General features: G+C 37.1%; 1 long non-coding RNA gene and 1 pseudogene across 1 annotated transcript; one reads left to right on the forward strand and one right to left on the reverse strand.

The window, feature by feature from the left end:
* Positions 1–4,007: 4,007 nt before the first annotated feature.
* Positions 4,008–4,829, forward strand: LOC129482873 (glutathione peroxidase 1-like; annotated as a pseudogene).
* Positions 4,830–19,587: 14,758 nt separating this feature from the next.
* LOC129482876 (uncharacterized) lies at positions 19,588–50,999 on the reverse strand. The gene is made up of 4 exons (XR_008657843.1): positions 50,902–50,999; positions 31,881–32,010; positions 21,781–21,914; positions 19,588–19,928 (listed from the first exon to the last, which is right to left on the reverse strand). It is a non-coding gene; the product is annotated as an uncharacterized lncRNA (long non-coding RNA).
* Positions 51,000–72,089: the final 21,090 nt, after the last annotated feature.

The following is a 72,089-nucleotide window of genomic DNA, read 5'->3' on the forward strand; positions in this document are numbered from 1 at the left end:
GAATAGCACAAGAAAGACCTGCCCCCATGATTCAATTACCTCCTACTGGTTCCCTCCCATGACACATGGGAATTGTGGGAGTTACAATTCAAATTGAGATTTGGGTGGGGACACAGCCAAACCATATCAGTCTCATTGATCATTTTTATATTAGTTACATATAGCAATGAAAATATTTTTTATCTATTCCTTAAATGAAATATATCACTAAAGTAAATTTCCTCTGTTAATTCTTATCTATTTAATGTGACTAGTAGAAAATTTTAAATTACATATGTGGCTCATATTTGTGGCTCTTCTGGCATTGGTATCCTATCGTATAGTGCTATTCTAGAACTTGTTCACCCCAATCCTGAACTTAACAAATTCTATGGTATAGATGATAGTGATTTAACTATCTCCTCCAATAGTCTTTTTAATGGAAAAGGGCATGTCTTACTTATCTCTTGTCTTTGCTACCTATTACAACATCTAGAACTTATTAGACACACAGTAAAAAATCTGCAAAATAAATTGAAATTAAAGCATAAGAAAAATATTTTCAAACAATTATATAGTTCAACTTATATTGTTACCTGTTTACATATTATTAAAAAATATTAGTATTGAGTAAAATAGTTTAGGGTTACATTTCCTCATTTTTCTTCTCAGTTCTTGGTAGGTATTTGTTAATCTATGATTCAAAAGTTATAGAAAGAAATTCTACCACTAAAATTATGTTCCAAATACTTTAACTCTAAAAAACGGATGAAATACTTAAGCCACCAAGAAGTGTAGGATTTTTATTGGCAATATAGTGAAAAGTTAGCTAACCATTCCTACTTCATCAGAAAACATTGTATGTTTTCTAATTATTTTTAGCTTCACTTTGGGAGGCCAAGGCAGGCGGATCACAAGGTCAGGAGATCGAGACCATCCTGGCTAACACGGTGAAACCCTGCCTCCACTAAAAATACAATATATATATATATATATCCGGGTGTGGTGGCGGGCGCCTGTAGTCCCAACTACTCTGGAGGCTGAGGCAGGAGAATGGTGTGAACCCAGGAGGCGGTGGTTACAATGAGCCGAGATTATGCCACTGTACTCCAGCCTCGGCGACAGAGCAAGACTCTGTCTCAAAAATAAATAAAAAAATTAATAAAACAACCTTACTATTGGCATATATAAATACAGATTATATATGTTTGAGAGAATGTGTTTTTCAGAATACAACATGGAATTGAAAATTATGTACCAAAATTATGAATCAAAAATCAGTTCCACTGCCAATAGTATGAAATGGAAGCATCACAGTTCCCAGCCCAATAGATAGCATCTCTCCAATTGTGATACTTGAAAGTATTATAGAAAAGAAAAAATAAAAATAACCTTAGACCAATGAAGTCCTCTGATCTTAAAAGAAAACTTAAATTGTGTTTTTTATGTTGGACACACGTACTAAGATAGAAAAACTAAAATATTTTATTAAGGTAAGTCACTACAAAAAATGCTTAGTTGACAAAAATTATTTAGTTTTTGGAATATCTGATTTGACCCAGATTTTATTATTTCTTTGTGCCTTCTCTGAATCACATTATAGAATATGTAAAGGAAAAGGTCAAGCAAAAGCCAATGGAGGCCCTGCAGGCTTCAGCTGGCCATGCCAGGGGTCTAAATATTACCACATATTGGTAAACATGGTATTTGTTGAAAAACGAAATTATTCCGTAAAATCCATTTGTGAATCATAATATCTTTTTTATAAAGTGGTTGATAAAATATGCAGCTATTTTAAGATAATACTACTCCCTTTCAGGCATCAAAGCAAACTCATGTTAGAGCCACTCATTAACTGCTTGACCTTGAGAAAACTAGTGGATTTATAGGATTCTAAGATTTGTCTATGAATTTGAAACTTTCATCCTGGGCCTTGCCTGTTTCACAAGTTGTTACGTGCCTGCACGGGTGGTGAAGTTGGATGCAGAAAATCCGAGTGCACTTGTGAATTTAAGGGCGTTTTTACTTCAAGAGACTTCAGTTTCTCATTCAGAAATGAGAATTTTTTATTTGATAACTTCAAAATCAATTTCATTTTACAAATGGTTTTTAAAGAAAATGCTGTTTAAGTAATCATATTGCTCATGTTATATTCTTTAATATTGCTAAAGTATGTTGCCATATACAAAGCAATGCATAAAATGGTATTTAATACACTTTCAGGTACTATAGAATATAAATATTTGTTTTTATTAGAAGACGGTTGGGTACTTTATTATATCTCTTTTACCTTGGAGGTGATTAAGACTACACTCTCTAAAGTGAGAGTATTTGCAGAGACCCAGAGCACTTTCTTATCTCAGGTACCGATTTATTTTTAGAGTTTCCTCTGTGTGCCAGTTTCAGATCTATGTTTGGTTACTGCTGTATAATGCACCATGGTAAAATTTTTTTTAAAAAAAAGCAGTTTTCAAATGTCTTGAAAAGCAAATCACCACTGGAACCTCACATTCTTGTATTTACGATTGTATAGCTACTAGAATTTGCAAAAAGAGCTGGGTTCAAATTTAATGAGTCTTATAAATACCAGGATAAACGAGTAACTACAAAAAATTCCTGAATGCATATACTCAGTTCTGTCGCACTGACTGATATATTCAAGGCTATGATACAGATTAGAATACTTTTCAACTTTCAAAGTAGGAGAGAACACCTCCCCCACAAAAAACCCTCATGAATTAACATTTAAAAAGACATAGACTTCATTTTATGAATTCTCATATAAAATTTTGTAATTTTTGATAACACTGTCAGAGCTATCTTGCTAAGTCCACAGATACTGGGATAATCCCTCTGCTTTCAAGCATTCAAAGATGATCCTGTTATTAATAGGACAAGTCCAAATTCCGGATCATAGCCTCACAGTCAAACTGTGTTTTGACCTTTATCTACTTGTACCCTTCTGTCACCTCAAAGTCACCTTATGCCCCAACCACACTATTTTTATTACACTTTATTTTCTTTCATGCAACTGCATCTCTGTCTTCCCCCTCCATTTTTTTTTTTTTTTTTTGAATTAGATATACTCCTAGCAGACCGTCCCCTCTGTGCTGGAATTAAACTCACCTGTTAAACTCACACCAGGTTCATTGTTAAGTACTCTGAGATCTGAAGACTCAGTAACATCTCTTTCTATTCTACCATAATACTGTGTAGAAGCACAGGGTAACTATAATTGTGCCTTGAACATAAAATGTGATCAATTAATATTAGCTGAATGTTGAATGAAATCAAATGTATTAACTGACCTATGATAGAGCGACTCTGAAATTTTGAGCAAGGTGCTTCACATAGCCGAGTATTGCGCTTTTCACTGTAAGTGAAGATAATTGTATCTATTACCTTGTAAGTTTGCTGGTAAGGATTAAATGAGACATCTAGTACTTAGAACAGTGATCGCTCTTCTAAATAGCCACTGTAAACGTAAAGCATAATCTCCAAGAAGGTAAGATAATTCTGTTTAACCCATCATTGAGTCACGAGTACCATGAATTATGTTTGTCATTAGTAGATGATGAATAAGTATGGATGGAGGAATGAGTAAATGGATGCTGGAATGTGTTAGACTATAAAGACAGCATTCAGTAAATGTTTAAGCAATCTAGTGGCACCTTTCTGTCTCTGGATATTGTGGAAACACCAAAAAAAATTACTTAATGGTAAAGAGTTCACCCTCTAAAATGGGTTGCCTAAAATGGTATCTGAGAATGGCCACCTACTAGTTGTTTGCCTAATTCATTTGAGTTAATTAACCATGAGAAAGTTTCTTATCTCTGTGATTTTATTAGTTCACTCCTAAAATGAAAATACTTGGTGATGATTAAGGGAGTTAAACATAAAGCACTTAGGATACTTCTAGCATACAAGAAGATTTTAATAAATGCTATTATTATTATTTTTGTTATTCAAAGTATTTTTTTGACAGTGCTTGTTCGGGGCGTTCCCCTAGCTTCTCGGACACTTGCGCCATGTGTGCTGCTCGGCTAGCGGCGGCGGATGCCCAGTCGGTGTAAGCCTTTTCCGCGCACCCGCTGGCCGGCGGGGAGCCTGTGAGCCTGGGCTCCCTGAGGGGCAAGGTGCTACTTATCGAGAATGTGGCGTCCCTCTGAGGCACCACGGGCAGGGACTACACCCAGATGAACGAGCTGCAGCGGCGCCTCGGGCCCCGGGGCCTGGTGGTGCTCGGCTTCCCATGCAACCAGTTTGGGCATCAGGAGACGCCAAGAACGAAGAGATTCTGAATTCCCTCAAATATGTCCGACCTGGTGATGGGTTCAAGCCCAACTTCATGCTCTCCGAGAAGTGCAAGGGGAACGGTGCGGCGGCGCACCCTGACTTCACCTTCCTGCGGGAGGCCGGCCAGCCCCCAGCGACGACGCCACTGCACTCATGACCGACCCCAAGCTCATCACCTGGTCTCCAGTGTGTCGCAACGATGTTGCCTGGAACTTTGAGAAGTTCCTGGTGGGCCCTGACGGTGTGCCCGTATGCAGGCACAGCCACAGCTTCCGGACCATTAACATCGAGCCTGACATCGAAGCCCTGCGGTCTCAAGGGCCCAGCTGTGCCTAGGGCGCCCCTCCTACCCCGGCTGCTTGGCAGTTGCAGCGCTGCTCTCTGGGGGGTTTTCATCTATGAGGGTGTTTCCTCTAAACCTACAAGGAGAAACACCTGATCTTCCAGAAAATACGCCCTCGAGATGGGCGCTGGTCCTGTCCATCCCAGTCTCTGCCAGACCAAGGCGAGTTTCCCCACTAATAAAGTGCCGGGTGTCAGCAGAAAAAAAAAAAGTATTTTTTTACTGTATTATTATTAAAAATAGAGAATTATCTGGTTGATGAAATGAAAAATGATAATAAACCTTGAAAGGAGGAAACTATGATCATAACAACAGCAAGGGAGATGAGCTTTGGGGCATGCTTTGGAGAATTAATGCATTTAGGAGAGATTCCATGGACTGATGAAGAGTAAATTTACCTAGAATATAAGGGGACATCTCAGAAATGAATCTCCCCTTACATAATTACATATTGTCTTAAAAAAGAAAAGGAACAGTTTAAGGCCTTCAGGTACCTGAATAGTGTATATTGGATAAGCTGACCACTTAAGGCTAAAACAGGAATGATTTTAAAATCATAGCTAATAAAGCTGTTAAAAGTTTTATTTTAAATAGTGAAAGAAAATGCAGATAGAAGAATTGAATCTACATATTAGTTACTTTCCTGGGTAGTAACTAATGTTATTTTGAGTGTTTTACAAAATTTGCCTTAGATAAAAAGCCATATTCTAAAAGGAGAATCTCTTTTACTCTTATAAAATTAAAGCATTCAGAAAATATTAATAATTCTAAAAAAGAGAGTACGCATCTATTGTTCTTCCAAAAATAGAAATCGCTTTTTTGTATATTTGACTATAACCCACAAACTAGAAAATACACAGAAGAGAGTGGTCAGAATAGTGTTCAGGCCTAAATAACCATATTACATGATACAGTGAAGGGTAATAAAATACCTTACCTGGAGGTCTTTGATTCTGAAAGAGACTAGCATTTGAATCATTCAATCCTTTAAGGACCCAAATAGAATGAAAAGGTGAAGAAAGGGCTAATTTTCTTTCTCTCTTTCTCTCTCACTCTCTGTCTTCCCCTCTGAGATGCGACATCCATCTTCTCCCATCCTTGGACACCACAGCCCCCGGTTTTCACCCCTCCCTCCTTCTCAGGTCTTTGAACTCAAAATATACCACTGGCTTCTTTGGTTCTACAGCTTCCACACAATTCATAGACTGTGGAACTTCTCAGCCTCCATAATAACATGGATAAATTCCCACAATTAATGTTCTGTTATATATCTATAACATCTTATTGATTCTGTTTCTCTGGAAAACCTTGACTAATGCATCCTGTGACTTTCCTAAGGCCAGGGCTAGAACAAAAGGCTGGAAATTACAGGGACACCAACATTTGGTAACCACTAGTAAAAGAAAGAATTTTCGTAGCGGTGGTCAACAAAGCCACGGACTGTTTGATAAAGAGGTGACCTCATTCCACTTCTGGTACCATAAAAAGAGAGGCCCAATAGACATTGATAGGAATGCCCAGATCAGGGTGAGGTTGACGTTGCTTAGGAGCCAATAAGAACAGTTCTACTAATCAGAATGGACAAGAGCTAATTCGCTATAATAGATACATTGTGCAGCTAGGCAGACATTTCCTGAATTAGAAGAGTGAATTGATGGGAAAACCACTTAGAATTTGCGATGTTTTAATTCTTGCTGAGTAGGCATGAGTGAAAGGAATATCATACAAGACAATCACTTTTTGTGAATATTGGGGACACTACTATCCTGTCCTTAGTCTTCTTCAGTTTTCATGATGTACACTAGCTCCTTGGTGATTTTGTCTTCTCCCATGATTTTAAATGCCATTTAGGCACTGATAATTCTAAATTATCTATCTTTAAGCCTAAGTTCTCTACCTCAGTGGCTTCCTAATTCACTCAGAGTGAAAGTCAAAGTCCTTACTATGTCCTTGAGGGACTCATAATCGGTGACTCGGGCTCCTATCTCCATTACGTCTCTGACTTCACCCAGTACTTGTCGTTCAGGTCATTCCAGCCACTGCGGCTCCTTGTTCTTTCCCTGACATGCTAGGCACATCCTCAGTTGAGGTCTTTAGCAAAGATTAGCCCTTCACCCTGAAATAATTTTCTTATTAATATTCTCACAGCTAAATCCATCATTACATTTAAGTCTTTACTCAAAGCTCAGCTTTTCAATGAGTGCTATACTCGGCACTTTATTTAAAATTTTGTGCTCTAATATACATCTATGCATTTTTATTTTATTATTTTACTATTATTTTTCTCTCCCAAGTGCAAGTATATTTTTCTGTTTGGTTCATTACTATACTTTTGATAGATTTTTTTTTTTTTTTTTTGAGATGGAGTCTTGCTCTGTCACCCAGGCCACTGCGCCTGGCCCTTGATAGATTTTTTAAAAAAACTATTAGTGGCTCATGCCTGTAAACCCAGCACTTTGGGAGGCCGAGGCAGGCAGATCACGAGGTCAGGAGATCGAGACCATCCTGGCTAACACGGTGAAACCCCGTCTCTACTAAAAATATAAAAAATTAGCTGGGCGTGGTGGCGGGTGCCTGTAGTCCCAGCTACTCGGGAGGCAGGAGAATGGCGTGAACCCGGGAGGTGGAGCTTGCAGTGAGCTGATATCGCGCCACCGCACTCCAGCCTGAGCGACAGAGTCTCAAAAAAAAAAAAAAAAAAATTATTGTTCAGCAAATATGTACTGCTCCTCCCCGCTGGGAAGAGTACACTTTAATGCTCCTCATATGTTGGCTTGGGCTCTGAGACTTGTTCTGGTCAATGGAACGTGGGAAGAAATGACAGTGTGCCACTTTTAAACACAGGCTTTCCTCCATGAAAAGCGCATGTCCAAGGCAGTCTCTGTTTCTTGGGCCATGTTCTTATGGTAATAAACAGGTACAGCAGATCTGAATTATACCCAGTACCTGAATTACACCCATCCAAACCCAACCTAACCCAGAGAAGCTCAGCAGAGCTACAGACGGCTCACAGATCCATGACCAAGACATAAATGCTCCTCTAACTCACTTGGATTCAGGGTTGTGTATTATGTAAAACTCTTCCACTAAGCAGTTGATTGATGTACATCCCAGGCTCTAGAATTGTGTTTGGAGATGATCAATAAATATTATTTTAATTGATTAACCAATTAGACGTGTCAAAGGATACAAAATTACAGCTAGATAGGAGGAATATGTTCTAATGAGCTGTACCACTGTAAGATGACTATGGTTAACATTAATTATAGTTTTAGATAGCTAGAAGGAAGATATTGAATATTCCCAACACAAAGAAATGATAAATGTTTTAGATGATAGATATACTAATTACCATGATCTGATTACTATACATTATACGTATCAAGACTTTACTATGTACTTCATAAATATGTAGTTATTGTATGTCAATTAAAAAAATAAATAAAAAGTTAGAAGTAAATGACTTTTAAATCATCTTTTTAGCCCTATTTTTTAACTGTTAGTGTCTGGTGCACAAATTATGCACTAGAATTAATTTAGATCCCTATATAATTGTTTACCCTCTTTAAGGTCATGTAACAACGTTTTAGTAAATCATTATTTAGGACACTAAGTAGTATTTTAATAAACTAAAGACATGTGTTTTCTAGTAACTGTTCATTCAAATGATATCCACATAAAACAAATTGAGTTTTTTGCTGCTTTTAATTTTTTAATCACTAACATCAGGTTATTCAAACATCAAGTCTAGTTTTTAAGAAAATAAAGATGATGATGTTGGCAGTCCAGTCATTTCAATGATACTAGCAACCGGGATAAATCTACTATTCAGTAGTTAAATCTGGTTTATTACAATTTTATTATGATGTGACTTCACTTTCAGTAACTTGTACATTGGAGAAATTTAGTTTAAAGGAAACGATAAAATTTTGGAGGATGCCATTTCCATGTTTTGGTAATGAACCAGATTGTCATATACAACCATATCAAGTATAATCACTTCAAAGATTGTGGAATTGCTCCTTTCTGTTTTGCTTTCCATTCTGTTTCTCCTTTTTGTTTTACTTTTCTTCTTTACTCTTGTTATTTTTCTCCTTACTACTTGTTCCCTTTAAAAGTTCTTGTTAACACTTATTAAGGAGTGTGGTTCAAAGCTCCAAAGCAAACAAGCAGCAGGAGAAAGGGATGAAAGAACTGGAGTTTAATTTTCCTGCCAGGTTTCAAATGGATCTCAACAGTAGCTGGGGTACCAGCCAGGTTTTGTAGAAGCCGCTACAAGGCTGCCACCCTTTTAGTCTCCATACAATTACAACTGGGAATTGAAGAACTGTCTAAACATTGGAAAGCCAAATTTTCTTAGAATTTAGTTTCCATAGAGTTAAAAATATATTTGTATTCTCCATAAAGACCACTCAGCTCTCTCTACTCTGAGTATTTTGCCTGTCTCCAAAAGTTAAATACCCTCACACCATCATATGGGAACACACTCGGTTCTCAACATTAGCAAAAGCTGTAATATAAAAGTCATTATCAGAGGAATTGACATTTCTAGATGGTATTAAATTCACAAGGAAAAGACATGTGTTCAATATTTTAGTTGATCTTGATAATTTCACTACAAACATTGAATTTTTAATCTCTCCTTCATAAGGATGAGACCTTAATTCCTTTACACTGTCCATTGCTTAGCATAAGAAGTAGTCTTATTATTATACATATGTCAGAGGGATATATATAGAAAAGCAATTCCTTTATTCAACTAATACTTATTGAGCTCATGCTATATACCAGGGATGATTTTAGGTGTTAGGAATATCCAATGAATAAAACAGGAAATAATTCTGACCTTCAAAACATATAGATGTGTTTTTCAGTACTTAATACCATATAATATACTATACATTATATTTCTATATATTTTATATATATAAGGGATAACAAACAATAAATGCAATAAATAAATATAATGTATACTATGTTAGATAGTATTAAGTACCGAAAAAAAATAAAGCAGAGAAGGGAAATTTAAAGTCTGTAGATTGGGAAGAGGATTCAGAATTTTAGGCAATATACTAGGGAAAAACTATAAGACACCATTAAAACAAAGACTTAAAGGAGTAAACATCTAAAAAATATTTTTCTGATTACAAAAGGAATACATATTCACAGAAGGGGAAAAAAGCATTTCAGAAAATCTCAGAGAATATTGAAACAACTATTTGTAATTTTATCATTCATAGTTAATTCTTATTAAAAACTTGACTTAGATTCATCTCAGTCTTTGCCTACAGGTGGTTTTAATGTGTGTGTGTATGAGAGATAGAGGTAGAGAGAGGATATACAGGTTATTCAGAGAATTGGGACAATACTCAATTTCAACACTGTTAACCCAATTCTTATGCAAATAGTTTTAGAAAGCAATCTTTAAAGCTTTTTCTATTTTGTTAAAATGATACCATGAGGAATATAATTGTACATAAGTTCTTGCATATACCTTGGTAATTATTTTTTTGGATACAACTATTCAAATTATTGAAGCATAGTTCACTACTCAAAGTATAACAATAATAATAACATACTATTAAAAGTATAATTGAATATGGAATATTTATTCACTGATGATTTAGTAGACAAGCTCTCATCTAAGTCATACTTTGATCCAAATTATTTATTGTTATCATGTTTTTAAAGAAGTTTTTCTTGTCTTCTTTTTATGTTTTTTCCTTGATCACATTTTTTTAACTTCAAAAGTAACAACCCAAGTGTAAGGTCTTGCCATGAACCCATCATTAGCTGAAGGCAAATCTAAGACACTTGGCTATCCCCATTTAGGCCTGAGGTTGCAATTTTTTAAATTTTTGCAATGAGACCTTGGTGATGACCTTGAGCAGTAGGATATAAATAACTCCCACATGCTTAGTGTTCCAGCAATGGAACACTAGGTATAAATGGGTTAACCCATTTATCTTTTCATGATCACGAACACTCTTCGTGATCAAAAACCTAAAAACACAATGTTATTAAATTATTGGATAGTCTAACCTATCAGACAGTTTAATCTTGCATATTAGAAGGATGCCACTATAAATGTATTCTTCCTCATGTAGTGATGTGTGCTATTCATTTTAACTTATTAATATTATAAAGTTTTATTTAGACATTTTCAGTGTTAGCAATATTTAAGTTCATTTAAATTTAATTTAGCAGCTAGCACATACCACTACTGAAGAAAAAGCAATCATTCTCATTTTCCTAAAAGACTACAAAGTTAGGGAAAAAAATCTTGGAAATTATAATCCTCTCTTTGTTTCTCCAATTTCTAACCTGTAATTTTCATGGCAAATACATTTTAATGAATCTCAGTGCTATTCACATATTCTTCCTGATTTTGTTGCAAGTTTACATCACCTAAGTGAGCTGTGAGATACGAAAATAGGCAAAAAAGAAGATAGCAGAAAAGCCCTAATGTTTGGAAGATGAAGAGGAAGAAGAGGAGAAAACCCCCAGAAGTATGCTTATTTTTAAAAATGTGTTTGTAAACTTAGAGTTTTACTGAAATACACAGTTGATGCCCAATTGCAGATCCCTTTCATTTTGCAGAATAATTTCTTGACTGTTAAATTCTTTAGATTTCACTTCAAAAAAAAACTATAAATTTTTAGAATTCTTCCTCTACTTGCTGAAATCTCGTCAGCACCAATTACAAAGATCCAGTTATTTGTTTGTGTAAACTCTCTGGATTTGACTTGGCTGCATTTGATACAGCGATAATTTCTGTATTGTTATTTCTTTGTCTTCGTATACTGACTGGAGATAGGAGAGCTTTGGCTAAGTCACAGAGCAAGGACAGCTATGGCACTACTTAAAAATGGTCTGTTACACAGACTGATCTTCAGGATCTTATTAGTTGGTGCTTGATGAGTACTTAAAATAACTTAAGGATAGAAAGAGTTCATTAGACAATAACAAATATAGAACATTATACCGCAGCAGGACAAGCCTAATGTTGTATAAAAAGAAAAAAAAAAGCAACTAATACAAAACAGAAATCAGTCTCTGAATGTCTCAGGAAACACCTAGAGATAATTTTCAGTTTTGAAGCTGGAAACAGTCTGTTTAGGGGCTAGATTTTTTATTTGTTTGTTTTCTTGTTTATTTATTTATTTATTTTTTTGAGACGGAGTGAGTCTTGCTCTGTGGCCCAGGCTGGAGTGCAGTGGCGCGATCTTGGCTGACTGCAAACTCCGCCTCCAGGGTTCACACCATTCTCCTGCCTCAGCCTCCCGAGTAGCTGAGACTACAGGTGCCCGCCACTACGCCCGACTAATTTTTTGTATTTTTAGTAGAGACGGGGTTTCACCATGTTAGCCAGGATGGTCTCTATCTCCTGACCTCATGATCCGCCTGTCTCGGCCTCCCAAAGTGCTGGGATTATAGGCGTGAGCCACCGCACCCGGTCGTTTATCTTTTTACCAAAGTGAAATATGCCACCGAAAAGTACACATAACTTATGTTTATAGCTCAATACATTTTTACAAACATCCATGTACCCAGTACCAGATCAAGAAACAGAACCTGCGTCTCAGTACAGGGCAGGCCCATTGCCTTTTATTCTAGTTACTGCCTTTCTCAGGTAATCACTATCCTAACTTCTAATATAGCTAGGTTTTCCTGTTTTACACAAATAAAATTAATTACTACACACCCTTTTATGTCTGTAGTTTGTATTCAAATTATGTCTGTGAGATGCATTTGCATTGTTGCTTAAAGCTGTAGATTATTCATTCTCTTGCTCCATAATATTCCATTGTGTGAATAGACAACCATTTATTTGGCCACTATACATTTCATGGGCATTTAAACAGTTTCTTACTTTGGGGCTATCACAAATAGCACTGCCATTAAGATTCTAGTGCCTATCTTTTGGAAAACACGTGTTTCTAGAATTGTGGGTCATGGGGTATGCCTATGTCCAGCTTTAGTGTATACTTCCAAATAGTTTTCCAAAATGGTTGTACCTCTTTATATTATCACCAGCAGCATGTGAGACTTCTGCTTGTTTCACATTCCTTCCAACATGGTATTAGCTGTTTTGCTTTTTGAATAATACTAGTTTTCAACCACTATTTTTCATAGTTTTTTCCTAAGCCCATAGTAATATTTCAACCACTATTTTTCATAACTTTTCATAGCTTTAAGTACATTAACTGTTTTTAAAATCGCATGTATTCTTGACTGATGGTTTAACATCATAAAGCATGAGATTATTTTTTTCTTCTGATGTTTGGTTTTTCTGTATTTTTTGGTTTGCTTTACCGGTTGGTAAAACAGATACATATGGATTTTTTAATAGAAAAAAAGCATTAAAGAGAAAATATGCCCTTAAAACAAGCATTTAAAAAAAACCTTTTTAGGATTACCAGTTTTTCTATTTATATACAAGTCAGAAGTAGCAGATGGAACTCTTTCTAATAACCTGATAATTTTTCCATATCCTACAGGCATTACTTTCTCTCTAAACTTGAATGTTAACCACATGAAAAACAGTGCCCAATTTCAGGCCCATTTCATTGGAATGCTAAAGCTGAGTCCATTGACATATATCAAGGACACATTTCTCAGGTCTTTCCTGTACATGATCTTATTTATTCCACTAAAAAAAAAAAAAAAAGCCAAACAAACTTGTGAGATATTACAAGTGGAGTTCAGAAAACTTGCGACTTCTTCAAAGTTACAGAACCTATAAATGGCAAAGTTGGGTTCTGAAATGAGATCTGCTAATTCAACATTTTCCTACTTATTTTGCTGAAGAAATCTCTTTTCATAGAACACTTGCAAACATCTTGCAGGACCTGTTTCCTACAGACAACGGTTTGGAAAGCATTATTCTAATTCCAATTCCAATCAACTTCCCATTAAACCACAGATGTCCTCCTAAACAAGCTATGATTAAACTATATTTAAAACAGCATAGAAATTCAGGCTATCAAAATTAAATTAGTTTCAGCATTCCATTTTGTTACTTTAGGTGAAGGACAGAGTTAAAAGGATTACTTCAGAAATGTCCATATTTAAACATCCTTAGCTATTTTTATCCCAAACATATTAACTTTCATAATTTGATTCAGAAGTAACTAGTTCTTATATATCTAATTCATGAAGACTTTAAAAAAATTATCTCCTCAGTTACCTCTCTGTTCCCTTAACCATTAGGACCAGATGGTATGGCTGGCAGCCAAGACTAACATGCATCTTTACAAATGTACACAAGATGGGAAGAGATGATAGTCAATACCGTAATCTTAGAATTGTAGTGTCAGAAAACAAGTTCATGAGAGAACACACAAGGACAACAAGAGCACGAAACCTAATTTATATGCATACTTTTCCATGTAAATTAATGGAACCTGCCTGAGTTCAGGGCAGGCCTATTGCCTTAGGTACCTTTAGATTTTGGCACTTACTATGAAACTCTACTTACATAGAGTTGACTAAATGTAATGTAGTGTTTTAAGTGCTTTCCACTTTGTAATTTTTTAATATATCCAGGCATTGAAGTAGGTTCTATTATTACCACTTTTTGACAAGTAAGGATATTAGGACCCAGAATACTAAGTAACTTGACCAACATTGCATGATTAGCAAACAGTAGAGTCTGATTTGAACAATAGCCATCTGAAGCTGGACTCTGCTCTCATCCATAGCCACCAAACTGCCTTCCAAGACCTCCAGGAAGTCATTCACATCTTTCTAGTTGTTCATTTCTCCCTTTTCAGAATTCAGATAGATGTTTCTTAAGCTTGCTGTCTCCCTCTCTCTCACTCTCTCTCTCCTGTTTTCTCTAGATCTCAAACTTTTTTTTTCTTTTTTGGAGCAGACTGACTAATTTCCTTTTATGTATTTAGCCTGAGCATTATCTCTCATTTAATATGTCATGAATGAATGGGAGAAGGAGTAGAACTAGAAAGCATGCCTTCATCAACCTTTCAATGCTTAAAGGAATTTTCTTTCTGCATAGTGAGTTCAGAAGGACAACAGAGCTGACAAATGCAAATAAAAGGACCTATGCAAGCTTTTCCAATTTGTGTAAATATTTCATGTTACATGGACCAAAGCAATCATAATAAAACCAATTCGATTGATACATTTAGGCATTAGCCTTCTTTTCGTTGATTTAATTCTCTTTTTTTCTTGATGCCTTAGTACTTTTGAAGCCAGATTTGTCCTTCATAGCCTAAGGATTAATTTTTGCATTGGGAATACCATAACTAAATACTCAAGAATCTAGAAATAGAGGCAGAAAATCTTAAAATTATTGCATACAAGCCTGAATGTCAACATTTCAACGTTATTTCTTTGTTCCATGAGGATTCCAGTATAGGAAGACTCTCAGTGATAGCCTCCCTTCCTGTGAACAGTGAGGTATATTCCACTAATCTTTTAAATCTAACCCATAGGCAACTATCTTGGTATTCTGCTCTGATTGAAGTATTTCCTTAGTCTGCTCAGCACTTTCCCAGTGGCCTTTCCCTGGGGGCTCATAGCTTCAAGGCTATGACTCTTTGGAGCAACTGGTACTCAGTCCCCTTGTTTTCTATTTCTGTAAAGCATCTTATCAAATAGTTTAAGGAAGATATTTTCAGAGATATTAGCATGTCGCTAGTTCCCTGGAAATAAAGGACACTTTAAGTGTGGAGAAGAAAAGCTGCTCATCTTTATTTCAAGATTATGTCCAGAGATGCGACTCACTGACACTCTGACAAAAGATATTCTGAAAATAAAAAATCAATCACCTTAAATGTGGCCAAGAAATTCCTGCTGTTTGGCTTTCACAGTAAGTGCCAAAATCTAAAGGGGCCTATGGCTTCAGTAGGAAAAAAGGAAAGACATATGCATTTTATATGTGACTATGGATCCACTGTGTGCAGAATGTCAAGACTTGGGACAAATGCATTCAGTTATAAAAATGCATTCTTTTGTTTCTTTACACTACAGCCTTGGAGATAACAAAGCTTTATTTTTGTTTGTTTTACATTTTGTTTTGTTTTTTCCTTCTGAGCCAGTATTTACTGAGTGTTTTTACTGAGCTGGGCACTTCACCCAGATTTCTTATTTAATCCTCACAGCAGTGTTCTGAGACAGGCATTCCCATCACCATCCTCATTACATTACAGACAAGATAACAGATTTCAAAAGGTTAAATAACTTGTCCAAGGCCACACAATTAGTACTGATCCTACTGAACTTCAGAGTCTATCAGCTTAGCACCATGTTATGCTGCTCTCAAGGCCCAATTTGGGACTTAAAATCACTCATCCTTTCTCTCCCCAGAAACTCCCTGGAAGCTCAAAATGTTCTTCATCCCACACCTGTCTACTCCTCACCGCCACTCCAGCCTTGTTGCTTCCAGGACCTCTGTGCTTACCACAGCTGCTGCTGCCAGAGTGCCAAAGTAGAAGGAATGTTTTTCCTTGAGTGATTTCAGATCTATGCTTAAGGCTGCCCACATTCCCCACACGTCCCTCCAAGCAAAATGGTTTCTTCAATTTCGCAATCACCATTCTCAAACATACACACAACATATGACCAGCTTCTCAGGACAAATAATCATAATATTATTATTGAGTGCTTGCCATATGACATTATTTTGTTTAATGTTCTCAGCAGCTCTGTAAGTTATTTCACATACTAGGAAAGAGCGGGTTGAGAAATGAGAGCAGAAATGGAATACAACCTTATATTATACTCAACAAAAGCACCTTTCCATTGATTAAAGTCTGGTATTTCCTGTTGGGGATACATTTTCCACTGACACCTCCCACGGGCCGAGTGCCTGCTTTCCCAGGCCGCTGGTCTTCCTCAGAAGTCGACATAAACATTGTTTTCTTCAAGGGTGTCATCTTAATTTTTCAAGAGCCAGCTCTCTGGACCTTCCTAAAAATTAAGCCTATAAAGACCATCTCCTGGTAATACAGGGAGCTACTGAATATCGTAAAATGTATTTATATAGTGTCTCCAACATCATAGAACTCGACTACATTGTTCTCAAGTGGATCCCAGATTTTTATATGACCTTGCTGATACAGTTATCAAAACTAGCCAGACGCCTTGCTGTTGAGTTTCTGCTTACTAATCAACTTTCTGATGTTCAGTTTAATTTCCCAAATACCTTAACTATGAGGGAAGTGGCCTAATGGTGAATGGGAACACGTCAATCTCTGAAAAGGTCTAGCCTCATTGGCATTCCATTTTGGGGTTTCGAAGACGTTAATTTTACATCACTTTCATATATTTTACCAAATCTTTACATCACATTTTATTATATATTTAATATTTCATTTTTAATTTACTCTCATATTTTTTTAATTTATATAAACATGGCCAAGGGAAAAAAAAAACAAACTTTGGGCAACTACCTAACACATCATTTTTTGTGCCAGCTATATTTTTAAAATACATATTTAATACTTAAATACATTTTTTGAAATGCTTATTAATATACCATCTGAAATCATTCTAAGAACCACCAGTTGGCTGTAAGTACTTACTGCAAAACACGGTTAAAGCCTATAAATTAGAAATTAATCCCTTACTTTATGAACTAGTGTCAGGTAGCTATCAATAACTTAATGAATTCTAGATTTTTTGGCCAAATTTTGTTTATGCTTCTGAAAAGTTTAGATGTAGAGTCTTACTATAGTCAAGCTAAAAGTGAACAGTCACCCCTCCATGATATTTTCATCTCACTTTTCTCAATTTTATTGAGTTGTTTTCTTACTTAAGCTTTGAAAATGTTTTTCAATGTCTATACTGTAAGGAAGAACCATCCAAGCTACTGTATTTCTTATATCTCTTCCCTATCACAATTTATATTTTCTCTTATAACTATTCCAACTAATCTGCTATTAAATTACATTTCACATTGTCTCTAATTTCCATGCTATTTTTCACATGTATCAATCTTCATTTTTAAAAATAGTATCTGTCTGATTTTATGCAGAATAAAATTAGTTTATGCTTTGACAAACCAAACACAAACCTGAAAGATAGCAAGCATATATGTTTACCTAGTATTTTAAAAGGCTGTGAGAACTGATGAAGGCTGTGAGAACTGATATAAATCTGTGAAGTTCAATGGTTTGTCTTTCAACTTGAAGCATGAGTTTATAAGTCAATACTAACATCACCTTGTTACTTTCTCATTTTAGGGTGTTTGTCATTCAATTTCCATTCTTTAGATGGTAATTTATTTTCTTCAAATGACTTAGAGAACAAGTAAATAAATTATGTAAATTCTAAGAAGTACAAATAAAGGTATACACATACATACATGTACACACTTGTCTAAACTTCAGAATTGAAAGCTTGAGTTCATGACACTCTCTTGTTATGATTTGCTATGATTATACAAGTTAATCTAATAATTACTAAAAGCCTTTGATTATCATCATAATTCAATTAAAAAAAACTTGGCACACTTACTCTGAAAGAGTTCCCCATGCAAACCAGCGTTAACATGCTATCAGGACATAACCTGGCTGGATAGATTTTGGAAAAGCAGAATATAGTAATGTAAAAAATAGCATTGTCATCATTTTTCACATGGGAGGGATTTAAGCGCTTCTTGCTGAAGCACTAAAGCAGGTTAATTGGAGCCAGAATACGCCACAGGTTGAGAAGACATATCAAACTGAATTTCTGGAAAAAACTGAGGGTTAGCATACTGGTGTCAGAAACGCTGAAATCAGAATGTGGTGTGAAATAGAGGCAATAAGAAGGAATTAAAAGCTAGAACACAGGAGATATGAATCAGACTGACAAGTTAAACTCATCATGGGAGTTTCATGATTTCTGACTCTGACCTGAGAAGACAAAATATTTCATAGTAGAACATTTTGGCTACTGCTTCTTAATTCAATAAGTATATTTTGAAATTTGTCTAAGAAGTATTCCCATTACTCTCTATCTTTCCCAAATTGAGTGGATTAGATTGTGTAACTCACAGGAGTTTGATATCTCCAAGGGAAACACCATTGAATATCAAACCCTGTCTTGTTTTGTGTCTTTTGGTGAACTTGAAAGCTTGGACCAGCCACAACTCCAAGGCCTGTTCTGGGAGAAGAATCTCTTCTCACCTTCCAGGGAGGCGGGACATTGCAAGGGATTCTACTAGGGCTTGAAAATGGAACAATTTCCCTCAAATATCTCTTTCCTTCAGGCTTGAGATATCTTTGTCTTTGGTCATTCCTCTATTTTCCATAATTCTTTAAGTTCTTGATGGTTCGGGTCAAATGTCCTTATATTCCCTTTAGACCAAAAGCTTGTCACTGCCCACTACCCTCTGCCCTCTGCAGGCTGGATTCCTGCCCTGAGGCTTGAACCATGTGATGAGAAACCAATGCCTGAATATATAATTTTACTCTTCCTTCCCATGTGCCACCCAGGGCCAATATCCTGCCTGTTCAAACCTACTTGTTGGCTTCCTTTTCCTGCATGGACAGACCTCCCAGAATTCTGACCTCACACATACTGACTGAATTCGTGGATGTAATGACCCACCCGCAGAACCGGTTGACCTTCCCAGTTGTGACTTTTCCTGGAATTCCCTCTTAAACAACCCTTTCTGGCCAGATAAGTTTATTTAACCCCCACAGCTCACACCACCCAATTAAAAATTTCTTTGTTGTATTCCCATGCAAAAGATCCACTTTATGGTTGGTGCCAAAACATACACAGACGCACACACACAACCTGCTCAAAGTTTCTGCAGGTTGTATTTCTAACATGTGGCCATAGTCTAAAAGTCCTAGAAGAAACACTTTATTTGTTCATCTTTTTAAAAATAAAAATAGTTATTTTTATAATCAGTGATTATATAATTTATGTTTATATATTAGAAAATTGATCTTATATATTTATAATTATAAAATTAATATATAAACATAATTATTTCAAATTATGCAAATAAATTATTTTCATGGGTCAAGTTTTTAATTCATTTTAAAGAATAGAAACAAATTGTGTTATTGTCACTTGAAGGCTACCCTGAGAGTAGATTCAAGGTGACATGCAGCTTGAGGACTCTACATCACCATAGAGAGTCCCCTTCTAAATCCTTTTGGATACCTCTGTTAGACTGGCAAACAGGTCTCAGCACCAGAAAGCAGGTAATCTTGGCTATTATTAGAATCCTCTTCTCCAGAATCTGTCAAGAGGCTTTGACGCAAATAATAAATCAATCGGTACAAAGCATTTTTTTCTTTTTTGCCTTCTGCTGAAGCTTTAAGTGAAATATGGCATGCTTCTATACCTATTAGCAGGGGAGAGAAGGAGAGGGAGACAGAGAGAGAGATTTCTAAAACAGCTACTGCCTTGCCAGTTTAAGATAAAAAGCAGTAATATATAATGTAGCTAATAAAATATATTCTCTATTACCTTATGTATTGGATTAGGGGTTGACAAACTTTTTCTATCAAGAGAAAGATGGTAAATACCTTAGGCTTTGCAGGCCATAAGGTCTTGGTTGCAACTAATCAACCATGCTGCTGTAGCATGAAAGCAGCAATTAGACAGTATAGAACAAATGAGCATGGCAATGTTCCAATAAAACTTTATTTACAAAAAAAAGATGTGTCTAGCCCTCAGAAGCATAGTGTGATGACTTCTGATATAAACTTATAAAAGATTTCATTCTATTCGAAATACATAATTTTAACATACCATGCAATATGTATTTTTACCTGGAAACATAATTTAAAATGGATTCATTGAATAATGTATAATTAGCTATGAAGGAATAGGAATTACATATTCTAGAAAGTATTGTGATTAATTATAGTGTTATGTGCTCTTCTATGTTTCCGTTGTTTTCTACCTTAGTGGTTGAGTGAATTAAATTCAAACCTGTTTGTTTTTTTGAAAACAAACAAACAATAAAGGGGCTACTTTATTGGAGATCAGTGCATGTTTTTAGTCATTGCTTCTTTTTTAAACATTTAAGTTAACTATGTGATCTAATTACCAAATTAAATAGATAACAATTGAAGGCATTTTTTCATTTTTGGTTTTAATGGTTTATTTACCACATTCATTTGCTTTTTTCCCTTTTAAACAAAGAGAATAAATTAACTAAACAGATCTTAATGGACTGAATAGAAACAAGAAACACATTTGTGTGATCGTCACACAATGCAAATTAATACACTTTGCAATTTCACATCTGTTGTTCAATAGTCCTCAGTTTTCATGGTACATTCATTCAAGTTCTTGTCTTCATTAGAAGCACTGAGATGTGTCTCAGGCAACCCAAAATAAAACTGTATATACAAAAACTTCCAATATTCACTCTCAAAGTGTTAAATAAAGAGTTGGTCCTGGCTAACATGGTGAAACCCGTCTCCACTAAAAAAATACAAAAAATTAGCTGGGAGTGGGGATGGGTGCCTGTAGTCCCAGCTACTCAGGAGGCTGAGGCAGGAGAATGGCGTGAACCCAGGAGGCAGAGCTTGCAGTGAGCGAGATCGAGCCACTGCACTCCAGCCTGGGTGACTGAGTGAGACTCTGTCTCAAAAAAAAAAAAAAAAAAGAAAACAGTTGGTCCCTTTTAGTGATCACCATGAGACTGTAAAGGCAAATGGCTCGTAGGATCATGGAATCATTAGTTTTGCAGAGTGTCAGATAGAGATGACATGCATATCATTTGTTCATTTAAGTCTGGAGCCCACCTAGAGTACTTCAATCCCTCTACCTTCAGAACACATGCTGAAGGGGCAAAGATAGTTACTGATGTTGTGGCTTGGGGAAAACTATTATTACGACTCAGTCTTTTTTTTTTGAGACGGAGTCTCGCTGTTGCCCAGGCTGGAGAGCAGTGGCGTGATTTCGGCTCACCGCAGGCTCCGCCCCCCGGGGTTCATGCCATTCTCCTGCCTCAGCCTCCCGAGTAGCTGGGAGTACAGGCGCCCGCCACCTCACCTGGCTAATTTTTTGTATTTTTAGTAAAGACAGGGTTTCATCGTGTTAGCCAGGATGGTCTCGATGTCCTGACATCGTGATCCGCCTGCCTTGGCCTCCGAAAGTGCTGGGATTACAGGCGTGAGCCACTGCACCCGGCCATGACTCAGTCTTTTTATTTTTTAATATACGTTCCTATTCTTACTTACTGGATCCTCCCCAGTAGGAAAGGGAAGCAAACTAATCTTGAATATTCTTTTTGGTACCAAAGTCTTCTCAGAGGAATTCATATCATTTGTTATCTTCTGTGGATTGAGAGATGCTCACTGCCTAGTCTATACTCCTTTGGATAAAAAAAACTGAAAATCAGTTGAAGACCATTGCAAAATTATCCTTACTGTTTTGGAGGTGTTATAGAGTAAGAATGGAGTTTAATATCATATTGAGTTTAGAACTATTGCTACTTTTTCTTTCCATAAATTATTTCCAACAATGTCCTCCATTCATTCTACAACATCACACTTTCAAAAAAGTCTACTTCTCTCACTAGAACTTCAAATATCATATACATATAAGAATTCCTTTTTGTTCTCCCTAACATGCAAAGCAGGGTAGATTAAAACATTCCTGAAGATGGCCGAATAGGAACAGCTCCGGTCTACAGCTCCCAGCCTGAGCGACACAGATGACGGGTGATTTCTGCATTTCTGATTGAGGTACCAGGTTCATCTCACTAGGGAGTGCCAAACAGTGGGTGCAGGACAGTCAGTGCCGTGCACTGTGCACGAGCCGAAGCAGGGCAAGGCATTGCCTCACTCGGGAAGCGCAAGGGGTCAGGGAGTTCCCTTTCCTAGTCAAAGAAAGGGGTAACAGACGGCACCTGGAAAATCGCGTCAGTCCCACCCTAATACTGCACTTTTCCAACGGGCCTGGAAAATGGCACACCAGGAGACTGTGTCCCACACCTGGCTTGGAAGGTCCTATGCCCACGGAGTCTCACTGATTGCTAGCACAGCAGTCTGAGATCAAACTGCAGGGCAGCAGCGAGGCTGGGGGAGGGGCGCCCGCCATTGCCCAGGCTTGCTTAGGTAAACAAAGCAGCCAAGAAGCTCGAACTGGGTGGAGCCCACCACAGCTCAAGGAGGCCTGCCTGCCTCTGTAGGCTCCACCTCTAGGGACAGGGCACAGACAAACAAAAATTCAGCAGGAACCTCTGCAGACTTAAATGTTCCTGTCTGATTGACAGCTTTGAAGAGAGTAGTGGTTCTCCCAGCACACAGCAGGAGATCTGACAACAGACAGACTGCCTCCTAAAGTGGGTCCCTGACCCCTGAGCAGCCTAACTGGGAGGCACCCCCCAGTAGGGACAGACTGACACCTCACTCAGCCAGGTATTCCTCTGAGAAAAAACTACCAGAGGAACTATCAGACAGCTGAATTTGTGGTCTCAAGAAAATCCGCTCTTCTGCACCCACCGCTGCTGACACCCAGCCAAACAGGGTCTGGAGTGGACCTCTAGCAAACTCCAACCGACATGCAGCTGAGGGTCCTGTCTGGTAGAAGGAAAACTAACAAATAGAAAGGACATCCACACCAAAAACCAATCTGTACATCACCATCATCAAAGACGAAAAGTAGATAAAACCACAAAGATGGGGAAAAAACAGAGCAGAAAAACTGGAAACTCTAAAAAGCAGAGCACTTCTCCTCCTCCAAAGGAATGCAGTTCTTCACCACCAATGGAACAAAGCTGGACAGAGAATGACTTTGACGAGTTGAGAGAAGAAGGCTTCAGACGATCAAACTACTCCGAGCTACCAGAGGAAATTCAAAAAAATAGCAAAGCAGTTAAAAACTTTGAAAAAAAATTAGAAGAATGGATAACTAGAATAATCAATGGAGAGAAGGGCTTAAAGGAGCTGATGGAGCTGAAAGCCAAGTACCGAGAACTACAGGAAGATTGCAGAAGCCTCGGTAGCCGATGCGATCAACTGGAAGAAAGGGTATCAGTGATGGAAGATGAAATGAATGAAATGAAGCAAGAAGGGAAGTTTAGAGAAAAAAGAATAAAAAGAAATGAACAAAGCCTCTAAGAAATTTGGGACGATGTGAAAAGACCAAACCTACGTCTGATTGGTGTACCTGAAAATGACGGGGAGAATGGAGCCAAGTTGGAAAACACTCTGCAAGATATTATCCAGGAGAACTTCCCAAATCTAGCAAGGCAGGCCAACATTCAGATTCAGGAAATACAGAGAACGCCACAAAGATACTCCTCGAGAAGAGCAACTCCAAGACACATAATTGTCAGATTCACCAAAGTTGAAATGAAGGAAAAAATGTTAAGGGCGGCCAGAGAGAAAGGTCAGGTTACCCAAAAAGGGAAGCCCATCAGACTAACATCTGATTTCTCAGCAGAAACTCTACAAGCCAGAAGAGAGTGGGGGCCGATATTCAACATTCTTAAAGAAAAGAATTTTCAACCCAGAATTTCATATCCAGCCAAACTAAGCTTCATAAGTGAAGGAGAAATAAAATACTTTACAGACAAGCAAATGCTCAGTGATTTTGTCACCACCAGGCCTGCCCTAAAAGAGCTCCTGAAGGAAGCACTAAACATGGAAAGAAACAACCAGTACCAGCCCCTGCAAAAACATGCCAAATTGTAAAGACCGCCGAGGCTAGGAAGAAACTGCATCAACCAATGAGCAAAATAACCAACTAACATCATAATGATAGGATCAAATTGACACATAACAATATTAACTTTAAATGTAAATGGGCTAAATGCTCCAATTAAAAGACACAGACTGGCAAACTGGATAAGGAGTCAAGACCCATCAGTGTGCTGTATTCTGGAAACCCATCTCACGTGTAGAGACACACATAGACTCAAAATAAAGGGATGGAGGAAGATCTATCAAGCAAATGGAAAACAAAAAAAGGCAGGGGTTGCAATCCTAGTCTCTGATAAAATAGACTTTAAACCAACAAAGATCAAAAGAGACAAAGAAGGCCATTACATAATGGTAAAGGGATCAATTCAACAAGAAGAGCTAACTATCCTAAATATATATGTACCCAACACAGGAACACCCAGATTCATAAAGCAAGTCCTGAGTGACCTACAAAGGGACTTAAACTCCCACACAATAATAATGGGAGATTTTAACACCCCACTGTCAACATTAGACAGATCAACGAGACAGAAAGTTAACAAGGATATCCAGGAATTGAACTCAGCTCTGCACAAAGTGGACCTAATAGACATCTACAGAACTCTCCACCCCAAATCAACAGAATATACATTTTTTTCAGCACCACACCACACCTATTCCAAAACTGACCACATAGTTGGAAGTAAAGCTCTCCTCAGCAAATGTAAAAGAACAGAAATTATAACAAACTCTCTCTAAGAACACAGTGCAATCAAACTAGAACTCAGGATTAAGAAACTCACTCAAAACCACTCAACTACATGGAAACTGAACAACCTGCTCCTGAATGACTATTGGGTACATAATGAAATGAAGGCAGAAATGAAGATGTTCTTTGAAACCAATGAGAACAAAGACACAACATACCAGAATCTCTGGGACACATTCAAAGCAGTGTGTAGAGGGAAATTTATAGCACTAAATGCCCACAAGAGAAAGCAGGAAAGATCCAAAGTTGACACCCTAACATCACAATTAAAAGAACTAGAAAAGCAAGAGCAAACACATTCAAAAGCTAGCAGAAGGCTAGAAATAACTAAAATCAGAGCAGAACTGAAGGAGACAGAGACACAAAAAACCCTTCAAAAAATTAATTAATCTAGGAGATGGTTTTTTGAAAAGATCAACAAGATTGATAGACTGCTAGCAAGACTAATGAAGAAAAGAGAGAAGAATCAAATAGATGAAATAAAAAATGAAAAAGGGGATATCACCACTGATCCCACAGAACTACAATCTACCATCAGAGAATACTACAAACACCTCTATGCAAATATACTAGAAAATCTAGAAGAAATGGATAAATTCCTCAACAAATACACCCTCCCAAGACTAAACCAGGAAGAAGTTGAATCTCTGAATAGACCAATAACAGGCTCTGAAATTGTGGCAATAATCAATAACCTACCAACCAAAAAGAGTCCAGGACCTGATGGATTCACAGCCGAATTCTACTGGAGGTACAAGGAGGAACTGGTACCATTCCTTCTGAAACTATTCCAATCAATAGAAAAAGAGGGAGTCCTCCCTAACACATTTTATGAGGACAGCATCGTCCTGATACCAAAGCCTGGCAGAGACATAACCAAAAAAGAGAATTTCAGACCAATATCCTTGATGAACATTGATGCAAAATTCCTCAATAAAATACTGCCAAACCGAATCCAGCAGCACATCAAAAAGCTTATACACCATGATCAAGTGGGCTTCATCCCTGGGATGCAAGGCTGGTTCAACATACGCAAATCAATAAATGTAATCCAGCATATAAACAGAACCAAAGACAAAAACCACATGATTATCTCAATAGATGCAGAAAAGGCCTTTGACAAAATTCAACAACCCTTCATGCTAAAAACTCTCAGTAAATTAGGTATTGATGGGACGTATCTCAAAATAATAAGAGCTATCTATGACAAACCCACAGCCCATATCATACTGAATGGGCAAAAACTGGAAGCATTCCCTCTGAAAACTGGCACAAGACAGGGATGCCCTCTCTCACCACTCCTATTCAACATAGTGCTGGAAGTTCTGGCCAGGGCAATCAGGCAGGAGAAGGAAATAAAGGGTATTCAATTAGGAAAAGAGGAAGTCAAATTGTCCCTGTTTGCAGATGATATGATTGTATACCTAGAAAACCCCATTGTCTCAGCCCAAAATCTCCTTAAGCTGATTAGCAACTTCAGCAAAGTTTCAGGATACAAAATCAATGTACAAAAATCACAAGCATTCTTGTACACAAATCACAGACAAACAGAGAGCCAAATCATGAGTGAACTCCCATTCACAATTGCTTCAAAGAGAATAAAATACCTAGGAATCCAACTTACAGGGGATGTGAAGGACCTCTTCAAGGAGAACTACAAACCAATGCTCAATGAAATCAAAGAGGATACAAACAAATGGAAGAACATTCCATGCTCATGGGTTGGAAGAATCAATATCGTGAAAATGGCCATACTGCCCAAGGTAATTTATAGATTCAATGGCATCCCCATCAAGCTACCAATGACTTTCTTCACAGAATTGGAAAAAACTACTTTAAAGTTCATATGGAACCAAAAAAGAGCCCACATCGCCAAGTCAATCCTAAGCCAAAAGAACAAAGCTGGAGGCATCATGCTACCTGACTTCAAACTATACTACAAGGCTACAGTAACCAAAACAGCATGGTACTGGTACCACAACAGAGACATAGATCAATGGAACAGAACAGAGCCCTCAGAAATAATGCCACATATCTACAACTATCTGATCTTTGCAAACCTGACAAAAACAAGAAATGGGGAAAGGATTCCCTATTTAATAAATGGTGCTGGGAAAACTGGCTAGCCATATGTAGAAAGCTGAAACTGGATCCCTTCCTTACACCTTATACAAAAATTAATTCAAGATGGATTAAAGACTTACATGTTAGACCTAAAACCATTAAAACCCTACAAGAAAACCTAGGCAATACTATTCAGGACATAGGCGTGGGCAAGGACTTCATGTCCAAAACACCAAAAGCAATGGCAACAAAAGCCAAATTGACAAATGGGATCTAATTAAACTAAAGAGCTTCTGCACAGCAAAAGAAACTACCATCAGAGTGAACAGGCAACCTACAGAATGGGAGAATATTTTTGCAGCCTACTCATCTGACAAAGGGCTAATATCCAGAATCTACAATGAACTCCAACAAATTTACAAGAAAAAAACAAACAACCCCATGAAAAAGTGGGCGAAGGACATGGACAGACACTTCTCAAAAGAAGACATTTATGCAGCCAAAATCACATGAAAAAATGCTCATCACCACTGGCCATCAGAGAAATGCAAATCAAACCACAATGAGATACCATCTCACACCAGTTAGAATGGCCATCATTAAAAAGTCAGGAAAAAACAGGTGCTGGAGAGGATGTTGAGAAATAGGAACACTTTTACACTGTTGATGGGACTGTAAACTAGTTCAACCATTGTGGAAGTCAGTGTGGCGATTCCTCAGGGATCTAGAACTAGAAATACCATATGACCCAGCCATCCCATTACTGGGTATATACCCAAAGGACTATAAATCATGCTGCTATAAAGACACATGCACACGTATGTTTATTGTGGCACTATTCACAATAGCAAAGACTTGGAACCAACCCAAATGTCCAACAACGATAGACTGGATTAAGAAAATGTGGCACATATACACCATGGAAAACTATGCAGCCATAAAAATTGATGAGTTCATGTCCTTTGTAGGGACATGGATGAAACTGGAAAACATCATTCTCAGTAAACTATCGCAAGGACAAAAAACCAAACACAGCATGTTCTCAGTCATAGGTGGGAATTGAACAATGAGAAGTCATGGACACAGGATTGGGAACATCACACTCCGGGGACTGTTGTGGGGTGGGGGAAGGGAGGAGGGACAGCATTAGGAGATATACCTAATGCTAAATGATGAGTTAATGGGTGCAGGAAACCAACACGGCACATGGATACATTTGTAACAAACCTGCACATTGTGCACATGTACCCTAAAACCTAAATTATAATAATAAAAAAAAAGAAAAAAAAAAGAAAATCATCTTTCCTCCCATTAGGCACCCAAACTCATAACTTAAGGGCTCTGAGCATATCCAACTCATGTTGGTCAGTTTTAGAGACAGGGCCACTTATTGTTCTACAGTTGCATGTTCTGTCTGGAGCAGAGCTCGGTATATACCAGAAGCTCCTTTTTTAGTGCATAGTTCCCTGCTACAGATGGTATAACCTTGCTGCAGGACACTAGGAATTTTCATTGCATGGCTCCTTTAGATATTTTTCAGACTGCACATGGTATCTTTTTGTTTTGTTTTAAACCACTGATACTTCTAGTATCACGAGCTCTATAGGATGACAAGGCTCTATGGGCAAGATTGCTTATAATAGCTGTCAAGAAATATCATTCTCTGGATCCCAATTACAGTAAATGACCTTTCATATCACATAATAAATGGGTTGGAATAGTGTTCCTAAGGACTACAAGAGACCCCTCAGCTCTTCTGCATGTGACTGCAGAGTGAGAAGTTGGTTGTTTATGGAGGAGAAGACCCTTACAAGACACCTAATCTGCAGGCACCTTGATCTTGGACTTCACATCCTCCAGACCAGTAGAAAATAATGTATGCTGTTTATAAATCACCCAGTCTATAGTATCTTGTTACATTAACCCAAATGGACTAAGACAGCAAGCATTGTCCTGTAAGGCAACTGACACATTTGAGAGCTCTTAGATGTCTTCAAGCAAGTGGGATCTGGAGGGGTTATGTCTTTCAACAGAGAGGAGGGGGACACTTGTTCAGGTTCAGGGGGTTTAAAAGAATCTAGAAATTCAAAAGTTTTAAGAGCATTTCCCACCCAAGTTTCAAGTCCCCACTTATTCCTTATGAGAGGCTTTACTTTGGCAGCATTTTGATAATCTGATTATTCAGTTATCTCTTAAGTTCTACTCTTATAATTAGGCAATAAACCTAGTTTTTAAATTGGTCATTTCTCAGGCAATAGGGGATGAGGGCTTTTAAAGTACTGCCAGTGAAACTCTGACATTCACATGTCTTTCTGAATTTGTGTTTGATCTCCTTAGGGCCAGTTATTTTCACTTTTCAAATCATGAACAATACTCACTCGATATCATAGTCTTCTAGTTACCATTTCCCTCTGTCTCTCAAACACCACATATTGCCCAAGCCAGTGCCTCTTTTCCCCCTGCATTTTATCTCAGTGATATGGTTTGTCTGTGTCCCCACCCAAATCTCACCTTGAATTGTAATAATCTCTACATGTCAAGGGCAGGTCCAGGTGGAGATAATTGAATCATGGGGGCAATTTCCCTCATACTCTTCCCGTGGTAGTGAAGAAGTCTCACAGGATCTGATGGTTTTATAAACAGGACTTTCCCTGCACAAGCTCTCTTGCCTACATCCATGTAAGATGTGACTTTGCTCCTCATTCACCTTCTGCCATGAATGTGAGGCCTCCCCAGCCAGGTGGAACTGTGAGTCACTTAAACCTCTTTCCTTTATACATTACCCAGTCTCAGGTATGTCCTTATTAGCAGCATGAGAAGAGACTAATACAGTAAATTGGTACCAGTAGAGTGGGGTGCAGCTGTAAAGATACCCAAAAATGTGAAAGTGACTTTGAAAATGGGTGACAGAGGTTGGAACAGTTCGAAGGGCTCAGAAAAAAAAATGGAAAATTTTGGAACTTTCTAGATACTTGGAGAGTTCAGAAGACAGGAAGATGTGGGAAAGTTTGGAACTTCCTAGAGACTTGTTGAATGGCTTTGATCAAAATGCTGATAGTGATATGTAAAATGAAATCCAGGCTGAAGTAGACTCAGATGGAGATGAGAAACTTGCTGGGAACTGGAGTAAAGGACACTGTTGCTATGCAAAAGGACTGGCAGCATTTTGCCCCTGCCCTAGAGATCTGTGGAACTTTGAACTTGAGAGAGGTGATTTAGGGTATTGGGGGAATAAATTTCTAAGCGGCAAAGCTTTCGAGAAGAAGCAGAGTGTAAAAGTTTGGAAAATTTGCAGCCTGACCATGAGGTAGAAAAATAATCCAATTTTCTGGACAGAAATTCAAGCTTGCTGCAAAGATTTGTGTAAGTATTGAGGAGCCAAATGTTAATCGCCAAGACAATGGGGAAAATGTCTCCAGGGCATGTCAGAGATCTTTGCAGCAGCCTCTCGCATCAAATGCCTGGAGGCCTAGGGGTGAAAAATGGTTTCTGGTACCAGGCCCAAGGCCCTCCTGCTCTATGCAGCCTCAGGACATGGTGCTCTGTATCCCAGATGCTTTAGCTCCAGCAGTGTCTAAAATGGGCCAACATAGAGTTCAGGACATTGCTTCAGAGGATGCAAGAGCCTGTGGGTGCCCAGAAGTCAAGAACTGAGATTTGGGATCCTCTGCCTAGATTTCAGAAGACATATGGAAACTCCTGGATATCCAGGCAGAAGTTTGCTGCAAGGGCAGAACCCTCTTGCAGAACCTCTGCTAAGGCAGTGTAGAAGGGAAATGTGGGGTTGGAGCCCCAACACAGAGTCCCCACTGGGGCACCGCCTAGTGGAATTGTGAGAAGAAGGCCACCATCCTCCAGATCCCAGAATGGTAGATCCACCAACAGCTTGTACCTTGAGCCCGGAAAAACCCACAAACACTTGATGCCAGCCCATGAAACTAGCCAGGAAAAGGTCTGTATCCTCCAAAGCCACAGAGGCAGAGCTGCCCAAGGCCTTGGAAGCCTACCTCTTGTATTAGCATGACCTGGATGTGAGACATGGGGTCAAAGGGGGTCATTTTGGAGCTTTAAGATTTGACTTCCCTGTTGGATTTTGGACTTGCATGGGGCCTGTAGACCCTCTGTTTTGGCCAATCTCTCCCATTTGGAACAGGTGTATTTACCCAATGCCTGTACCCTCATTGTGTCTAGAAAGTAACCAACTTGCTTTTGATTTTACAGGCTCATAGGAGGAAGGGACTTACCTTGTCTCAGATGAGACTTTGGTCGTGGACTTTTCAGCTAATACTGAAAGGAGTTAAGACTTTGGAGGACAGGTGGGAAAGTGTGATTGGTTTTGAAATGTGAGGACATGACATTTGGGAGGGGCCAGGGGTGGAATGTTATGGTTTGGTTGTGTCCCCACTGAAATCTCACCTTGAATTGTAATAATCCCCATGTGTCAAGGGCAGGGCCATGTGGAGACGTTGAATCATGGGGGCACTTTCCCCCATACTATTATTGTGGTAGTAAATGAGTCCCACAAGATCTGATGGTTTCATACATGAGAGTTCCCCTACATAAGCTCTCTTGCCTGCCACCATATAAGACGTGACTTTGCTCCTTATTCACCTTCCATCATGATTGTAAGGCCTCCCCAGCCACGTGGAACTGTGAGTCAATTAAATCTCTTTCTTTTATAAATTACCCAGTATTGGGTATGTCTTTATTAGCAGTGTGAGAACAGACGTATACACTCAGTTCATTGTGAACGAAAAATCTTAACAATTTAATTGCTGCAGGATTCCAGGGAACTGTGATTCACAGATTCTCCACCTACCTTCAGCAATGTGGTACTCACTGTCATGTAGCCAGTGATAAATTCAACTCCAAAATCTATCCTTTGAGACTGCTTGTTAAGGCCACTCCTTGAACCAGCTGTTTTAGATCAGATGTTCTAGAAATGGTGCCTAAAACAGGAATTTTTGGATACATATGTTGTATTGATGGATTGCTCGTCATGAAAAGGAAAAAAAAAAAAACATAAGGGAGTGAGAGAAACAATATAAGGAAGAGAAAGAGCTGAGCAAGGATGAGGTCTCAGGTGAAGTTTAACCTTGGCCTGATTCACAGGGTGTTCTGGAGAAAAATCACACCACAGAGTTGGCCCACCTTGAGGCAAGGGGGTTGGCCTTTGTACCCCGTATCAGTAAGTCATTTACTATGGGCAGTCATTTGCATGGTGGTGGCATTGGAGTGTAACTATTTACCAAGCACTTCCCATGTGGGAAAGGGGTTTGAGGGATATGCAGCCAACACTTCTAGCAGTGGGGGGATGTGCATACTAGCCTGTGAAGGGGATCTAGGTGGAACACCAATAGCACCCTACTATACTTTCAAAAAAAAGTATAAATCAAGCACAGTTTTTTGCACTTATTCTGACTCTAACAGAAATTTTCAAGTAAATGTGTATAAAATATTAACATTATGAATCTATTTTTCCTGACAAAAGAAATCAACTAAGAGATCAAATAAGATCAGCTAAAGCAGCCACAATTATTCTTTCATGTAATAAATATCCATTAAGTACGTGGCCTGTGCCAGCATTATCTTATATGTTGATTCTGCCACAGAGAAGAGGGCTTTATTATATGCAGTCATATAGCAGGAGTAGTAGATATCCTTGAGCCTGAAATTCTTATGCTTCACCAAAATATTTTCCAAAACAAAGTAAGTTTATTGCTATAGTGACCTACATTGAAAATATTCTATGACATAACATTTATTATATCTCTGTAGTCCAAAAAAATGGAATTATTCAGTGAAATCATCAACACAATGTACTTTACAGAATATGTACATGACAGAATATATAAATTTGCACTTAAACAGAATCAGTGACTCTAATATGTCTCACAGACTAGCACCAGGACAAAGCAATTCAAATCAGGACTTACTGAAAACAATCCAGAGGTATGTTTACAAGGTGGTCAGCACTTACAGTCATTATATTACAATTTAGAAAACCGTATGTCAAAAGAAGTATAAATAACCTGAAAGTTGTAAAAGAGAATGAACTGCCTTTAGTGAGGTATGGAAGTTTAGCTGTATTCACCAATTTTAGTCCGTGGATTGAAGGTAAGGCAGAAAGTTGAAATAGCATTCATTTTTGTGTGAAAACAAAATGTTACACCTGTCAGAATTATGTTTTGGTAGTATATTACACAAATTTTTCAGAGGCTTCAAAGACAAAGGGTTAACTCTCATGTGTGCAGTATAATGAATGTGGATCAATGGGAGTGGCTGTGAGCTCTGTAATCACTCAAGCTGATGAAAGATTCATCATCTTGTTATGATTTTGAACAGTTTCTATTCCCTGCACTGGAATAGCCCAAGGAAAATTCTACGCTCGTTCTTAAGTGCTCTCTCTTGAAAGTGACAAGTGTCATCTTCAGTTACTCCATCCGTTGACTCCCAAGTCAATAGTAAAGCACACAGAGAAGCATATTCTAGCAGTAGAAGAAGAAACAGAAGTATTAATGTTTGCCAGTATGCTCATAGTAAATGGCCTAAGCTTAAAAATTGTACTAGTATTCAGACCATGGTCTTTTATAATCATTTTGCACTATACAAGAAATCAGAGATTTTCAGGAAAAGAACTGGTCGAGGTCTCAGACAGGAAATGCACAAAAATGTCTAGAAAATCTTGCTTTACCAGAAAGCAAAGAAACTATCAGAGACTACTGGGATTTTGTAGAAGGAAACAAATGATGTTCCACTGCCAAATTTAGCATCAATTTAATAAAAACTGCAATAAATTCAAATATATCAAGTATGCTAAAGTCCTCGAGTTTCTAATGATATTTAGGTGAAAATAGCTGTTTATCACATTTGGAAGATGGATTAGAGCCAATTCTCTCTTCTGCTAACTGATTAATAAAGGAAAAATAATTATTTAACTGCCTTTCTTTTACGAGTTATACCTAGAGTAAATTAATACTTTGGGGGAATTGTCTTTATAAAAATAGTCCAGTTAATTAAGAGAAAAGTGATGATTGAATTAAAACATCACCATTTTGTTGAACTCTAATAAAATAATGCAACTAGACAATGATTATTAATTGCTCCTAATGTCACAAAAAGAGAAACAACCAAACACTAGATACTTCCCAATAGAAGACACATGACCACCTATGGAGGAGGATTCTTATCACAAACTTGGGAGCTGAATCTGAGCAAGCATCTATATCTTGCTAGAAATTTTCAGAAAACACACAAAAACACCACATATTAATGACTTTACAAGATGCAGTCAGCAAAGTACAGAATATAAGAAAACTCTGCAGATCAAATGAGCCTATTTATTTGGCAAATAATTTGCAAGGATAAAAAAAAAAAGGAAGAGGAAGCATATAAATTAAAAAGACTTCAGAGAATATCCAAGAGATGCAAAGCATGGGCCGTATTTTGGAACTTAACTAAAAAAAAATAAACTGCAGAAGAAAAGAAATAAAATTGTGAGAGCAAGTGAAAAAATTGAAGACATTAAATAATAGATTATATACGGGATTGGTAATATTTTAAGTATAAATGCCTTTTGGTTATGTTTAAAACTTTTTTATATAAAGCAAGTCATAAATACAAAATTTCTCTGGAACTAAAGGCTACATTAAAAATCTAAGGGTTCTCATTTGATTCTATTCATTGAATAGATTGGTTAACAAAGCTAATGAAAATGTCTCTGTTTTCTAAATAAGCTCCATCTACATTTTAAAAAACTCATTCCAGATTCTATAATTCATCCTTTTCAGTTTTGATTTTGAAAGATTCCTTGCTCTGCATAAGTTTCATGCTTTCAAAATTTGATTGCTAATAATTGTAGGAAGAAGTAAAAAGTTTTCATTAATTTCCTAGAAAGCATAACGCATGCAATTTAATCTAGGTAGGAGGTAGTCCTTTTGACTGTGAATTCCTTTAGCTCAAGGACCACGTCTTATTTACCTTTTTAATCTCAAATAGGTGCTGAAAATAGACAGCCAAAATATATGACTGGTGTGTAGTATGACTGATGAATGAGTAACCAAATAAATAAATAAATAAATGGTGTTAATAAAAGATCTGCAGGTGACCACTTGCCACAAAACGTGACTTCTTAATACTTGAATTAAATGTATTTTCCCCCTCACCGCACCTCCACTCCATTCCACCTCCATCTTCCACTTCAAGAAGCCAGAAATTTAATTTAAAAATGACTAAAGGAAATATAATTTCTTCTTATTGAATTAATTCAGAAAGTTTGAAGAAGAACAATAGAACTCTTCAGAATTACCATGCACATTTAAGAAATGACAAAGAATTATTCAGTCAGTCCAAGAATGATTTTTAGAAGAATGAATATTTTACTATTGTACTAAACATTGTGAAAGTGATTGTGAGATGTCAGAGGACTGCCAAATCTTAAACGACCTTTATAAAGCACATATCAATGCCAAATGCATGTAATGGAAAGGGCATTTCTTTTTTTTCAGGAATATATTTCATACATCTATTATAATATTATAAAGTTACCTATGGAAGTGATTTTATGAAACAAGTAATGTCCACTCTATCATGACCAAGCTGTTAGTGTCTAAGTTACTTAACCACAGGTGACTAAAGCATCAAATCATGATAAGGCTAAAGCCAATGACATCTTTTTTTCTCAATTAACCTTGATTGGTTAGCTATTCAGGGCTGTTCAGAACCAAGTAATAATGTAGGCATCAAGGATGAAACACAGAACCATGAAAAGTTCTCGTTAAGTGGCACAAGTTGTTTCTGACATGAAAAAATGGACATATAAATACCTAACTGATGTATGATATATAGCATATTTAATGAATAAATGGTGTTAATAAATGGTGTTAATGATATTGCATACTGATGCAACATCAGATGCTTCATTTTCCTCCATTTTTATCCATATTAATGGAGTGAACACCAGACATTTTCCTCTGTAAACTATTTAATACTCACTCAGCCTCATGATATTCAACCATACAAAATGTTCATATCATAATTCAATTTTCAAGCTTTTCTTCGTCAGGGAAATCTAATTCCAATAACTCAAAAGATATTATTGTAACTACACAGATTTAAAAAGTAGGTGATCCTATACATAAAAATCTAATGTTGATTTGACAAGGTGTCAAGTTTTTCTGTCTTTCTACAGAGGTCTAAAAATATTTGCATTTTGTCTCTTACTCCTGTTAATTAAATGAGCTGGTGACTGCAGTCTAATGAAGAAAGATATATTAAAGAGAAGAAACCAACTGTGCTTGGCAATCTTAACCTAGAGACTTAAACAGGATTGACATACTGAAATCTTCGTGTTTTTAGAAGGAAATGGGGTTGGAAGGGTACAAGAAAATGTAAATGTTGGTAGAATATTACTTCACTCCTATAAGCAGGAATTAGGCTTACATAAAAGTGGCTTCCAATGTTAATACTCTTTCACCTGAGAAATAAAGATTGAAATATGGAAACACTGAGCTACTTTTAAAAATGACTATTCTCCATTATAGCATTAGGTTGGTGCAAAAGTAATAGCGTTTCTTGCCATTTTTAAAAAGTAATGGCAAAAGCTGCTATTACTTTTGCACCAACCTAATAAAGTTTTATGTTTGAAATAATAATTATAATTAAAAATAAACTTAGTCAATAAATTTATATGGAAAAAGGGAGAAGAAACATTAGATAAGAAAGCATAAGTTACTGTTATGTGTTGAAACAAAATTAAGATCAGTATCATATACAGAAAACATAAAATACAGGATATAAGCTTATAAAAATAATTAAAACAAATATAAAGACTGATAGATACAAAACAAAATGGTAATTCTGAATAAATAATTGAAAGGAAAAGAGAATTACTAATTCCTGTCATTAATGCACAGAAATTTGAAATTCTAGCCATATAATAATCTGATTAATAGTGCTACTTTTTCACATTTATATTACTATCCTCTTCCAGAACAGCTGTCTTTAAGAAAATAATGAAATAGAACAAAGTTAAAAATCAAAAGTTATAGAGCTCATCTCTTTTCTATTTAGAAATAAAAAAATTAATCATATTAACCAACCTGTGTACACCTCTTTATATTAGTATTCTAGGCCCTTAAAGGTATACATTAATTGTGTTGATAAATTTTCAATGTTCTTCTACTTCCGGATGCCCATCTCACCCATCACCGCAAGTCAGTTTTAGATTTACTTAAAGTTAACTCCAAAAGTTTAACATGAAATTGAATTTCAACATACACTTTAGGTAGGAAAAATCAGCCCTAAGAAAGATCATGTGTATTATTCTTCAGTGAGTGAAACACAATGGAACAAAACATTATAGCAACACCAAAAGCTAAAACAACTATGCAAATATGCTCAAAGCCACAGTTTGGAATAAGCATTTGCATGTGGGCAACACCACATAAATCAATTTTATTTGTAAGTTTTTGCTACAACAAATTTGTACTCTAGAATGGAGTGTAAATGATGGGCTTTTGCTGGGATGAGTTTTTCAAAGAGGCTAGGAACAGTGATGAAGGCATTTAGATACAGGAGTAGTACAAATAAAAATAGTGACCAAGATGGTCAATACAGAGCTGCTGCCCTTGGAAATATTAGAGACAGAGAGCTGAGGCTGACAGTGTCTCTACAGTCTTGCTCAGAGACAATGAGAATGTAAACGAGAGAGTAATCGAATAAATGAAAGGAGAAGATTCTCAGAAGATATCACACAGGAAGTAAAACTATCTACTTGAATCCCAAGTCTGCATAAATCCAGCTCAAACGACCCCTCCTATACAATAACCTCACTTTCCAGGTTATCTCACAGAGCACTCATATTAAGTGAGTTTCTTTTAGTTCATTTTTTTTCACAAACAACAGAATTCTAAAACTGACCCAAAATGGAATTCATTAACAGGGCTTGGAATAAGTCATAGACTCAATGGCAGTCATGCTTCACGAGATTACTTGATTGCAACTGTCTGTAACAGATTATTTTTCCCCAGAAGTAGTTCTTACTATGGAAGGAAAAATGAGATGAGCCCATGATATATGTGTAGGGAATGACTTAAAAATCCTGAAAAGGATCCTGAAGGAGAAAAGAGGATAAAAAGGAAGAATGATGCCGTTGGTCAAGGTAATGTATTTCAAGAGATGGAACAGTTCAAGACTGCCAAATGCCCTGAAAGTAATCTTGCAACTTGGGCCGGGCGTGGTGGCTCACACCTGTAATACCAGCACTTTGGGAGGCCGAAGTGGGTGGATCACAAGGTCAGGAGATTGAGACCATCCTGGCTAACACAGTGAAACCCTGTCTCTACTAAAAAAAATACAAAAAATTAGCTGGGCGTGGTGGCAGGCGCCTATAGTCCCAGCTTCTCAGGAGGCCGAGGCAGAAGAACGGCGTGAACCCGGGAGGCGGAGCTTGCAGTGAGCCGAGATCGCACCACTGCACTCCAGCCTGGGTGACAGAGTGAGACTCCATCTCAAAAAAAAAAAAAAATCTTGCAATTTGGCTTGGCACTACCTCATTTATCCATTTCAAAGAGATATGCTTGACTCGACTTGAAAGTGTGACATATATTTTTTTCTTAACCATTTTTAAATCACATTGTTATGTATGTTTCCTGTGTTAGGGTCCTATAGGAACCTTTCTCATTTTATAGAAGAGAAAAGTGAGTTATACAGATGGTATAACTCTAAGATTTGAATGCCGAGCTACTCATTTCAAATTCATTGCTTTTCCTACTATAATCATCTTTTACTTATAATTTTTATAAATTTTCCTTTATCAAAAGCATGTAGTAAATCTTAATAATGTGTACCTTCAAGGCACTTAACTATATGCTAGGTTTTACAAGTTTTCTGGAAGCTGTAGTGGAAGCAGCATGTTCTCTTATAGGTTTTGATTTTCAGAGAGAATATATTCTTCATATAAAATAATTAATGCAAGATTGAAAAAAAGCTAAAGGGCAGACGAAATTGATGTTAAAGAAAAAGACCCAAACGCTAGGCTGGAGAACTGGAGTATAAGAAACATTTGTCATTTGGCATTTCTAATAGGTTCTGGTGGTCGGTGGAAGGTTCCCCCAGAGTCCTGCTGTTACTAGAGGGAAGAGTTCTCTTTCACTGAAGCAGAGCTCTTCATAAAACCTTCGTGGAAGGCCCTTGCTGTACTCAAAACTCTGGGGAACAAAAAAATCAAAATGAGCTCCTTGTTCTCAGGGAACTTAATTCATATGGAGTAAGGCATGCTCCGTCTGAAATTGTGAGATGAAAATATGCACATAAAGGCAAAATCAAAAAGCATTTGTTTTACTCAATCGAGAGAACAATCAGCATAAATTGCAAAGGGTGGGAAAGCTATGTGTGTGAAGCGGGGTGCTTCAGTTGGAAACTGATAACAGGGTAGCTTTATCATAGACAGCTGATAATGAGAGCAAAGGAAACAAACTTTTAAAAAATATATACTTCGCAATCTTTGACCATGGAAAAGTAATTTAATTGCTCTGAGTCTCAGTTTCCTCTTCTGTAAACAAGTCTTGCCCAAGTTCTGAAACAAACAAACAAAAAAGCATCATGTGAAGCTGGCACAGTTATATTTTGAGGGGAGAGAGGAGATATAATCTCAGGGCAACAAGCACGGAGGAAGAAGGAAAACAAGGCACGAAAGGAAAGAAAGCAAGTAAAAGGTAGGAAGTTATTGAACTGGCCACAACCTTCAAAGAAAAACAGTACTTAGACATTACAAATGTCTCCAGGAGATCATGTCGTATGTCTAGATTTCAAAAATCTACCACGTGAAGAAAGGGAGGAGAGGGCATCTTCAGGCTCCTTTCAGTTCCTTGCATCTCACTATGAAAGCTTGCCCCAATGGGTGTTAATGCTTCTGCACTTTTAGGTTTTCCATCCAAGTTTCTCTGGTAGGGAAGCCATATCTCACCCTCCATACTGATTCTTTGATCCCAGCAGATGATGGAAAAAGCACAGCCAATGTGTGTGCAGTTGGGCCAGACCGGGGTGTCAGAGCCAGTTCTGCTCCTGCATCAGCAGGCACAGTGCAGACCCTACTGTAGGGGCAAAGCCCAGAGCCAGAGGCAGGCATGCTTAACTTGGGTCAGATACAGTCAAGATGACGACTAAGGCTTTTACCAGTTTTAACATTCTGTGACCATGTAGATCTCTTTGGATGATGTCCTAGAGGGCCCAATAATTCATCAGTTGAGACTATTCAACAATTACAGAAAAGCTCATTAATTTTCCATCGGCATCATTCCAGTGAATAGCAAGAATTGATTACACTTTTTTTCCCCTGTAGCAATTTCTGAGTTCCCTGAAATCAAGTGGTAAAGTGAAATGTGGAATCACGTGTTTAAAAAAAGATGTGCTACAGCGGCAAATCTGGCCTCAGTCCTGAATTCCACAGACAGCACCTTATTTCTAATAGCTGTGCTCATTTGGGTTTATAACACAGCCCCACATTCTCCTGTATGTGAAGTGCCATAAGCTGCAAACACAGCTAGGACTTTCTTCTATCTACTGGACATTCTGCATGTAAAAGTCGGTGGTTGCACCCTTTCCTCAAAAAAGGTGTTCTTAGATGAATATATTTTTTTTTTTAGTTTTATAATCCTGCCCTAAACAGTCTTCATGGCTGGCTGTAAATCCTCAATTCTAGAGAATCCCCAAGAGCCATTCCATTTAAGGATTAAGTGGTAAAAACAGAAAGTAAATCCTCTAAGTGTGGTTAATATCCTCTGTTCTCTTGATTGTTTTTGGTAATGTGCGTAAATAATTTCTGTAATAGGCCATACTTCTTAATGCAAGGAAAAAGTGACATATCTACCAAAGGATCTCACATGTGGTTACTTAACCCACTCCTTCATGGATGAAAAGAGGGAGAAGAAGGAGCCATCCCTGCCGAGTGCATCTATGTGAACTGCACCACTGAGTTGTGCAGTGCTCAACCTGGGCAGCCTTTTGGGCAACCTTGTAAAGAAAGTTCACAAGTCCGTAATTATTTCTAAGATAGAGATTATTCCATTTACAATTGAGGAGACTGATATCCTGAAAAGGCTGAATGATTTGTTTGACCCAAAGAAAGAGAGTAGAGAATAGCCCAGGTCTTCTAATTCTTGTCCTGACATGATTCTGTGGCTAAATCTTCGGAGAAAAGGCAATTTAATGAAGTGACATGCAATAGGGATTAGAATTAGCAGTTAAAGAGAAGGAATGTCCTGTTTTCCAAGTACACTTTTGATCTATTATAATTTATATATATATAATAAATATATATTTTATAATTTTATATTCCCAAGTCTTGAGGATCTACCACAGATTAGTGTTTTATTGATGTCAGATTTTAACATCAAACTAATTGAACTACAGGAATATGAAAGAATTAACAAAACACTGAGCAGAAGAAATGAAGATAGAAGGTAGCCCAGTTCAATTAACTTGCTCAGGAAAATAAACTTCATTAAAGCATTTAGCATAGGGGAGTTTGGAACCATTAATACAAATAATAATCATGAAAGCAGTAAAAATGCCTATTAATAATTAAAAGCAAACACAGATTGAGTGCTCATTTATTACCTAGCATGGAGCTTTTAGTACATTGTTTTACACAATCACTTTGAGAAACCTGTGAGATGTAGATTATTATTACCTTTCTTTAATAAAGAAGAAATGAAAGCAAAAAGCTATGTGTGTACTGGGGGGGGGGGTCATTTCAATTTGATCTACATTTATTGAATGTCTACTACAATACCAACTTTATGTTCACTATTGTGTGAGACAAAGATAAATGAGACAGATCCTCAAGTGATTTGAAGCCTAGTGGTTTAAAAAGCTATGCACATAATTATAGGACTATGGATTTAATTTATTCACATTCTCACAATCTCCCTTTATTATAGAAAATGGATGATCTGAATATAAAAACTAAATGAATTATAGTTAAGCCTGATGATAGAGAAATAAGTAAAATTAATGAACCCATTAAAGACAAGATTTAGAGAAAATTCCACTGGTGCTCTAAATTAAAGCACGCTAATAATTACCCTTTTCTCCTCACACAAAGAAGCAGAAAGAAAAAAATGAAAAAAGGGAAAATTAAGATGTTAATTTCTCTTAAAGTCATTTCCTATTCCATTACCCAAGAAAAGTTATTAAATAAATGGAAAGCAGACCTAAAGAGGGAGTTTAGGACACATTATATTGAGAAAAACCAGTTTAGTCACCAGTGTGCAGTATCACATATCCTCTAAAAGGTGAGTGCTTGATGACTGATGATGACTACTGAGAAATCCTCATTGATTGACTTGAGACTGTAAGTCTCAAAAAGGTGATTGAGGAGGGAAATGACTCCAGGTTGAACTCTGTATTCCATTTCAGCTTAGAGTTGCATATATCTGATGAATATTCCTGAGTTCTTAAATGTCTAGGAAAACATTGGCATCTCGGACTTAGGGCACTTACCACTTTTTGACAGTAGGATAAGAGCCTCTCCAATGTGAATCAATCATCAACAGCCTTAACAATCTTGTTCCATTACCTCGTTGCTTTTGATATTTACTGAGGGTGAAGCAACTTTACAACTTTTTTAACTGGATTATTTTAAGGCTGTATTACTAATTTTGGAAAAAGCAAAGCATGTTCATAAAAAAGTGGAGAGCACTGAAATAGGATTGCAATACTACTAGTGAATAGCAGGATTTTTTTTTTATTTAAGGGAGAAAAATTTGGCTGACTCACTAATTGTTTCAGTTAATGTATGCTGTCATAGCTAAACTTTTTATTTAGCTAGCTTGACTAATTAAAATATATGTCTTATTTAGATAATCTCATTTATAACTGAGTAGATGAAGCTTATTGCAGTTAATAGTAAATAGCAAGAATGGCAGTTACTGTTTTAGATGAGTGGTTTTCAAAGTGTGGTTCCTGGACCAGCAATACCAGCATCACCTGAGAATTTGCTAGAAATTTCCAGTTCTACTCCAGCCCTTCTGTATCAGATATACTAGGGAGGAAGTTTGGAATATGTGTTTTAACAAGCTAGCCAGGTGACTTACATGTATGCTAAAATTTAGGAACCACTGTTTTAGACATTAAACTTTAGAGCTCAGAATTGTAAATTCAAATGCTCTGAAAGACCAGAAAGGGTAAACAAATTATCTTGTAAAAAACAATTAAATGGTTAGGCCAGTGGCTCTCTGGAATGTCAGGCCCCATTTAAAAGCACTCACATTCATATTTTGTAAACTTCTATGTTGGTCAAACAAATCATAATTGTGGGCTTAATTTGACCTACCGACCCTTAGTTTGAAAGGCTGGTTCTAACAGCATAAGAATTTAGCAAAAACAGTTTTGTAAAAGATTTACAGTTTTAAGAAAGTTTTATTACAATTTACAAAAAAAGAAAATATTTTGTTTGTAGTTTACCATCCTGGAATGCACCTTGGAAGCTTACTTCATTGCTCAAAACTTTCAAAGCTGTTGATGCCCAGCTGATATTTACAGTGGTTGCGTGGTCTGATGATTACAGAGAAACAGAGGAAATGATGGCTTTAATAACCTGTGCATGACGTGATTGCTCTAAAAGGACACAATTTTTGGAGGTCAGTGGAAAATAAAATGTGAAGTGTCCAATCCATTGTCCAATCAAATCTCTCTTAAGAAACACGAGTTCAAGGGAAAAATAAATAATCTTTTCAAGATGGTGACAGCAGAGTGAGGTCTTTCTGAACACAGGACCTGGATGCACATCTGTGAAGTCAGCCCTGGGTCCAGTGGTCTTTCCTTTACCTCCTGTGAATCTTATTTATCTATACCATCTATATATCCTATTTATCTATACCAAAATTAATGGGCAAGAACTAGGGAAATGGTGGTGGAAAGGGCAACTAAAACAATTTTATACTATGAGCTATATGATAATGTTGCTTGGAGCTTAAAGAAAGAGTCCAAAAATAATAATGAACATGAAACATAAAATATAGCTTAACACTTACTTCTAATAAGACTTGCTCTTAGTAATATTTATGTATAGACTACTTCAGGATAGGAACTTTCCTATTCTCAACCATTTCTGTGATGTGATTGATACTAACTATACAGCATTATGCTGAGAATGGCATTTAGTAATCGAATTTTCCAAATGAATTAATTAAAATTTTTGGAAGCTAATATAAAATTTTCAGGCTATGTCAAGGCCACAGATACCTCTGACAAAGAGTCAATGCATGTTCCAGATTCCTTAAATGTTTCTCAAAATACAGTGTTTGGGAGGAAAAACTATCAAGGGACCACCCCTCATTTAGGCAAAATAACCACGTGCCTACTTAATGAGATTTAAAGAAACATTTTTAACAGACTCACTATAACTTCATTGTGAGACATAGTTTTGCATGTTGCCTGAAATTTCATTCATGGTAGAACCACTAATTTGATCAAAGCAATGCATTGTCAACAAAGAAATACACCCGACTTTACACGATTAGGTCAAAACATTATTTCAGAACTGTCAAACCACTGATTTTGCAATAGCATATCACCGCTCTTAGGGCAAAATCCAAACATCTTACAATGGCTTTAAGACATTTTTATAAGTCGGATCCTCCCCACTTTTTCATCCTATCTCATATAATTTGATCCCATGTAGACCATTCTCTGGACACATTTCTTGCAACAGGTTGAGCCTTGTTCACCCCTGACTTTTAATGCAACTGGTTTTTATCAGATTTTTAAATCTAAGCAGAATAATATCTCAGAGAGACCTTCTCTGACCTTCCTGTCTAATACACTGTCTCCATCACCCACCACCAAATCTAGTAATGCCCCATCATCACCATGGTTACCTCCTTCAAGGCAACCACCACAATTAGTGAATCTCTTTTATTTTTATTTGGCTACTTATTTATAAAGAATATAAACTCATTTGAGTCAGGGATCTACCATCTCGTATATTCCTACATCCTCAATGCCTACAGTAGTATCTAACCCAGAGTAGACATTGAATATATACTGGTAAGTGCTGAGTGAATGAATGGCGAATAAAATATCAGAAAGTTATATTTGAGTGGTTCTTTAGAGGGGGAGTTGAAAGTGAAGGGATGTAGGTGAAAGGGAATCATGGAAAGAAAAACTTGGGAGACATTGTATATCCAGAGGCAACATTGTTAAGGAAGAAAAAAATCTCAGTAAGACTTTCTAAAAGAAGGGCCTGGGATAGCAATCGAAGAGCTGGCAGGGACCTTTGGAGAGAAGGAACATTAAAAAGCACAATTGAGAGGAAGCTAAAATGATTGATCTTCCTCACAATGTTTTTATGAGCTCAGCCTTATTAAAGTATGACAGTGTTTCTGAGAAAGCATTTTCAAACTACCTTTTCACGTTCAGAGTGTGAATCACGTATTTTCTTTTTTTCCCTCATTTATTTAAGTTGACCAAAACATTTGTATTTATTTATCATGTACAACACAGTATTTTGAGAGGCATACACTGTAGAATGGAGAAATTGAGTTAATTAACATAGGCATTCCCTCACCTATTCTTTTTTCTGGTGAGAACACTTCAAATCTACTCTCTTAGCACTTTTCAAGAATTTAATAAATACATTGTTATTAACTATAGAAATCATGTTGCATTAAATGTGGATCTCTTGACTCTATTTCTCCTGTTTAAATGAAATTTCCCATTCTTTGACCGACATATTCTGGTGATGTACTTTCTCAGGAATGTGTGCAAATCAAGCAACTCTCTACTTTGAAGACTGAAAAATTAAAAATGAAATATGCTGACCAAGGCTAGTAAATCAATAACAAAAATCAGGTTTTAATGTTAATAGTTGCTCACACACCTAGAAAGCATTGGTAGTTTGGAGTTGCAGTTATTTTCCAGAAAAGGATATTTTTGTTAGGGTTAAATTACAAAAGCAAAAGTCATTCTTCATCCACTTTCTTTACACTCAAATAGGACTTTTTAAGAAGCAGTTTTAAGCAGAAATTTGCCTTGTTTAGTCATAACTTGAAAGAACTTATTTTTAGTTTTAACCTAAACCAAATAGTGTTGAACTATAAGCATGTTTTAAGTGGGAGGGGAATGGGAGCAATAATTTTCCCTATTTTAAGAAACTTGAACTCTTTGTGCACTCAGAAAAACAAAATCCCCAATAACCTGAACATGCAAAATTCAAAACTTGGCAGTGTGAGACTCTCATAAAGGAAAAAAACAACCAAAGCCAAAGCCAATGAAAAAAACCTGTCTCATACTTCAAAAGTCACCAGATTTAAATAGCATGCCTTGACATGAGACAGAACATAATTTCTCCCATTAAAAAATGTTATCTCTATATATCATGGTTCAGTGAATGGCAATGAATCCAGAAAGCCTGGTTTAGCATGCCATGGTTATGACTGTACAAATCAGAACACTAGAGTTAGGACGCCCAATAGCACTCACCAAAAAATATTCTCTAATAACCTTCTCCACCATCCTTTCCCATGATCAACAGGCAACAATCAAGATATCACTTTGATGTTGATTTTCAATGTTAAACATTAAAATCCTTAAAAATGATCACTATATTGATTGACATTTGGGAAAATCTACCCACTATATCCTGTACTTTATTATCACAAAATTGTGACTTGTTCTAAGAACCACTGACTGATTTTTTTTTTCTCTTTGTTTTTACAGTTGATTTATAAATTGGTATTCTACAAACACTACTGAAAGAATCAAAAGAGTAAAGATAATCTGTGGTCATATGGCAGTTCCTTTCTCGGTACCTGAGAATAGAATAGGGCACTTCAATTTGTTGAACAGAATCAAAGACTTGTTTAAAAATGTAATCAATATGGGAGAATACTTCCTCCTTGGTTGATGGTGTATTTACTGGTGAATCTTTATAAGCTCATATGCAGGCCACTTTGATAATAGTTAAGAATTCAGCCTTAAGCACTAAATAAAAAAAAATTGAATCTCAACTCTGTCACTTATTTACTATGTAAATTTGGACAAGTTACGCTGGTAGCCTCTGTTTCTTCATCTGACCTTTGGGATTATAAAAATCCATATATCCCTATATAAAATTCTAAAATATAATAAAAGAGACAATATCATGAAGTACGTAGCACAGTTTCTAGCATCCTATAGAATTCAGATGCTCATCTACTTACAATGGGGTTACATCCCCATAAACTTGTCATTAAGTTGAAAATATTGTAAGTCAAAAATATGTTTAATACACCTAACCTACAGAACATTATAGCTTAGCCTAGCCTACCTTTAAATGTGATCAGAACATTTACATAGGTGGCAGTTGGGCAAAATCTACATACAAAGCCTATTTTGTAATAAGGTGTTGAATAGCTCATTAAATTAGTTGAATACTGTACTGAAAGTGAAAAACAGAATGGTCGTATGAGTACTCACCATGAATATACACAACCGAAAGCACACCAGGCATGAAGAATGTTTAAAGCATTGAACTAAAAGTAATTGCTGGATGATGGAAATACTGAAGTGACAGGGTCATCAATTTCTCTTTATTCTGATGAGGCTTGAGAATAGCTGATAGAAGGCACTGGGGAATCAACACTTGTTGATGGCTTAGCAGGTGCAGTGTTCTTAAGGAAGATATCAAGTAAGAAGTAGTGGTTGTTTACCCTTGTGATTGCATGGTTGAGTGGGAGCTGCAGCTTTCTCTGTTCACTGGCATGATGAGAGGGTATGATACCGTATATTGCTAGCCAGGAAACAGACCAAAATCGAAAATTCGAAGTATGGTTTCTACTAAATGCATATTGCTTTTGCACTGTTTTAAAGTTAAAAACATGTGGCCGGGCACGGTGGCTCACGCCTGTAATCCCAGCACTTTGAGAGGCCGAGGTGGGCAGATCACTTGATGTCAGGAGTTTGAGACCAGCCTGGCCAACATGGTGAAACCCCGTCTCTACTAAAAATATAAAATTAGACAGGCGTGGCTAAGAACAAAACTCTATCTCAAAATAAAATAATGAAGTTTAAAACACGTAATTTGAAAACCCGCTGTAGCAACAAACTAATGGTAGTAGCAGCAAAAAGTGATCGAGGTAATGCTGGTGGTAGCATCAGCAATGGTAGAAAAACATTTTCATGCTACTAATTATAATATATAACATAATTACAAAGTTATCTAGATTTTCTTCAGGTTGCACTCTACTAAAAATATCTCTTATTATTGAATACTTCAGGGATGTCATTTGACTATAGTAAATTATACTTTAAAAGGTATTTTAGGTATTTTTGTTGTATTCTGATGCCTTGACCGTATCTCCCTTAGGACTGTTGCTTATCTGATTCATAAGAATTCCATGCTATATTATGTTAGTAAAACAGTTTCTAAAACATAGGGTGAGAGTTAGGTAAAAGATGTATCATCTCCTGCAAGAGATGTAAAGATGAAAGAAACACAGTATCTGCTATCCAGAAACTTCCAATACTCAGAATGTGGTGATAAAGAACTACATAAACAGTGAAAAAGTGCAAACTAATATGTGTCTTAAAAGAGAAACACAAAATACAGCAAGGTTAAAAGGAGGAAAATGTACTTGACTGGTGGAGTCCAGAAAAAAAATTCATGAAGAAGTACAATTTGAGATGCATTGGGAAAGACTAAGCAAGGAAACAGAAATAGTGGGTTGGGAGGCAATTCTTATGGGTTTCTTACATTTCTGCATGTCTTTTGAGCACAGGCACCAGCTGGCTTTGTTCCAGATAAATTTTTTAAGGATGTTAGCATGCAAACAGCTTTGGAGGATATATTATCTCCCTACAGACCAGAAGGTAGTTTGGTTTGCTTTCCAATAAAATAAAGATAATCTCTCTCTCTCTCTCTGGGGCAAAGCTCAAACAGATTACTCGCAGCCCAAGAGAAGATTCAGATTTTGTAAACTTGGGGTTCTTCGGGTATGATGCAAACCAACCACGTATGCACCATCCACCTGGGCCTTTCCACATTACCTCCATTGAATTCGGGGTACAGAAAGAACCAACACCATGGTGCTTGCTGTGCTGTAAGTAATGCAGTCCTTTGTCATACTTATAGCCTGTCATGCCATATTCCTAGAAGCTGAACATTGCCCAACAAATAAGTCAGTGCCTTACGTTTCAAAGTTTTTCAGTAGTGTCATACTGACTCTAGTTCCAATATCTGAATTAATCAGAATAACCTAAATCATGCTGTAGTAGCAAAACAGAACACAATCTGAGTGACTTCATCCCTTTACAGTTTATTTCTTGTTCATAGAAAGTTTACTGTGAATCGCGGTGACTATCCAGGACAACTTGTTTCCATTTGGTGACCTAGAAATCAAAAATGCTTCAATCTTGTGGCACCTCCCTTGTAACATGATCTTATTCTACAATTTCCAAGAGATTGCTAGAGTCTCACATAAGCAATTAAATGGCTCTTCCTGGATGTGACACACATCACTTCAGCTCCACCTAACTAAAAGGAGACAGAGAAGTATAATCTTCAAATGCACAATAAATGAAAACTAAAAATGAACAAGTACTAATGTCTCTGCCACCCTGTCCGACCTCAACTTAAAGAAAAAAAAAAAGAGAGATGTGACCTTGGAGTGGTATTTGTGAGGGTGGTAATTTTAGTGTCAAATGACTTGGTCCTTGTTCTGCAGTTTCAATTAGTGAAAGAGCCAGATCTAGTTACTCTCCGAGTTGATTGCTCTTTCTTTTATAAATACCAAGGTTTATTCTACTTCCTTTTGTAACTCTTGATGGATTGGTAGTTGTGTGCCGGCTGACTGCTTAAGGAGTATTATTTACTTGCTATTTTGGCATTAAAACCTAGGAACATATTTTCTAAGAAAATCAGAAAGCTCTGCATTAGAAGGAATTTGGCATGATATAACTTAATCATAAATAGAACACTTAGATTGTTTTAAAATTGATCAATTTTTTTGTTTTATAACACGTAAAACTCTATCTGATATAGAACAAATAGTAATTCCAAAAGTTTGTTATCATTTAGTAGAACATCGTATAAGCTCGAAGTTGCCTTATTTTCTTTATACATTCTAATCATGAACCCCTAAACAATTTTAGTAATTGATAGATAATTAAAATATAGTTTGAAGATATCATTTTATATCAAAAGTTATTTAAAATCTTTTTTCAGATCATATGTTCTGAAATAATAAATCTATAAAATAGTGTTGTTTCTGGAAAAATAAATGTTATGTTTACTCCAAGAACAAATAAATACATATCACCTGACACTCAAACACTAGTTTAACCTTAGTAAATATCTTAATTGCGTTTTGAACTTGAAATCAAAATTCTTTAGAAGTAACAGAAGTGGTTAACAGACTCTTCAATTTAAAATGGTCAAAATGGTGCCTTGGTAGAATTCCAACAAGGGAGATAGGAGAAGGGAGAATTAATTGGTGTGAAAGAACTCCCAGTTTTTGGCAGTTTGTCTTCACCAGTCTGAGCAGTAACTAGAGGAATCTGTCAGATACATTGACATCTCTTTCTTTCCAAGAAATTAGAAAATAGTAACAAAGACATTATTGCCAGCAGCTGCCAACATTTTTATTTCCCAAGATATCTTAATCAGGCTCTCTTTAATGTTTGGTATTCTTGATTGTCAGTCTTTTTTAAACCATATTTATTTAGCATGACTCTGAGGCTCCATGTCTATGGTAGTCTTGGAGAAAACTTGGGGGAAATGCAAATACTCTGTTTACATTGCCTAGTATGTTATTCAGCCAACAGTCACTAAACAAATGTAATGACTAACGTATCCATACCTGGTCTCCAATTTCTTCAGTAAATGTCCTTTTCATTTTCCATTCTTAAAAATTAAGACCATGGTGATATTGCTCAATGCTGTAATGGGTGTAAACAGAGTACAGTATAGAGACGTCCCTGAAAGTCACTGGGCCATATCTTAGTAATTGGCCATACTGATGTCGGTAGTTGCCATGGCAAGAGTGGCTACATCGCCAGTGAATTATATTTGTTTCTAAGGTAAAGTTAGATTTGTTTCTAAGGTAAACTCTAACATAAATCAAGAGAAGGTTGGGGGATGGATATATAACTCTTTTTTAAATGTTACTTCTTTTGATATCTCAGAAATTAGAAATATAATTCCTATTGTGGGAATTATATCATTTATCTTTTTTAGGTTTTAGTTTCAAACGTTAATGTGCATTGGACTATTTTCTGTTCTTGTAAGTATCATGCTGGGATAAGGAGGGCAATAGAGTGTGTGCTTTACTTTGAGGGTTACTATAGGCATGATTAACCAAACCTAATGTTAGTAACATCTTCACTTTGTTTTATATCCAGTTATACATTATTTAAAGAAAAGTAAATTTCTAAAGCATGCTAATCTACATATATATATATGCCATGAATAAGAAAAGCAAGTTTTTGTTTATTGTAGTTTTGTTTGTTTGTTTCCATAAACCATTCCCTCTACCAGAATGTTCTTCGGAGATTCTCATGAGTCACTTATTCCTTTCCTCTGGCCTTTATTCAATGCTACCTTATCACTTAAGCCTACTGATTACTCATACAAAATGCAGCCACACTGCACTTCAGCTCTCTTCTCTCCTTTCCGCTTTTCACTTTTCTCTGTTACTCTTACCATCTTGGACAAGGTATTTATTCATGCATTTCTGTGTTTGCCTCCTATCTCCACGTCCACACCAGAAAGTAAGCATCATGATATTATGGACTTTGCTTTGTTTGCTGTTTCATTTCCAAACCCTAGACCAGTGGTGGGCACAGAGATACTCAAAAAGGCTTACAGAATACATGAGTTAAGAATAAATACATAATTTCAGCATGATGGAAAGAAACAACATTGTGGAACACCTACTTGGAAGGATATCTACTGAGCACTTTCTTTTTTTTTTTTTTTTTTTTTTGAGACAGAGTTTAGCTCTTGTTGCCCAGGCTGGAGTGTAACGGCGCAATCTCGGCTCACTGTAAACTCTGACTCCCGGGTTCAAGCGATTCTCCTGCCTCAGCCTCCCGAGTATCTGGGATTACAGGCATGCACCAACACGCTTGGCTAATTTTGTATTTTTAGTAGAGACAGGGTTTCTCCGTGTTTGTCAGGCTGGTCTCGAACTCCAGGCCTCAGGTGATCCACCCTCGGCCTCCAAAAGTGCTGGGATTACAGGTGTGAGCCACCCCGCCTGGCCAGCACTTTCTTTTCTCTGGAGCTTACTTCTGTCCTCATGTGCCACCTAAATCTTTGCACCTACATATGTGCTTCCTGTGAGTTTCAATGTACTTGATTAATTCCCTGTTACCCTGACGATAACGGATTAGTCTAGTCATTACCTGACCCAAGATGGCAGGGCCCTTCCCCAAGATTCCGGGCCTAGGTACAGTTGATTGGTCAAGGGTGAATATCAGTCCTAAGCTAGAGTATTTAGGAACTGTAACAAATAGAGAGAGTCTGTCTCTTCTTGTGTGGTTAAAGTTTAGAGAGTCAAGGCTCCAAATATATTGACTGCCCAGTTTTCTGCAGAAAGCTGGGTCAGCTATGAAAAAACACAATGAAGCCAAAGACATAGAAAATACACACATTAGAATCTTGAATCAAAATCCAGAACCTTCATTTTCTCAGGAGTACCACAAGCAATAAAAATAGTTTTCAACAAATTCAGGGGAAAAATACATTAGCACTTAATTTTTGAGCTGTGAAATATTAAAACATTACTTCATTTGTAATGCTTCCAGTATTTGTCTATTTAGAGGTAAGAGCAATGTATCCATTTTAACATGGGTGTAATTTTTTATACAACTTTCTCACTAGTTCTAGTTTTAGGTCAAAAGAATTTGGTCTATTCTCGATGGGAATATCAGGCTGTGTATTTTACTGTTGTTGAGAAAAGACTTTTGAAACAACATCTGATGTAACCAATTGAATGCCAAACATAAGAAGACAGATTTCATTTCATAGTGATCAAGTTATTTATGGAATTTTGTTTAATCATACCCTGACTTCATGGCTGGAAGAAATAGCTTTAAATGATCATTACTTTATCTTGTAACAAGACAAAAATACAGTCTAATACTCTTTACATATAGTGTATAGTAACTTGTACTATAGCCTAGTAACCAAGCCCTAGAAAGGTAAGACTATAACAAATTTTTAATCAGAGAATTTATAAATTAAAATCAGTGGAAAATTAAAAAAATAATTTCCTAACATCACAGTAGAGGATGCCTCAATACCCACTTTTCCTGCTTCATAACTTTGCCAAGTCTGATCCGTATTGTTATTGCCACTGTCGACTTTATCTTCTAGCCATTTTTATCCATTGTATTACACTTCATGGGTGTTGAATCTACATGACATAAGTTAATCATCTCCAACCATTGTGCACATTTGCACAACTTAGCCACTTTCCCTTCCCAGCTCTTACACGGAGGTGCTATGGGTTGAATTGTGTCCACTCAAAATTCATATGTTGAAGTCCTAACCCCCAATACCTCAGAACATAACCTTATTCTGGAATAGTCTTTGTAGAGGTAATCAAGTTAAAATGAGATCATTAAAGTGGGCCTGACCAGTATTCTCACAAGAAAAGGAAACACGGACACAGACAAGTAGAGAGGGACGATGATGTGAAGACACAGAAAGATGACGGCCATCTACAAGCCAAGGAGAGAGGAATGGAACAGAGTCTCCCTCAGAAGAAACCAGTTCTGATGACCCCTTGATCTCAGACTTCTAGCCTCTAGAACTGTTTTTGTTGTTTTTCTATTATTTAAACCACCCAATTTGTGCTGCTTTATTATTGCAGCCCTAATAAACTAATACATTAATCCTTCAAGCCTCAGCATAAGCCACCATTTCAGGCCTCTCTCCTGAGCTTCATGTCCATAATCTCCAGTGCTGAAAAACACTGGATGGATCCCATTCTTCTCAAGATAAGATACAGACTCTTTCATATTTCATGGCAAACTCTCCATCAGCTGACCACTTCCTGCCTATTTTGTCTTGCTCTGTGCCATACTTCATTATTCCTGACTAACATGTCCTACCAGAAACAAACTACCACAGCTTTCATTCCATAAATGTTCACTATTCTCGTGGCTCTAAGTTTTACGTGTGATTTTTCCTCTACTATGAATCACTTCTAACCACTTTCCAAATCTTCTTATTCCTTTGTCAGACAAAATTATAATAATCATTTGTTTTTAGTTTATACAGCTTCATCTTAGAAGGTCTCCATGATGCCTAATGACTGGCTTACATATATACAGTTTCACAACACAAACGACTTATTCTTCTAGAAGCACTATTGACTTGTCTTTGTACCTCATATGATGATAAGCTCCTTGGAGCCAGGGTTGTGTTTTCTTTACCATTGTATCTCTACAACTTAGCACAATGCTAGGCTGGCAGTACACAATAGATGCTCAAATGCTAAGGCACGCACACTTTTATGAAGCCCTAACAGACTTCTTCAGGGCCTACCTTACTGAATACAGTGTAATTTAAATATTTTTGCAACTACTTATTTTATTGTTGGTCAAAACTTTGTACAATATCTCACTTTTCATATGCCACTCTTGGTCACATATTTAGTTTATTTATATGCCTAACTCCACTTAACAGTTCTATGAGAAAATGATACAGGCTGTACCTTTTTCATGTTCTGTTGCATATTTTAGTTCACTTCTTGGTACATTATAAGCATTCATGATATTCATTAATAATAAGACAAAAATAATTCCATAAGGAAAACTAAATTTGTACCTTAGTAGGAGGGCTGAAATATCCTTGGAGTGAATCTCTTCTAGATCCACTTTAGCAAAACTTAAAAACACACATCAAGGTGATCAAACTAATCTCAAAGTAACTTAACTGCACACCAACACCAACTTTACACTCTGTAAAGAAATACAGCAGAATCCAGACACTCAACAATTTAACTTCACAATGCCCAACATCCAATCAAAAAATACTTAACATTCTTAGAAGCAAGGGTATGTTATTCACAACAAAGAGAAAAATCAATCAGTATAAACAGACACAAAGCTCTTGTAGCTGGGTGCAGTGGCTCATGCCTGTAATCCCAGCACTTTGGGAGGCTGAGGAGGGTGGATTATTTGAGGTCAGAAATTCTAGAACCACCTGGTCAACATGGTGAAACCTCATCTCTACTAAAAATACAAAATTTAGCCTGGCGTGGTGGAAGGCACCTGTAATCACAATTACTCTGGAGGCTGAGGCAGCAGAAGAGCTTGAACCCAGGAGGCAGAGGTTGCAGTGAGCCAAGATTGTGCCACTGCACTCCAGTGGGGGCAAGAGAGTGACACTGTCTCAAAAAAGAAAAAAAAAAGATCCGGTAATAACTACATTTTCTAGTTTCTGTATTTGATGCTTTGACATCTTGAGGCCTTGCTGACTCTGAGGGACTGCCTCTCCCAGGGTTGGCCAGTTCCTAGAGATAGTACAGTACTCTCTGTAAGCATGCCTTTCATATGCAAAATAACCAATCCACAGCCAACACTCCAACTGCCTTTTAAACTGGGTGTTCACAGTCTGTCACTTAGGACCACTGTTCCTCTACCTTAATCACTCCAGGTCAAGTACCAGGTAACTAGGGATAACTCACGTTTTGCAGCACCCTGAAATTATTCAAGCTAGCCAATTCTAAACCTGTTTATACAGCCTCTTCCACTCCTTCCCATGAAAACCACAATAAAAGTTATTGCCCACATTTTCCCCTTGCTCCTTCTGCCTCCAGACAAACCCTGGTTCCACCTCCTTTTGGGATCTCTGAGTATAATAATCTATCTTTGCAACTGCAGTTGTCTCCTCATCTGTTGGTCTTGAAGTATCTGAATAATACGAAAAGCTACATTTAAAAACAATGTCAGAGACAATGTAATTAGCAGTCAAGCATGTCAAAACAGCGCTTACAACATATATTTAAGAACTCCAGTAAAGGAGAACAAACATAACAAGAACAAGAGAGGAGAGGAGAAAAGAAAAGCAGAGATTTTAAGAAATGGAAATAGTAGTAGAATATATTCAAACTGAAATACAGAGAAAAGCCTAATAAAATGTCATTGAGTCTCAGTGACTTCTGGAACATTAATAAGGTCTAACATCTGTGTAACAAAAGTCGCTGAAAGGATCAGGAACCAGAAAACACATCTAAAGAAATATTGGCCAAAACTTTTCTAATTTGATGAAAACTATCAACCCACACTTCCGAGAACCTCAACAAACACCAAGCAGAGTAAACATACATGCACACAGAAAAAATAAATAAGATACAACTATGCAAATCTGAAGTCATTTTTATGCGTGCATGCTTGTTTATCCTGCACACAGGACAAATAAATAAGGAGGAAAGAAAAGAAGAAAGGAAGAGACCACCAAGGCTTGTTATCAAATTACTAAAAACAACGATAAAGAATAAATGTTAAAAGTAGCCAGAGGAACAATGACACATTACCTTCAGATGAACAAACATGAAAATATTTGCATACTTTTCAGCAGACAGTACTGAAAACTATGAATAACATCTTTAACATCCAGAAAGCAAAAGACTGACAATGCAGAATTTTATATTCAGTCTTCCATAATGATAAAAGGCAGGCCCCCTAACATTTCCCTGAAAGTTAAGAGGCAAGGGATTATGGTAAATTAGGGTCTCATGAATATAGAGAGGAGGAAAAGTAGAAAATAAATTTGAGAGCAAATAGCCTACTAACTTTCAGACAATGTTTTATATAATATTTCCCAAGTCGTTTGTATCATTATGATAATTTGCATGGCAAGTAGGTAGAGCAATTTTAATATATTTTCTAGTCTTTGATTTACTCCAACAACAAATAAGCCAACACATCAACTTTGGCACAGTACTTAAATAGCCAAATTTATCACTGTTTTGCATGCCATCAGTTTTTGAAACTAGCTGGAAAATAAAACAACACAAAATCAATAAAGTCATCAGGCAAATTTTTAGTAATTCAAGTCAAAGTTACCCTGACCAAGTATCAAATTATTAGCAATAAATAAAGCAGATACATTTAAAAGTTATCATCCATTTTATTTGACTCAAATTTTAAATGAAGCCTATTATTTATATTAGATTGCTCAAGCACCAGGACAACAGGTTTATGATAAAATGTTCAACATCACTCGTCACCAGGCAAATGCACAACTGATGGCTATTACCAAAAAGAAAATAGGTAAGTGTTGGCCAGGACGTGCAAGAAAGGAAACTCTGATATGCTTTTGGTGAAAATGTAAATTGTTACAGCCATTATGGAAAACAGTATGGAGGTTCCCCCAAAATTCAAAATGAAACTGCCACAATATCCAGCAGCCTTACTTCTGAGTACATATCCAAAGGAAATGAAATCAGTATCTCAAAGAGATACGTATATTTCATGCTCATTGCAGCATTCTCAAAATAGTCATGATATGGAATCGACCTAAGTATTAATTAATGGTTGCAGAAACAAAATGTGATTATCTACCTCTCTGCAATAGATTATTATGCAGCCTTCAGAAATAAGGAAGTTCTGTCATGTGCGACATGGATGAAGCTGGAGGACATTATGCTAAGTAAATAAATCAGACACAGAAAGACAAATATTCCATAATCTCATATATATGTGAAATCTTAAAAAGTTGTTGTCAGGGCCTGGGTGAGGGGGAGATGGTGAGATGTTGGCCAAAGAGTACAAAGTTTGTTAGACAGGATAAATAAGTTCTGGAAATCTAATGTATAGCATGGTGACTGTTAATAGTACCGTATTGTATACTTGAAATTTGTTAAGGGAATAGATCTGAAATTTCTCATTGAAAAATGATAACTGGGGGAGGTGATGAATATGTTTATTTGATTGCTTCTGCTAATCATTTTATAATATATGTATATCAATCATGCTGCATACCATAAATATATACCATTTTTATTTTACTTTAAGCTGGGGGAACAAAATCTTTATTTACAAGATAAGAGAGAGAGATTCAGAGCCAGACAACTTGACAGAGCCCTCTACCTGCCACTGTAAAATAGTTACATCAGTTTCCCCAACTGTAAATCAATATTATCTGTAATTTATGTGATTGTAAGAACTAAATGAAATAATGTTTTAACATATTAGCATAGTTTCTGTATGATTGTGCAGGATGAATACCTGGCAGATTACATTTTACTGAAAGCCACGAGCTGTAGACTATATCTTGTGTCTAAAGGGAATTTTTTCTAAAGACTATTTACCCAAGGGACATTGGTTTTACCAACCACTCCTGTATAGAATTGCATGGAGCATAGGAGTTAAGAAGAAATAAGAGTATAATATATACAGACAAAAAGGAGAAAGAGAAATGATAACAGACTTCACTTCGGATTTCTAGCCAGCTAAAAGAAATAAGTGATGCATTCTTTACACTTTCAAACTGTTACAAAAATGAACCAGAATTGTAAGGAAGGAATCTCAACTTCAGTTTATTTGCACAAACTCTCTTTCAACTAAATACAGAGGGATTAAATACTTCTTGACTTTTCCAATTCTACTTTAGAGAGGGTAAGAGGAGACATTAGAATGATTATATTAGTGTATAGAATTTTCATCAATAGGGAGTAATTGATTGATTCCTGGACAGAATATGATTGTGGGGACTTAGAGAGAAAAAGGCTATGTCACCTTATTGTTTGTAATAACAAGAAACTAGAAGGAAGAAATGACCCAGAATAAACTGCCATCTTTGGGAAGGCTCGTTGTAAAATATTCAGGAAAAAAACAATTTCAGAGCATGACATTCTGAAAGATAAGATGGTCCAAAGAATACATTTAAAATAATATAATCCTAACTGTAATTACAGACACTGTCAATCCCAAATTAAGGGATAATAGTTTTTTTAAATGGTGTCTCTACAATGAAGTTATAGAAACAAGGTAAAAGGCTAGTTAAGAGTTTCAGCTTTGGAACCCAGCTGCCTGAGTTTGAATCCCACCTCCTTCCGAAATTTAGCCACTGGGTGATACTGCCAAGTTACTCAACCACTTGGTGCTTCAATTTTGTCATCTAAAATGTAGGGAGCGTAATCTTATCCACAGTTTCTTATCCACATTTTAGGGTTTTGTGAGAGTTAAATTAGTTAATACATTTAAAGAACTTACCAAACTTACTAAAATTTGGAATACAACAAGAAAATAAATTCTAGGAATTATTTAAAGGGAAATATGTAGAATATGGGTAGCAAAGGCTAATACAAACTACTCTACATACACTAAGGTCATCAAAAAAGGGTAAATATTTCCCATTGAGCAGAGTCATACAAAGAATATTTTTTGTCATTGTGTTTAGTTATGCAACATTGATGGATATAAAGTAATTTTTCTTGTGAAAAGAAATTTCTGATAAGAATGATCTGCAGATAGAAAGGAATAGAAATGAACATCATTTAAACTCAAGATTCATGAGCAATGGATAAGCAAACACCTAGGTTGCCTTAACCAAGTGTTAAGTTGCATGCTTAGAATAAATAGTACATGATTTGATTCAGGTATTTGTGAAAATGTGGAGATTGAAAAGTTTCTGGAAAATTGGAGGAAAGCAAATATATTCCAGCATTCCAAAAGGGAAAAAGAGGTGAATTCCACAACTATAGACCAATGATATCAGTAATAACAGTAGTAATAGTAAATGCCATGTACTTACTACAGGCTAGCCAAAATATACCTTAAAATGGTCAGATTTACCAGAAACCATCAGAAAGGAAAGCTCAAAAGGTTCTTTTGCTTTTTAATGATTCTGCTAACAAGGGGAACGTCAAAGCAAAGCCAAAGAGATAAGAGTGACAAACCCTGTACGCAGAAACAGGCTACAAAGAATCCAGTGGTTTTTTTCTCAATTTTAAATCTTAGTCAAAGTTAGCAAGAGAAAAGGCAAAGAGGAAAGACAAACTTTTCAAGAAAGAACTCTGAACTTCCAAGAAACAGATTTGAATGCCTAACCTACTCAAGAGAATCATTAAGAAAAAAAAAAGAACAAGTGGAATACTTACTTTCACTCTTTTCAGTTTATTTCCCTAACATGCATATTAATATGCTCATAAAAAGACCAAAAATATTTTTCTAAAAATGTAATTTACAAAATCACATTGAAGATAATTTTTAAAACCACATGATGTTTTTAATAAAACAAGAATTACAGCTGTTTCCTAAGATTAATTATGCAGTTGCACAATCCAATATGATGCAATTTTCTATCCTCCATCCCATAAATCTACAGGTATTACAAAGCATGTGCTTTTTTTATTTTTTCTCTGACTCTTTTTTTTTTTTTTTTTTGAGACAGAGTCTTGCTTTGTTGCTCTGTTGCCCAGGCTGGAGTGCAGTGGTGTGATCTTGGTTCACTGCAACCTCCACCTCCCAGGTTCAAGCAATTCTCCTGTCTCAGCTCCCCGAGTAGCTGGGACTACAGATGCATGCCACCATGCCCAGCTAATTTTTGTAATTTTTGGTAGAGACAAGGTTTCACCACATGGTCAGGCTAGTCTCGAACTCTCGAACTCAGGTGATCCACTTGTGTTGGCCTCCCAAAGTGCTGGGATTACAGGCATGAGCCACTACGCGCGGCCCTCTGACTCTATCTTAAAATGACAGTTGGTCTTCCCAGTTAGGTTAGCGGCAGAAGAAAAAAATAGGTCATAAGTCTACAAATCTAATACAAAACATCACTATTCTAAAATCTAACATGGAGCATATAATCTGGTCAAGTACGTATAGGGCAAAGATTTCCTTGGGTGACTTTACTGAAAGAGTGCACCTGAAAACTTCAAAATACAAATTTTCAGGCACCAAACCAGACCTACAAATTCAGAGTTTCTTGTAGTAGCACCCAACAAGTCCTGTAGATAATTCTTATACATGCTAAAGATTGAAGATCACCATCATATACTATCCCATAGAGCTACACAAACTTGAAAAGATGAAATAAAAACAAAAACAAAGGAAACGTCCATATAAACTATTATCTCTCATTTTGACTTTCGCTAACCACGTCTAACCATGTCTTTAAGCCCCCTCTGATTACAGATGATTCACATAACTGCCTGTGTTTTATTAGCTCTGGGTATAAAGAAATTTAGTAGCTCTTGGGTATAAAGAAATTTCTAATTAGCTAAAATTTATTTTTCAGTCAACTGGTATTTGCTTGGTAGATTGCAGTGATGATCAGGATAACAACAATTTGTTGCGTTTTTTGTCATTGTTATGTGAACTACTGAAAAACCTCATTTAAAATACATCCATGGTCTTCCTGGAGCCTTACCCATTAGGCTAAAGCAATTCATCCAGGTGTCCTGTTTGTTTGCCTATTGTTTATGGCTCCTTTTGAGTGACAAATGTGAGTGACTGTGGCAGAGATCATAAGGCCTACAAAGTCAAATATGTTTATCTGGCTCTGTGGAGAATAAGATTGCTGAGTCCATTAATTCCAACATATCCAAGAACAAACTCTCTAATTATATTTTTATATTTTTCCTCTTAGGAGAAAAACAAAAGTGCATCCCTAGCCTAGAGTAAATTAGTACAAGATTTAGACTCCAGGAGAATAAGATTTAATTCCCAATATAAGATTCTAGCTATTTATAACAAACCAAGGTAGATTCTATTGACCATTTCTTGTGCTATTTTAAAGACATGAGTAATTTAGGCACTGACGGTTGGTGGTCAGAGAGTGTTTGTTCCTAAGAGGACTGTTATTGTTTTGATAAAATGTAGATGTTTCCCTCTGAGGAAACTATCACACATATTTGAAACCCAGTTTTCACCAATATCAACCTGTGTTTACCCTACTGTCAAAGAAAACGCTGAACTTAACAAGCATGATAGATTTGATCGATATCAAGCTTCACATTCTCCTAAGATTTGACAAATATGAAAACATTTTTCCCCAAAAAAAAGTCATACATCCACCAAAATGGAAAGAATAGAAGACGATAAGTCAACGCCAAAATTTGAGAAGTTTAAAGGCTCAAGGACAAATGCTATTGGCATTAGCAGACAACAGAAAGAAGACACCTGAGCTGGGGTGTCCCCCAGCAAGCTAGGCTCCAACAAACCTGAGAAACTAAAGCCACAGGCAAATAGAGGAGCTGGTGAGGTAGCAATCAACTGGAATTTTGTTTGCACTTGTTTACTATTCGGGGAGCATATTATTTATTATTTATCTGATATATGTAATTCATAGAAGTCTGAGTCACATCTATTATATCAACAAATATTTTTATAACTGTAGAAGACTTATTGACCCATATTAATGATACTTGTTTCTAGAGCTAATCCTTTATAACTTTTACAGATGATAAAATATTTCTAACATCACACCAGAAACATCACATCCACTTGAATTTATTCTATACGGTGTGATCATTCAAATATGTTACACATTTTTTTAAAGTCCACAACAACTTTACATTGCTTTTTTAAATTTCATACGTGGCAAACTGATTTTGCAAACGGGAAGTTAATTTTAGCAGCCAGAGGGTACCAGGAAACTACTTCTAGTTTACGGGACATGCTGAGACAGACAGACCCTTTTGTGGATCTTTCCTCCCCATGTGCACCGAATGAGGCTTAAGACATCTTTACTTACCTGATCTGTTTCGTTTGGTGACATCAAATATACTGAGTTGCTTTGAGAGCATCTTAGTTTTCTTTGCTTCCTCATTGTTTTCTCTTCTGCATCTAATCTGTACCTTTTCTAAGATTCAATAATTTCTAGTCGTTTTAATAAATATTTGAATAAAAATTTTGATTTAATATTAAAATATTTTGATTTAAATAATTTTTGTTTAAAATATTTGATTAAAGGACCTCAGATTTTATTTCTCCTTAGTAGAGGAAAAGAGAGGTAGGAAATAATATATGTTTCAGTAAGAGTCCTACCCTTCCCCCAAGTAATGACCATGCAAGTGTGTGAATTAAAAAGTTAAAAGAAAATAATCTTGCTGTTCACATAACTTCATACTATCTATTCAGATCATATGATGATATCATAAAGCAGCCAATTTCTCACTGGTTGAGTGACAAGATGAACATATATAACAAATGTAAACAAATAGCTTGATAAAGCTTCAAAAGTTTGCACAGTGCATGAACATCTCCTTTAATAGTAGGCATTTTTGGCATTAACTTAATAATATTTTTAAAGATATAACTTTATAATTTGAGTGTAAATTTGGAAAACTAAATGAGTAAAAGCCAACTAAAATGTAATAGGGACTTACTGTACTAAAAGTGGATCCAATATATTAGTGAAAAAGAATGAACATTTGATCTGTCAAAATTAACAAAAGAAAGAAAAGTGTTTAACAGACAAGAATGCTAGGCTTCTGGAGGGACTTCTGCATTTAAATATGCTTTAGCAATCTTAAAACATATCAATGAAATGAGCAGTGTTTTAATTAGGATAACACTAGCTGTACTAATAAATCAAACTCAAGAATCCATTGGCTTAATGTAATAGACATGGATTACTTTTTCACTTAATAGACCAATGCGTGTGTCCCTGGAGCTGTAGACATCTGCTTTAGCCTCTCCTTAGGGAGCCAGCTGATTTCTATTTTGCATTTTTTTTTTTTTTTTTTTTTTTTTGAGACCGAGTCTCACCCTGTCCCCCAGGCTGGGGTGCAGTGGTGTGATCTCGGCTCACTGCAAGCCCTGCCTCCCGGGTTCAAGCCATTCTCCTGCCTCAGCCTCCCAAGTAGCTGGGACTACAGGCGCCCGCCGCCAGGCCCAGCTAATTTTTTTTGTGTATTTTTAGGGGAGATGGGGTTTCACCGTGTTAACCAAGACAGTCTCGATCTCCTGACCTCATGATCCACCTGCCTTGGCTTCCCAAAGTGCTGGGATTACAGGCGTGAGCCACCGCGCCCGGTCTCTATTTTGCATTTTTAATTGTTGACTTTCTAGGATGTCTGTGCATTAAAATCAGGTGATGAGACAGGAAAGAAAATGTGAAAATGGCACACTTTCATGTTAAAAGTGACTTACTCTGCTCACGTTTCAGTAAGAGTCCTACCCTTCCCCCAAGTAATGACCATGCAAGTGTGTGAATTAAAAAGTTAAAAGAAAATAATCTTGCTGTTCACATAACTTCATACTATCTATTCAGATCATATGATGATATCATAAAGCAGCCAATTTCTTACTGGTTGAGTGACAAGATGAACATATATAACAAATGTAAACAAATAGCTTGATAAAGCTTCGAAAGTTTGCACAGTGCATGAACATCTCCTTTAATAGTAGGCATTTTTGGCATTAACTTAATAATATTTTTAAAGATATAACTTTATAATTTGTGTGTAAATTTGGAAAACTAAATGAGTTTCATTGGTAAGAATTAGTCACATGATCCCACAAAAATGCAAAGAAGCCTGGGCAAAAAAAAAAAAAAAAAATCCCTAGCTAGGAAGCTGCTTCCTACCAACAACTCAGTACCAAGAATCAAAAACTACAGGCTTGGGTCAGATCCAGCCTCCTGCCTATTTTTATATGGCCTGCCAGCCAAGAATGTGTTTTACAGTTTTAAATGGTTGTTATTAAAGTACCTACATAATGTCCCCTATTTTACCTCTTGGCCTGCAAAGTGTCAAATATTTACTTTTTGGAACTTGACCGAAAAATTTGCTGACCCTTTCCTACGCGAAGGGAAAAAAACTGACTTGAGAGGCAGATTGCTGCAATATTCAGCTCTTGTAGCCTCTCAGTGTCTTATACTTCTCTCTAGGGAACTACATTAAGTGTTATCCCATTACAGCATCCAGCTCAAAGTCTAGGATCTCTGTCCTCCAATCCAGATAGGGTTCTTCATAAACTAGAAAATAATAAATTATGTTATCATCAACTTCTATGCATTTGCTCACAGTCAATATAAAACAACAGAGCAAGGATAGGTGCAACAAACATCATCATCCATGACAAGGAAAATAGGAGATTCAGGAGCAACATACACAGAAATCATGGAAAAACACAAGAAGGTGCAAATGTCCTAGAAACTGGGAGTATTTGAGTAGATCCTAATTCCACTTCTAGGAGAAATATCCTTGTTCATTGTTCTCCGTAGCCCTTAACTCTGCCTTCTGGAAATTTCTTCCTTAAATGTTATTCTCCATGCCACATCTGAAGTAGACATTAGGAAGTAATGCCCTCATAGCAGGCTTCTCAGATTTCCATGCTCACTAGTTTCTTCTGAAATTCTGGGAGTGGACCCAAGTGTTATTTAAAGATTTTAATACTCAGAGTATTGGGCTTATGACTTCTTTGTAATATAGCTCTCTTCAAAATCCTCATGGCCCATGAATTGTGGATGCCAGATAAAACAGAGTGCCCACAGTTTAATTGGAATTTCAGATAAACCACAAATAATGTTTTAGCATTAGTTTGCCCCACATATTGTATATTATATTTACTATAGAATAGATTAAAAGGGACATACCTATACTAAAACATTATTTGTTGTTTATCTGAAATCCACATTTAACCAAGTGTCCTATATTTGTATTTGCTAAATCTGGCTGCCCTACCATGAATTCTTTGCATCCATGTATCAAGAATAATACCCCAAGTTCGTTCTAGATACTCTCCTCACACCCGGTCTACTCCTTGGTTTCACTGCAATGGCTCTCCGTTTCAAGATCATGGTGACTACACTGCTACTATAACAATCAGATGGATGAGAAAATCCACATTTTATGCAGCCTTTCACACAGTGCTGAGTCTTAATGGGCATTTGAGACTGAAAGCTTTTTAGGCCTTAGGTCTTCTCATTTTGGCAATGGAAGCTTTTCCAACCCCAAGAGGCCTCAATTCCTGTACTGTTTTATTCTCATCTCCATAAGCTCTCAATCACACCAATTATTGCCTGAGCTCATCTTTTTCCTTGTAATAACTTGCTCAACTCAGCAAATGACAACCAACATAAGCTATTAATATCTGACTTTTTCCAAACTTTTCCCCCTACAGGCTTGGTAAACAAGTAGTCAGTCTTTCAATGTATTACAGGCAAAATTTTACCAAACGTTTTGCCATAAAAAATGTGGTTCTGGCCAGATGAGGTGGCTTACGCCTGTAATCACAGCACTTTGGAAGGCCAAGACGGGTGGATCACCTAAGGTCAGGAGTTTAAGACCAGCCTGGCCAACATGGTAGAGCCCCATGTCTATTAAAAATACAAAAATCAGCCAGGTGTTGTGGCAGGCGCCTGTAGTCCCAACTGCTCGGGGGCTGAGGCAGGAGAATCGCTTGAACCCTGGAGGCGGAGGTTGCAATGAGCCAAGACCTCCCCACTGCACTCCAGCCTGGGCAACAAGGAGAGACTCCATCTCAAAAACAAAACAAAAAAAAGTGGTTCTTTGTGCAGCATGTTTCCTCTTTGGTTGCTGCCTGACTGCTAAGCCACTGCCATATATTTTAGGTTTTTATTTTAGCAGCACATGCTGCATATAACCACGTCCATACAGCTTAGGGTAATGTTATCTGCTCTACAAATGAGCCATAGCATCTCAGTTATTAAATGCAGGAGAAGTTATTTCCCATTTAAGTAACAGTCCCTTAGAGATGCCTCTTGAAGAAGATTACATGGGGTGAGGAAGTGCTTCTGTTCTGTTCACGCTCTTACGGATTCAGGCAGCTTCAGAATCTTCAGTACCGGATTGCTTTGGGCATTCACATTCAGGAGGCAGAAAGGAAAAGAGAATGAAGAAGGCACATGTGCTCCTTCCATGCTTGGCCAAAAAAAAAGCCACTTGACAATCATTCCCTGTCATTCTCTGATAAGGATACATGATCAAGTGGCCCACTTAGATGCAAGGGGGCTGGGTGGGACATGTAGTTCTGAATTACATTGCTCTAGAAGTTGACATATGAACTTCTGATTGACTTTGGGGGGTCTATGCTACAAAGGATAAATAAATACTCTTCTCTCAATCCAGATAGCTCTATGCAAAAACAGAAACATTTTTGGAACATCTATTGTTTTCAAGATACAGCTATCAATGCTAAAAAATCAAAGGTAAACAAAATCCATGTTCCATGCCAAAAAGTAGTTGTATGATGTATTAGTTTCCTAGGGTTGTGATAACAAAATTCCACAGAATGGGAGCTTGAGCAACAAATACTTATTTTCTCACATTTCTAGTGGCTAGAAGTCCAAGATTGAGGTGGCAACAGGGTTGGTTTCTTCCAAAAGCCAAGAGAGAAGGATCTGTCCCAAGCCTCTCTTCTTCTTTTGCAGGTGGCCTTCTTCTCCTGTGTCTCCTCACATGCCATTCCCTCTGTGTGTGTCTGTGTCCTAATCTCCTCTTCTTATAAATGCACTCTAGGCTTCAGGCCCAACTTACCAATCATTTTTACTCAATCCCTTCTGTAAAGACCTTATATCCAAATGCAGTCACATTCAGAGGTACTAGAGTTTAGGACTTCAACATATGAACCTGGGGGGATCACAATTCAATCTATAACACATCTTAGAAAATAGACACCATTCCTTATTCCTTTTCTTCTATGGAAAAAATTATGCAAATTATTCCTCCAGTTTTATTTTAAAATTATTTCTGATACATTGTGAAAATAATTTTTTTTTTTTGAGATGGAGTCTCGCACTGTCACCAGGACTGGAGTGCAGTGGTGCAATCTCGGCTCACTGCATCCTCTGCTTCCTGGGTTCAAGCAATTCTCTTACCTCAGCCTCCCGAGTAGCTGGAACTACAGGCGCATGCCACCACGCCCAGCTAATGTTTGTATTTTTAGTAGAGACGGGCTTTCACCGTGTTGGACAGGATAGTCTCGAGCTCTTGACCTCGTGATCTGCCCACCTCAGCCTCCCAAAGTGCTGAGATTACAGGTGTGAGCCACCACGCCCAGCTGAAAACAATTCTTAACAATAGTCTCCCGGCCGGGCACGGTGGCTCAAGCCTGTAATCCCAGCACTCTGGGAGGCCGAGGCGGGCGGATCACGAGGTCAAGAGATTGAGACCATCCTGGCCAACACGGTGAAACCCCGTCTCTACTAAAAATACAAAAAATTAGCCAGGCGTGTTGGCAGGCGCCTGTAGTCCCAGCTACTCGGGAGGCTGAGGCAGGAGAATGGCGTGAACCCGGGAGGCGGAGCTTGCAGTGAGCCGAGATCGCGCCACTGCACTCCAGCCTGGGGGACAGAGGAAGACTCCGTCTCGGGAAAAAAAAAAAAAAAGAATAGTCTCCCTAGATCAGAATGATTGAGTTATAATTAACCCTGAAAAGCATAATCAACTATAAAGTTATTGTTTACATATCTTTAGGGTAAAAAATATTACTAAAAGATTGCAAACATGTAAAAATTCTCCAGAAACAAACTTTCGCTTGTCCACATAGAAAAAAATAAACCTCAGCAATATTAGGTTGGTGCAAAAGTAATTGCGGTTTTTCTCTTTTTTTTTTTTTTAAAGTAATGGCAAAAATCACAACCACTTTTGCACTAAACTATTTATTAAAATCACTCTTAAATGGGATTGATTTAGTCTTCTTTTTTAGTTTGTGCTATATGTAAAGAGTAGACATTGTAAGATTTTATCAGGGATAAGAGATCCTGATGTGTACAATCTCCCTCATGTTAAACATTTCAGATGTTGAAGAGCCTGAGAAACTCCAGGTTGTGTCACTTTCTCTGTGGTCTTGAGTTCTAGGATGTGTTTAAAATGCAGTCATTGTAATAATATCATGAAAATCACTTTTTAAAATTCGAACGGGATTACAAAGTTCAGACAACCAATATGTAAACAATTTGAAAGCAGAGAAATGAGACTTAGAATCCATGACTACACTAAAATTTACTTTGGAAATAATGTAATTTATTAGCAGTTAATCCTCAAGTCTTTCCAGACGAGCGATAAGGAGTATTCACGCCATATGGGAAGAAACATCTGAGGGAGAAATGTAAAAGAAAACTCCATGGTCTAAAATTTAAATTTAAAACAATCCTGCTGGCTTTCTTGCACAAATGGACTGTGATTGTCCCACAGTAATTAGGTTATGCATTTTGAGTTATTTTTCCAGTTACATTAATGAGTCTGTCCATTTGCCATCGCCTGTTTTCCTTTTGCATCCTTGGTCATACTTGTCCACATTTCTGACATGACCCTTAGATGCAGGTGATAGATCTGGGGCCATAAAATAGTTTTCCTGGAACTGAAGCAGCCCTGCCTACATAGGGAGGAAACCCACAATGTTGGTCCATGTAAAATAATCTCTAGGGCACAAGGCTGTTTAGCTCAATCTTTATAACCCATAAAAACAAATGAACACAACAACAGAGTAAATAGCTGATACTGATAGGGCCCTGTTTATATGGTAAAGCATTTATTCCAAAAATCTTTAAGAAAAACCCTGCCTTAAACAGTGCATTGTTCTAACCTATGCATGTAAGGGAATGAGATGGTTTTTTTTTTTTTTTTTTCTGAGCTAATAGGAAACTGACCCAAAAGTGAACTACAGCAAGGAGTGTGATTTGACACTTAGAAAAGAAGCTTTTCTGACCATTCAGCCAGAATCCATCTTTTCATTGCCAGATTTAAAAAATAAGGCTTATAAGAGCTACACAGGTGCTGCTGGTAAGCTATTTATAGCTGCCAAGTCAAATGAGTCTCCTCTGGCATCCATTAGGTTCAACTTTATGATACCTTGACTCAGTTATAAAAATACATCCTCCCATTAGCAGGAATGCCACGCAAAATGCGCAACACAGAACTAGATGGAGCTTAATTCCTCCAGAGTTTACCAGTTAACCTTGCACCTTCCCAGATTTGGTAACAATAATATTGTCCAAGGATCCACAGATGGATTTGTTTCTATTAAAATATTCTAAATAAGGGTTTCTCCACCTTGGCACTATTGATACTTAAAATCAAGTAATTCTTGGCTGGGCGCAGTGGCTCACGCCTGTAATCCCAGCACTTTGGGAGGCCAAGGCGGGTGGATCACGAGGTCAGGAGATCGAGTCCATCCTGGCTAACATGGTGAAACCCCGTCTCTACTAAAAATAAAAAAAATTAGCCAGGCGTGGTGGCGGGCACCTATAGTCCCAGCTACGTGGGAGGTTGTGGCAGGAGAATGGCGTGAACCCGGGAGGCGGAGCTTGCAGTGAGCTGAGATTGCGTCACTGCACTCCAGCCTGGACGAAAGAAAAGGACTCCATCTCAAAAAAAAAAAAAAAAATCAAGTAATTATTATGGGGCTGTCACTTGTGCGTTATAGGATGTTTATAGCATTTTTTTTTTATTTTTTGAGATGAAGTCTCGCTCTGTTGCCCAGGCTGGAGTGCAGTGTCATAATCTCGGCTCACTACAGCCTCCACCTCCTGGGTTCAAGCTATTCTCCTGCCTGAGGTTCCAAAGTAGCTAGGATTACAGGCATGTGCCTCCACACCTGGCTAATTTTTGTATTTTTAGTAGAGACAGGGTTTCGCCATGTTGAACAGGCTAGTCTCAAACTCCTGACTTCAAGTGATCTACCCGCCTTGGCCTCCCAAAATGCTGGGATTACAGGTGTGACCCACCACGTTCAGCCCAATTATAGCATCTTTGGGCTCTATGAAATAGATGCCAGGAGCATACACCAGCTGTGACAATCAAAAACAACTCAGACATTGTCAAACGTCCCACAGGCAGGGAGGTGGGGTGACTGATTCAAAACCACATGTCTATGATAGGCATGCTACACAGGACTGCCTACAAAATGTCTAGGGCTCAATGCAAAATAAGCGTGCAATCTCCTTGTTCAAAAAATATTTAAAATGTCAAAGAAGGCTCAAACCAAGCATCAGTTCCTTCTAAACACAAAGTCTTGTGCTTTTACACAAGTCATAATCTCAGGAAGTTGGCCCTGAGGCTACATTTTTCCAACCCATTGCTCAAAAATCATAATGCTAATAATACACAAGTGTATAGTTTATAACTTCTATTGGCCAAGCTCACAGCTGTAGACACCTCACATGCTTCTTTCATGTTATGTATGAGGTAGTTGCTTTCATCATCCTGTTAGTTCCAAACTATTTATCCACATTCCATATCCTGTTTACCATTCTCCCAGGTACTAACATCTTTACTTACCCTGTCATTTCTGTACTTATGTGGCCACTGGAAAAGACAAGGGCTTCTTACTTAACAGCTGGCTTTCCTTCAACCAGGGCTCTGCTGTCCACTCTGTACCCACTACCAAACAATCATAGGTTGTCTTGGACAAATTCTACCCCACCCTGCATACCAAACCCCAGCATCTCCCACAAGAGGTCATGTGCATCCCTACATCCCTACCACAGTCCTGCCCTAGGGACTCCAAAATGCCTTCTCCCAATCAGCTTGATAAACACAATTCCATTAACGTGACATGTTTGTTTTGACCCAAATTGCCACTTACAGCGGATTTTTCTAAGGTGGTAGACCTTAGTGTTTGAAATACTACATCAGCATTTTGCAGATGAAGAAACCAAGGCTTTCAAATTTTTAAAAAAATAAAAAAACAAAGCCTGCCCAGGATCACACACTAAAACTTAGGACCTGAAGCCCTGTCTATTTAATACTGAAGCCCTTGACCTTATCCACTACTTTACCCCCTCCTAATGCTTCTCCAGATCACGGTATTATTATGATTCTTTCTCATTACACCCATTAGCTGTGAAAAGCATCTCAAAACCAAAGGAACACCATGATTTTAGTGGTTGACCATTTGAAACAAGAAGAAAATATTGTGTCAGGCAAGTCTGACATTAATGCTCTAATATTTTACCATTTCTCAAAACAGAAGTCAAAAGAAAATCAAAGAATATCGGGACTGGCTTTTTTGAAGCTATCAGCTTTCTTTAACACAAAATGTATTTGCATTTATTTTACAACCAATCAGCATTATTATTTGCTTTCCAAGTATATGTTATAATGATCTAACCTAGGATTAT

Source organism: Symphalangus syndactylus, chromosome 5 (genome assembly GCF_028878055.3).
Source record: "Symphalangus syndactylus isolate Jambi chromosome 5, NHGRI_mSymSyn1-v2.1_pri, whole genome shotgun sequence".
Lineage (NCBI taxonomy): Eukaryota > Metazoa > Chordata > Mammalia > Primates > Hylobatidae > Symphalangus > Symphalangus syndactylus.